General features: G+C 48.0%; 1 pseudogene; it reads right to left on the bottom strand.

Moving 5' to 3' along the window:
• Positions 1-32,275: 32,275 nt before the first annotated feature.
• Positions 32,276-32,396, bottom strand: LOC136646550 (5S ribosomal RNA; annotated as a pseudogene).
• Between the last annotated feature and the right edge of the window lie 39,693 nt (positions 32,397-72,089).

Here is a 72,089-nt window from a genome sequence, read left to right as displayed (position 1 = left end):
TTGGCAAAACAAACCCAGTTTCTTCAGTGGCCCCCCCTCCTGTGTCTTGTTTGCTGTCGAAACCTGTTATTATCTCGAATACTTTTCTCTGGCAATATCTTCCCATCTTGTTCGTTGGGAGTTCTCAAACTTTTGCATTGCAAAAATCCCAAAGTGAAAACTACTGGCTCGCTTTTGTGATAATTCTTGCCAAATGGGCCCATTTCTGAGTTTCTTTATTTTTATTGCCAGTGGTGTGACAGCCCACCAGATGTTTGGGCTGGGGGTTTTGGGTTCTCACTAGCTCAAACTCTACCCCAGAGTTAAGAACTTGTGAGATATTGCCATATAATGTCCAATGTTCCTAGTAGTGTGACTTGTTCCTTTTGTTCAGTTGTTATAAAATCATATAGTTTGGAAGGGAAACCACAAAGTCATCTGGTCCAACTCCTTGCCTGTAGCACAAAATCCTCCTAGAACTTTTCCAGCAGGTGACTTTTGAGACTGCTTGAAGATCTCCAGTGAGGAAGAATCCACCACCAGTTTTAGCAATCTTCAAGAATTTCTTCCTGGTCAAGGTGGGATCTCCTCTCTTGCAGTTTGAACCCATTGGATCTAATTGTTTTGGCAGCTGCCTCCAGACATTCTGCAATGATGTCATCGCATCATCACAGAACTTCCAATTTGCAGAGCTCCATGCTCCTTGTAGCCACATACCTCAACTGGTATACAAGCCAGCAGGCAGAAGGAGACAAAAGTCCAGGAATGAAAAAGTCCATAGAACCATGATTCCTGAATTCTGATTGCTGTTGAAAATTATCTTCCTTGATCCATACCATGAGACGTAACACCAAAATGTTTGATATGTGCCTTATTGCCTCTGGAGGTTCACTTGTGCATACAATTCTCATAATTGTATGTGCTTCCTCCAGCATGGCTGTGTGACATTGTGAATGCTCCATGCATGTCGGATGTCACATGCTATAGGAGCAAGGACTGTAACTGCCCACGACATAGTTCTCCCAGACAGGAATGACGGTTGCTAGTTTTGTTAACCTCAGCAGGGCTTCCAGACTGTTAACTATATATGGTGTAAGGTAAATGTTCCTCCTGGCGTTAAGCCTGGTTGCGTCCAACTCTAGGGGCAGTGTTCATCTCTGTTTCTAAGCAGAAGAGCCGGTGTTTGTCCATAGACAATTTCTGTGGTTTTGTGGCTGGCATGACTAGATGCCCAAGCACACGGAATGCTGTTACTTTCCCACAGAAATGATACCTATTTATCTACTCACATTTTTACATGCTTTCAAACTGCTAGGTTGGCAGGAGCTGGGACAAGCAATGGCAGCTCACCCAGTCACACAGATTCAAACTGCCAACCCTGTGGTCAACAGGCTCGTCAGCTCAGTGGTTTAACCCACCACGCCACCACATCATCCTATATGGTGTAACGCAAGGTAAACCTTCTGGTTTTATCTGTGAACCCCCCTGACCCCCCCCCCCAGTTCAGCTTTCTGTGTCCTAGAGAGGCTCTGCTCTGGCCCCACGTACCATTAATAGCCTGGACATCATATGAAAGGGAAACCAGCCTTATCAGCAACAAGCTTCTTTGCATAGTGCCCCTAGGGCTTACAAAAATGGCACCAGAGCAACTACAGGCAGGGACGAACCTCTAAATCAGGGTGCCCAAACCCCGGCCCTGGGGCCACTTGCAGCCCTCGAGGCCTCTCAATGCAGCCCTCAGGGAGCCCCCAGTCTCCAATGAGTCTCTGGCCCTCCAGAGATTTGTTGGAGCCCGCACTGGCCCGATGCAACTGCTCTTAGCATGAGGGGGACTGCTTGACCTCTAGTGTGAGCTGTGGGATGAGGGCTCCCTCCACTGCTTGCTGTTTCCACATCTGTGATGCAGTAGCGTCAGCAAAGGAAAGGCCGGCCTTGCTTTGTGCAAGGCCTTTTATAGGCCTTGAGCTATTGCAAGACCTTCATTCATTCATATAAGTTCATCTTTAATATATTCATTTATGTAAACGTGTGTAAATTTATTCAAATTTTAAATGTAAATTAATTCTTTCCCCCCCCCCCCGGCCCCCAACATAATGCCAGAGAGCTGATGTGGCCCTCCTGCCAAAAAACTTTGGACACCCCTGCTCTAAATTGACGCTTCTCCTTTAGCTGGTTTCAGGAGGTGTCATGTTGGACATTTTTCAGGGCCTCAAGACCTACAAAAGAATCATCATCCTGACACTAATATTTTGCTCACTTCATACAAAATGTCCAAGAAATTCTGACAGCACGAGTGCAGTCTTAGCACATCCAGAGGTTCAGGGCATCCTCTGAGGGTGCCTTGCTCAGACTCCCCCTCCACCAGCAATCCTAGACCAGAGGTGTCAATCGTAAAGCCCCCAGGATCTTCCAGCACCACTATCAGCTGTTCTCAGCCTGCGCTGTGCTGAGGTGTCTGCTGAAAGAGCAGCCCATGTGATAATTGGGTTCTCCCATATCTTGAAAATATGATCAAGACTTGTGTATTTTCTCTTCCGTAATTTGCAGCTAATGAGTTCCTAAGTGAGAAACAAGTGCTTATTTCTGGTCCTGACCTGCCTGATGACATCACCTCCTGCTTTATGATATCACTTCCAGACCACAAAAGGTATCATGAATGCTATTCAGTTCTTGATACCCCTGTCCTAGATCTTCCACTCATCTACCTAATTCCCTAGTAGGATTAGTGCCCTGTGTTCCTCTGTGAAGCTGCTAGCTGATACCCTTTGCTTGTGGCTAAGCAGATAGTACTTGAACTTTATCCCAAGTTTGGAAATGTCAGCAAGAGCAGGGAATCTGCCTGGGTTCCCTTGCCTAACTGATGGAAGCAGAAGATGAGTCCTGCAGGATCCAATCAAAGGCTTCTAGTTCACTCTTTCCACAGTGGCAAAATGGATGTCTCTAGAAAGCGCACTAGCCAGACATGGGCAATACCCCTCTCTTGCTGCTGGCTCCCCTGCATACGACCTCTGAATGCAGGAGACTTTGTGACACCTAGTCCTGGACAGAACAGTCCTACATGAACGTGGCCCTACTTCAGATAGATGGTGCCCATCACTGCATCTTGTGGTAGACCATTCCATAAGCTAATTACGTACTGTGTGCAGAAATACCTCCTGTTGCCAGTCCTGAATCCCTACCACTCCATTTCAGTGGATGACTTCCTGCTTCTGGTGTTGTGGGAGCGGCAAAAACCCTCTCTCTCGTTTCTCCAAACAAACCACACAGTAATTTTAAAAGCTTCTGTTGTACTGCCCCTCAGCTTACTTTTTTCTTGACTGAAAAGCCCCAAGCATTGCAGCCTTCCCTGGTGGAGAAGGTGCTTCACCCTGGGTCATTTTAGTTGCCCTCATTGATGAGAAAAGCAAGCCACAGAGGAAGGGTTTTGAAATGCGATCTTTGGTCCAAGGAAAGGGATGCTCAAGAGAGAAAACATACAGGATCTGGAGCAAAGCAACAACCCAAGTGACTGATCTGTATTTCTGGTCTCAAGCCTGCAGCCCTCCCTCAGTGTGAAAAAGATTTCCAGGCACCCCAAAGCCCTTCCTGGTCCACCCAGATTCTTTCCAGATCTGCAGTGAAATTCTTGCATCTTCTCCTCCCTGGCCTGGGTTGCTTGGTGCACAGCCCTCCTGCTTCTCTCTAAACTCCTAACAGATTTCCCTCCAGCCCTTCAAAGGGAACGGTTGAATGGGCCCAGCTCTCGGCTGAGCGTTTGCAAAGAGGCTGCACAACCTCAGCTCGGGGGCACTGCCCTCCAGCAGGGATTGGAGGCCAGGTCGAGGGACTCCAACCATTGCCACAGGCATTGGCTCTGCGTGTGCCATTGAAGGAAGGTGTTAGCAAACAACAGAGGGAGCAGGCTTCAATTAGGCTCTTGGCAGGGAATCAGAAAGCCACGTTCTGTTATGCTGCCAGGTCATCAATGGAGCCATCAAGCCATGCCTGCGAGGCGCCAAATCTATCAGCTTCACCATATGGTTGCCATCTACGGAGAGCCATTTCCTGCCTAAGTAGAGCAGCTCCGTTCCCCCCCTCTCTGGCACAACTCTACAGAACGTTCTGTAACTCTGGACACCGTTTTTTCTTAGATTAGTTGGCAACCTTCAGTCTCGAAAGACTATGGTATCGCGCTCTGAAAGGTGGTTCTGGAACACGTCTAGTGTGGCTGAAAAGGCCGATTCGGGAGTGACAATCCCTTCCACACTGGGAGCAAGTGCAGTCTGTCCCTGGCCTGTCTCCCTGGCTATGGGCCTTCCTTCTTTGCCTCTTAGCCTCAGACTGTTGGCCAAGTGTCTCTTCAAACTGGGAAAGGCCATGTTGCACAGCCTGCCTCCAAGCGGGCTGCTCAGAGGCCAGGGTTTCCCACTTGTTGAGGTCCACTCCTAAGGCCTTCAGATCCCTCTTGCAGATGTCCTTCTTAATGTCAAGTAAACGGCACAGAACAAATGCCTCCTGCTTTCCCAACAGCTGGGTGGTGGTGATGGATGGAGATGATCAATGAGGCTTCCCCCCACCCCAGATCTCTAGAATGCCATGAGTTCTACCAGTCGTGAGAACATGTCCTGGATCAGACCAAAGTCCGTCTCATCCATCATCCTCTCCAGCAGGACACAGCCAGTAGCAAATGCACTATCAAAGTATGACAGCCCTCCCCTGTTGGTTGTTCCTTAGCATCTGATCTTCAGAGGTACTATATACTGCCTGTGCCCAAGTCAACTGCTCCTGCCTCCTCCAGCCTGCCACCAGTGCAAGCCTCAGTGATCTGCTTTCTGCTCTCTTGAGTGAGAAGCAGACAATTCCCATCCTCACCACACTCCTTGCGCACTGCCATGTTCCCCAGAAATGCAGGACTGCCACTTTCAGAGAGCGCTGATGCCAGGTTGCAAGGGACTTGGGGCAAAGCCTTGTTCCAGCCCCCTGAGGCCCTCCTCACCTATCCCTGACAGCACATCAGGTGCAATCACTGGCACTGAGGTTCCTGGGTCAGCCCAGTTATAAATGCCTTTGGATGGGCTGGGCCCTCAACCAGCACTTGAGCTAGCCAACTCCTGACATCATCCCTGGGCAGAGTGGCTTCATTTAGCCGTGGGGGCTAAGAGGCACTAATAAACCTGTTCTTCCTGAATGTGTCTCATTGCCTTTTAAAGCCTTGCAATCTCTTGGCACTCTCAGGTCACGGGAACCTCAGTTTTTGCATCCTGAAATAATTTCGGCAAGAGGAATGCCTTCATCCCCCAAACTAAACTTTGACATTCACATCCTCCATCATCCCAGTTTTGAAAGCTCCCAGAACTCCCGGGGTTTAATGGAGTCCCCCGTATTTGGTCACTTAAATGGCTCTTTGTGCCTGTTCAGACTTGGAAAAATGTTGACCCTGACTGTATTTGCATTGGCTCAACCTATAAAGGTGTCATGCCAGCAAGCGAATGGAACTGACTTTCAGAATGTTAATGGTTGTGAAAATAATTTTGCCTGCAGGACTGACTAAAGAAGTCCTTTCCCTACCCAATCTAGGGGGGAAGAGAAACACTAGGGCCTCATCCAAAGCCTATATGCATATGAACATATAAAGTTTCCTTTTTCTGAGCCAGACATTGATCCATCTAGACCAGCCAGATGTCTATTTGGTCTGGCAGCAGCTCTTGGAGGCCTCAGACAGGTCATTCTAGCCCTGTGACCTGAAATCTGTTTAATGGAGGATGCTGATAGACAGTCCCATGACTCGCTCCCAATTTAAGTCCCATCAATCACTGACTTGGACTCGAATTGGGACTCAAAGCCATTTTTGTGTTCAGATTGCTCTCTCTGTGTGTGCTTGCTTACTTTTTTCTGCCTGGGTTCTGCATCGTGTCTCAAGACCTCCTGGGCAATTGGAAGCGAGCAAGATCATCCAGGTAAGGCAGGAAGTGCCTGCCCATCTTGCCCAGTGGCTCCAGGCTGCCTGTGGTGCTTTGATCACAGCCCATCAGCTGGGCAGTGGGGAGCAGGCATCTGTAAGTGCCATCAGGAGGGTGGTTCCAACTCCCCACACACGCTACCACCACCTCCCTTTTTTCTTTAAATTTGGCTCAGAGACTTGAGAGACTCAGACCCGAGACTTGACTTGAGAATTTGGGCAAGGACTTGAGGCTGGTAGGTCAAGACTTGAGACGACTTGAGACTTGAGTTTAGGGACTGGAATTCATCACTGCTGGTAGGGATCGAATGTGGAACCTTATGCATGTAAACCATTTGCTGCACCCCAGTGCTCTGAGCTCCCCACCTGTTGGCAGGTGGAAGGACAACCTGATGTAAGACTTCCTTGAGGCATAACACCTCCCTTGCATCTTGGGCAAATCCAGCAAGTCAGCAGGATTCCTCTCAGGTCTGAGAAATTTTACTGACCCCCCTAAAGAGCAGCTGACAGACACAAAATATCCATTGCAGATGAACCTCATCCAAGAGGAAAATATCTTCATATAAAAGAACTGGCTCAAAGAAGGAACCGTCTCCTGAAGCCTTTTTTGCTAGTGACTTGGGGTGTTTGCTGCTTTCCCAGGGAGCATACGTGGAAGCTTCACTCATTCTTTGAACTGCAGGAGTAGGCTTGGCTGGAAAACATTGGGAAGCAAGCTTGGGTTGCATACCTGTTAGAGTAAGATGGGGGCAGGGAAGACTGCTCTGGATTCTCCTCTCTAGGCAGGACCAAGCCATGGCTCAGTGCTAGAATAACCCCTTTGCTAGAAGAAACTGTTGTGTTCAGGGCCTGGGTATATGGAAGTAGGGCTGGGAAAGAGCCCTCTCCAAAAACACTCCTGAGCTTCTTCTGCCAGTCAGTGCATACAACAGGGAGCCTCCCAGCAGTTGTGTTGGTATGGGGGTGGCAGGGTAAGTATTGCGGGAACTACAACCTACTGTGTAAGTGGCCCCTCCCACTTGCCATCGGAGACATTTTGGGCAGCGGCGGCAGCTGCAGTGTGCTTACACGGTGTGTTGTGGTGCTCACAATATTTAGTGTGCCACTCCCCTGTAGCTACGCTACTTCTGAACAGACCGCTGGTTGACTCCGCAGAAGACCGCTCCATTCTGTCAGTGTAGAGAGCAAACTTTCCTCCATAGCAGTGCTACATCTTCGGAATAGTCTCCCGAGGGAGGCTGACCAGGTGACCTCATGTCAAACATTTCAGAGGCAGGCAAAAACGAGATGTCACCTTCTGCCTGGTTTTTAAAAACTGATAATTTGCTGGAGTTTGTCAAGGTAGTTTTCTTAACTCTCTTGCAGGAGTTGCGGCTTTCAGGTTGCTGACTTTTACAGTGATCTAAAGTTGGCTTTATTTATGATTTTTTTCATTGCAATGTATGTCCCACACACTTGGCTTGGAAAAGCAGGTCCCGTTTTTTAAACAACTTGCTTCGGGACTTTAGAGCTAAACCAGGAGCACTGCAGGGAGGGGAGTGCCTTGAAGCTACAAGGATGTTTTTAACATGTGGAGCTACGCCATGCTGACATTTCAAACTTCTTAATCCTTAGGAGCCATATTCATTTCTTAAGTACCTGGTTACTCAGGAGGCAGTTTACAATATGTGACAATAAGGGCATTGTGTATTAACAAAACATGTCACCAATGTTTATTACCATTAATATCACACCCCAGGAAAATATGCACCCCATACTCTGGGGGATAGCTCCTGTGTAAACGCCATTGATTTTGTGTTGCTTGATGCACTTGAGTGGGTCAAGCAGAGGAGAAGCACATTTTGCAATTAAAGTCTAACCCTGCAGTGACATGTGTGGAATGTTTCCCACTGATGGCAAACAGTCCCAAATTGTGAATCAGTCCATGTCTTGAGTTTTGAAACAGCTCTTTTTTCTTTCTTGAACAAGCAACTAAATGCACACATATGAGTCTGCCCTTTTCATCAGCGGATTTTGGTTCTGTGGATTTGACCCAATGTAGATGACCACGGCCAACCATGTTGAGTCACTAAAAAAAAAGCAGTCCGTCTAACAATGTTCAAACAAGTTTTTAAAAAGTGAAACACTTCCCCTTACCTTAGCATGCCAAGGTGGAGGGAGGGCTGCTGGGCAGTCTGGAAGCCATTTCCGGGTTGCATTGAGACCCCCTCCCTCCATTGGCCCTACCTCACCACAGAATGCATTGCAGAAGTGTTTCCCAAACACGGTTTAATAAACCAGTATCTGTGGTTTGATATTTAACGCAAAGTTATTTCCGTTTTTCCAGTTGTTCTGACAGTGCTCACTGAGAAGAGTGGGATCGTTACTATTACAACTACTACTAGTTGTAGTACTAGTACTGTGTACTAGTAGTAGTAGTCCCTGCTTGCAGTAGAGCCTTCTCCCGTTGACTTCAGTACACAGAGGCAATCACACACAAAGGGATTCCCAGTGAAGGGAAAGGGGAAACGCTCTGGGCTGAGGTTCAATTTTATTCCTTTGGAAGAGGGCCAACTCCTCAACCTGGACCGACTCTCTGTTCCCTTGCCCCATCAAAAGTTTTCCTGACAGCCCCACTCTGTGCTGACAGACACCGATACAATTCCCGATGATGGACATGCAATTTGGGAGAGAGAAGCTGGCCCTGTGATGTCGAAGTCAAAATTTTCTGGCCTGTCAAAGAAATAATAAACAAGTCTCCCCCTCTCCCAGGATGCCTGGGCAGGGAATGTGTTCCTCTGGCTTCCTGATGCCGGCTGTGCGCCTTGAGAACTGCGCACAGGATGCCTCGCCTTGTTCTCATTAACTGCTCCATATTGTTCCGCTTGGCCCTATCCCCACAAGGGACTCTTCTGGAAGATTCACCCCGGGAGAGGCAAAGTCTTCCCTTTTCTGGGCAATTTAGCATTCTCTCCATCTTCAGGGGAGGAAGAAAAAAAACACAACACATTTCATCTTTTCATTTCACGAGCTGTCACAAGTTCTTAAAGTTAAATGTCTTCACAAGCACCCTCTATTCTGTGAAATTATTCTTCCTGTTTAAAGATTCATTGATACTGGAGTAGAGGGGAGTGGAGCAGGCTGGGGGTGGGTGGGGAGGACGAGACCTTTTCCCTACCTCCTCCTTTCTCTTCATTGGTCAGAAATCACCATGGGGAGGGGGGTGCAGATCATGTCTGATAACAATAAACTCTTACTCTGGTCCTCGGATCATTTCATCAGAGGCATGCTGGGCATAAATCCTAGAGAACTGAATAAGGAGTGCAAATGTTTTAATGCAGAGTGGTGGGTATAAATTCTGCAGGACTCTACAAAAGGAGCAGAAATACAGCCCAGCTTTTCAGAGGGGTGTAAAATGTACACAACACTGAAATTGATTCATGGCACTGCCATGGTGCTAAATCATACGGAATGGAATAAAAGGCACCAAGCAGTTTGGCTTAAGGATTCTGGGTTTGGTGTCTCTTTGGGGGAGGTGAGCCCCCAAGCCATACCTTGAGAACATTCCAAACAAGATCCTTTTTACTTCCGATCTCGTAGAATACAGTATTTAGCACTGCATAGTGCCTTGGTTGCCTACGAAGGGCCCAATCCTATCCAACTTTCCAGCGATCTTTCCCAAGATCTCTGTGGGGAAATGGGCAGCAAAATGGCAGATCGGCTTCATTGTAAGCAAGGGTAAAGTGCTGTATATTGGGGCAAAAAACCTAAACTTTACATATAGGCTAATGCGCTGAGTTGTCTATGATAGATCAGGAGGGAGACCTTCGGGTGCTGGTGGACAGTTCTATGAAAGGGTTGACCCAATGTACGGTGGCAGTCAAGAAGGTCAATCCTATGCTCAAGATATTTAAGAAGGCATTGTGAATAAAATGGCCACTATTATTATGCTATTGTACAAATTAATGGAAGGGCCCCATCTGGAGCATTACATCCAGTTCTGGTTTTCAGAAAGGACATATTGGAACTAGAAAAGGTGCAGAAGAGAGCGACCAAAATGATTGCTGACTTGGGGCACCTCCCTTATGAGGAAAGGCTTCAGCATTTTGGGCTCTTCAGTTTAATGCGTGAGATGAATAGAGTGGATAGAGGGATATTCTTTTCTCTCCAGCACAACACCAAAACTAAGTGATACTTACTAAAATTAAGTGGCGTGAGCATTAGCACAGAGAAAAGAAAATATTTCTTGATCCAGTGTGTAATCAATCTGTGGAACTCCCTGCCATAGGATGTGGTGATGGCGTCGGGCTTGGATGCCTTTAAAAAGGGATTAGACATATTTCTGGAGGAAAAGTCCATCACAGGTTATAAGCCATGATGCTTATGTGCAACCTCCTGAGTGTAGAAGTAGGCTACCTCAGAATGCCAGACGCCAGGGAGTGGCAACAGGATGCAGGCATCTTGTTGTCTTGTGTGCTTCCTGTGGCATCTGGTGGGCCACTGCGAGATACAGGAACCTGGACTAGATGGGCTCCAGCAGGGCTTATGTTCTTCTGAACGCTTTCCACATGCGCTGCCTCCGACGCATCCTCGGCATCACCTGGCAGGACAAAGTTCCAAACAACACAGTCCTGGAATGTGCTGGAATTCCTAGCATGTATGCACTGCTGAAACAGAGACGCCTGCGTTGGCTCGGTCATGTCGTGAGAATGGATGATGGCCGGATCCCAAAGGATCTCCTCTATGGAGAACTCGTGCAAGGAAAGCACCCTACAGGTAGACCACAGCTGCGATACAAGGACATCTGCAAGAGGGATCTGAAGGCCTTAGGAGTGGACCTCAACAAGTGGGAAACCCTGGCCTCTGTGCGGCCCGCTTGGAGGCAGGCTGTGCAACATGGCCTTTCCCAGTTTGAAGAGACACTTGGCCAACAGTCTGAGGCTAAGAGGCAAAGAAGGAAGGCCCCTAGCCAGGGAGACAGACCAGGGTCAGACTGCACTTGCTCCCGGTGTGGAAGGGATTGTCACTCCCGAATTGGCCTTTTCAGCCACACTAGACGCTGTTCCAGAACCACCTTTCAGAGCACGATACCATAGTCTTTCGAGACTGAAGGTTGCCAACAGTGTGTGAGTGCTGTTCCCCCAGTGATTCATCCCCCTCCCTAACTCAGTTCCTCCTGCCCATTAGGTGGGCAGAGAAACAAGTGAGTGGGTGCAGTGATAGTGGTGACAGGCAGGCTGGAAGGCAACAATGCATGGGTGGTCTCTCCCACCCGCCCTGCCCTGGCTTGCTTTGTTCAGTGGCAGAGGATCCACTGTCACCAGTCACATAGGAATGGGGGAAGGAAAGAGGAAATGCCCAGCAAGTTGCATTTGGAGTTATGAAAATCAGATGTTTGCACAATTCCGGATTTTCTTAACTGAACATTGAGGCTGCTGTGACTCTTACAATAGCCAATTTGGGGATGGGGCAGGGGGCAGGCAGGATCCCAATGGAAGTCATGGAGTCTCTGGCACATGCCCTGATAGGACCACCTTCTGGAGCTGCCCGGGTGTGCACACAATACTATGAAACAGATCCAAGTCAGGAAACTTGCTTGTTTTCCTTTTTTTTCCACTCACAAGAAGATGGAGCTTGAGTCTGAAGGTGAATTTGCCAAGCTGCCTGAAAAAAAACTTGCAATCTGTTGTGTCTTGCCTGAGATGCAAATTTACCCAATTAATTCTTTATTCTTCAGCTTTTTTCAGCTGCCTCCTCCCCAGGATAATTTTTTTCCCTAGGGGAAAAAAAACAGAATCAGTGGCATAGCTAGAGGGGGTGCAAAGCATTAAGTTCTGCAAGGAGTCTCACCGCAGGATGCAAGAGGCCCCTTCCCATCCCTCCATTTTGCTTGCCTCCATTTTGCTCCCCCTGCCTGGAATGGCTCCGAAGGGGAGAGGGAGTGGCCACTTGCACACTGCGGTGAGGCTCCCTACAGAACTGAGAGCTTTGCACCCCCTCTAGCTATGCCACTGACCACAGTCATTAAAGAGGGAAATTTTCTTCCTTGTTCTTTCTTTTGTGTCTTGCCCCATGCTGTTGGATAGGATCGGGGCCAATTTCTACATCTAGCCAAAGATAATACTGTACTCTTTCCGATTGTAATGTCAGGTTGCAGGGGGTGTGAGCGAATACTTCCACCTATATGTTAAAAAAGAACTCCCTACCCACAGATAAGTGCTATGTAAAGGATTGGGATGGGAAGGTTCAACCTTGCCTTCCCTCTGTTCCATGTGACTTGAGTTTTTTTTTTTTGAGCTGTAATCTAGAGAAAACTTTTAACACTTGATTCTACCCAGTGTAGGAATGGGCAGAAATAAACCTAGGAGAAAGAACTGAAAAGTGATTCTCTGACTTCTTCGGTGCCTGGAACTTGCTCTTTCTGCTCCACCTGATAATTCAACAGGATGGAACTCTTCTTGTCCAAATTTTGCAAAAAGGAAACCAAAATATCCATTCATAGAAGACCAGAGAAAGCCCCTCCGCATGTCTTAAGTCTGAGTGCTGAATGTGGGAAGGGCATGTTTTCATCTGGTAAGATTTCCAGCTAAGGAAAGAATTCCCCATTAATGTTGAGGCTTCAGAGAGGCAAGGGAGTAGCAGGGTGTTTTAGGCAAAAGAGCAAGGTCAGTTCAACCTCCTTTTAGGTTGCCAGTGCTCAGATTTCTGCCAATGACTCCCTCAATGAGACCTTGTCTTACTAAAAGTCCAGCAAAACTGCCTTATGTCAATTTAACAGCTGCTTGCATACCTTTTTTCCATGAGCTAGTGATGTCTTTAGATTCTAGAGCTCCTTTGGCAGCGCTGCACCACAGGAAGAAACCAAGGGGCATTTATTCCAACTGAACTAACAGGCTTATATAACATAAGAAGAGCCCCACTGGATCAGGCCAGAGGCCCATCTAGTCCAGCTTCCTGTACCTCACAGCGGCCCACCAAATACTTCGAAGAGCACACAAGACAACAAGCCACAACCTGCATCCTGGTGCCCTCCCCTGCAACTGGCACTCTCTAAGTGGGATTTATACCCTGCAGACAAAGTGGTCATTTCCCAGTGATACCACCACACAGGCATAGGACTCCAATACACATTTGAAGGGAGAATGCAAAGCGTGATATATGAACCAGCACTCTGAATGGAGGCCAAGTCTTGGGTCACTTCAATATAAACAGACTGATGACATTTATGGAAAAAGGGGTGGGGTCTTTAGGAGAGGGGTGCTTGCTCGTGACAGAAGATAATCAGATTGACTAGCTATATATTGTCAGTAAGAAGTATATTTAGAGGAAAAGCAATGTTTCCTGCCCTCACTCTGATTTGGCTTAGTGATATCATAATGTAAGCAAAATCTGATTGGCTTTGTGACAACATGATGCCATCTTGAGCTCTAAGTTATCTCTAGAACATAAGAAAATAAGAAAAACCCGGCTGAGTCAGACTATAGGCCCATCTGGTCCAGCTTCCTGTATCTTACAGTGGCCCACCAAATGACGCATGGCACACACAAGACAACAAGACACCTGCATCCTGGCGCCCTCTCTTGTATCTGGCATTCTGAAGTAGCCTGCTTCTAAAATCAGGAGGTTACATATAACCATCATGGCTTATCACCCGTGACGGACTTTTCCTCCAGAAATGTGTCCAAACCCCTTTCAAAGGCATCTAGTCCAGATGCCCTCAACACATCCTGTGTCAAGGAGTTCCACAGACTAATTACAAGCTGGGGAAAGAAATATTTTCCTTTGTCTGTCCTAACTCTCCCAACACTCAATTTTAATGGATGTTCCCTGGTTCTGGTGTTGTGTGAGAGGGAAAAGAACATCTCCCTATCCACTCTAACCACCCCCTGTATAATTTTGTATGTTTCAATCATGCCCCCCCCCAGTCCCCCTCAATCTCTGATAGGCTGGGATTGACTCAGGAAGACGTTCCTGCTCTGCTTTTGTTTTAAATGGCACTGATGCTGCAAATCAGAGAAAAGACAGCTATGAACAGATGGCAAAGTATGCACAAAAGAGGATGGCATATAAAACTTTACACTTATTATTATTATTATTATTATTATTATTATTATTATTATTATTATTATACCACTTTTCAACTAAAAGTTCACAAAGCGGTTTACATGAGAAAATCACATATTCCACTAAGGGCCCACTTTCCAGTACTGATGCAGTCACAGTGCAGTAAGGCAGGAGTTCCCAAACGCTCTGGGAGTTCTGGACCAGCTGAAAGTCTTTGGTGGTGGGGGGGGGGAGCCCAACGGACATCTCCGCAGTGCTCCCCAAACATTGTAAAATCTAAACCAGAAGTGGGTCGCAATTTTTATTTTTAGATTTTATGAGACTTGGGGAGCCCTGCAGAGGCGTCCATGGGTCCCCTGCACCCCCCCGACACCATCATGAGCTCAAGTAAAAATGCTCTGGTAGCTGCATGATCATCCCAATTGTGTTGGTGCAGTCCCCCCTCCCCGCTCCATAAAGGGATATAGACAGATTGTGATGCCCCAGTTTGAGCACCTCTGCAGTAAAGGAACAAACATTCCCCTGTGACTGCCCCCACCCCACATGCTCTGTTGGCAAGGCAGCATCAGTGCTGGAAAGTTGGATAGGTTTGGGTCCTTTAAGTCTCCCTTAAGTCTCCTTCATTCTCCAAATTTTGTTATACAAAAATTGAGCATAATCTTCTATTTTGTTTTTTAATTGCTATTATGACAGCTACAGCTGCAGCTTCAAGCACTACAATTACAATAAAAACCCATCATTTCTCACTCATCTGTTTTGAGTAGGGTAGCCTTATGCCCAGAATATCAAGATAATTTTAAGGAGTTGGACTTTGGACCCAGTTTTCTTTGGGTCCAATTTTTTGGTTTATCAAAAACAAAAACAAAAGAAACAGGCTGGTTGTCTTTGGCAGGTGCAGAAAGGAAGGTGATGGCTGTGTGCCTCACTGAGCCTGCTAGAGAGCTCTAATATCTACCACTCCTCTGGTCTTCACTTCACTTCACCCAGCTCCTCCTCCCCATCTTTTAGCCACCACTACCCCAACTCTCTGAGAGATGGACGTGAGTTTTTGCCTTTAAGAAACTGGCAAGGATGTGATACTCTGTGGAGTGACTATAGAAGATAAGGGCTCCTCACTCACAGCAGCAGTTGCAAACCAGAAGAGATTTAAGGGCCAATCATCTCAAATAGAGAAACCAGGCAACCACTGACACACTGGATGTCCTTGAAGAATTCCTGATGCTCAGGTGCTAGAATACTGGTTCCACCCCTACCTGCTAGAATTGTGTGACTGTTCTGTCCAGTTGCCCAAAGTGCTATCAGTTTTTCCTACATTAGATGTTCCTGAATTTAAAAAACAGATTTGTTGGACCCAGTTCCCAACTACAGGTTGGTGTGGTGTGAATCCACCCTATCTCTCAAGTACACATTTGTAAAAAAACACACACTCATGAATGCTAAGACAAACCACAGGAGCTCAGCTCTTTGCAGGGAAGTCAGCAGCTATCTGCTTTTTGAAAAGCCTCAGGGCTTGAGGCAATCAGGGCCCAATCCTAAACTGTCCCAGCATAGTTGCTGAGACCTAGCACATTTACAGCACCCAATAAATAGGGAGCACTGGCGCTGAGCCCGCCCAGTGCTGGCAAGAGGACGACACACTAACGCCAGGGGTAAGTGCAACTGCGGGTGATGGTGTGGCCTCTGGGGGACGAGGGCAGAAGTGGGGCAGGACGGTGGGTGGAACGAACGGAGACTGACACAAATCTGAACTGGCAAAATAGCAGACATAGACTTGAGAAGGCCCATTGCGGGACTTGGGGCTTTCCCCGGAGGAAGGGGATGAAAGTTTCCTTCCCCCGAAGAGGTTCCCGGCAGCTTCCCAGCTACAATGGTAGCTGCTTTGGCGCCACTGCTCCAGCGGACAAGCTCAGGATTGGGCTGCCCATTATGTGATCTTTCCATCACCCGTATTTTCATTAGAGGCTCTGCAGGACCCATCAGGAATCGAGTCCTGACTCACACCTGCACTAGTGTATTTCCTTTCTGCAAAGCAGCATTAAGAGGAGACAATCTAGAGTCCAAAAGCAGTGTTGGAGGGGGGGTCTTAACCTTTTTAACTGATCACTTTCCCCCTCCACTCTTCTCAATTGTCCATTCCCCCCCCCCCACACACACACTGAATTGCAGACATGTTTTTGCAATGAAATACTGTTCTGGAACCCCCGAGCAGCTGCAAGAGGTGGAAGCAGAAGGGGGAATCCTTGGGCCAAGAAGGTGGTCAAAACTGCTTCCACTCTTCTCCTTTGTTTCAAATTGCTTCCTTCCATTGCTGCTTGGCAGCAAGGAAACAGCTCTCGGGTATTTCCACTCTACATTTGCAACTAATGTGGAACTGAACTGCATGTCACTTAAATGCTATTATACAATTAGCCTGTCAAATAACCCTTTTGAAAGCATTCACATGTTATCTCCATTAGCTTTACAACAACCTTGTAAGCAAAGTCAGTATTAGTCTCATGTGGGCAATGGCTGAGGTTAGTAGTTTGCCAGACTAACCGAGATGGACTAGTGCAGGACTGGCCAAACTGCTGTTTAGGATCCCACATGTGGCTCTTTGGCATGCAATGCGCAGGTCTCAGAAATATGTTGGCTGAGCTCCTTTTTGCATCGCAATGACTAGGAAAGGTAAATAAATTTTCAAACTTTATCATTGTTTACCAGGTGAAGACTCAAGAGTCTGCTTGATTAAAACATAAGTTCAATGTTCATAGTGAGTAAATATATTTACGAATTTTAATGCTTCTTAAATATTGACGCTTGCAAACATCTGAAGTTTTTGTAGTGGCTCTTGCTTTAAGCACGTTTGGCCGCCACTGACTCAAGGTTTCTTGGACCATACAAGAAAAAGAACGCCTCCTTCTACTGAGTTGGATCACAGTCAGTTTCACCTGTACTGACTGGTAGCAGCAGTGGCATAGCTAGAAGGGGTGCAAAGCACTAAGTTTTGCAGGAAGCCTCACCAGAGCACGCTGGGGCCCCTCCCCTTCAGAGCCATTCCAGGCAGTGGGAGTAAAATGGAGGAGTAAGTCTGGCTCTGAAGGGGAGGGACCACTTGCACAATGTGGTGAGACTTCCTGCAAAACTTAGTGCTTTGCACCCCCCTCTAGCTATGCCACTAACTACAGTCACACCAAAATTTCATCTAAAGCAAAATTTGAAATTAATTGGGGGGGGGATTCTTTTTCAGGAAATAAAAATTTTGCTCCCATTTTGCTCACCCCACCTGGAATGGCTCTGAAGGGGAGGGGCCGCTTTCACATTGTGGTGAGGCTCCCTGCAAAACAGTGCTTTGGCCCCCTTCTAGCTATGCCACTGAGGAGCAGCTCTCCAGGGTTTCAGACAAGGCTGGCTCTCCCAGCTCTGTCTGTAGGTGCCAGGGCTGACCCGAGGACCTGCTGCTGAGGCACAGCTCTGAGTTCGTCCATTCCCCCAACAATAAAATTTATTTATTTATTAGATTTGTATTCGGCCTTTCTCCCCGAAGGGCACCCAAGGCGGCTGCAGTATCAAGCACATGCAGAGTTGGGTTGCTGGAATATGGCAACCCAAAATCTGGGGCAATTTATGTCATAATAATAATAATAAGTGTCACTACCCACTCTGCCAAAGATCTCCAGCAGCTCATGGATCGTTTTAGCAAGGCCTGCCAAGATTTTGGACTGACAATCAGCCTGAAGAAAACACAGGTCATGGTTCAGGATGTGGACTCACCTCCCTGCATTACAATCTCTGAGCATGAACTGGAGGTTGTCCATGACTTTGTGTACCTTGGCTCAACGATCTCCGACACTCATTCTCTCGATACCGAGCTAAACAAGCGCATCGGTAAAGCAGCTACCACGTTTTCCAGACTCACAAAGAGAGTCTGGTCCAACAAGAAGCTGACGGAACATACCAAGATCCAGGTCTACAGAGCTTGCGTCCTGAGTACACTTCTGTACTGCAGCGAGTCATGGACTCTTCGCTCACAACAGGAGAGGAAACTGAGCGCTTTCCACATGCGCTGCCTCCGACGCATCCTCGGCATCACCTGGCAGGACAAAGTTCCAAACAACACAGTCCTGGAACGTGCTGGAATCCCTAGCATGTATTCACTGCTGAAACAGAGACGCCTGCGTTGGCTTGGTCATGTCGTGAGAATGGATGATGGCCGGATCCCAAAGGATCTCCTCTATGGAGAACTCGTGCAAGGAAAGCGCCCTACAGGTAGACCACAGCTGCGATACAAGGACATCTGCAAGAGGGATCTGAAGGCCTTAGGGATGGACCTCAACAAGTGGGAAACCCTGGCCTCTGAGCGGCCCGCTTGGAGGCAGGCTGTGCAGCATGGCCTTTCCCAGTTTGAAGAGACACTTTGCCAACAGTCTGAGGCTAAGAGGCAAAGAAGGAAGGCCCATAGCCAGGGAGACAGACCAGGGACAGACTGCACTTGCTCCCGGTGTGGAAGGGATTGTCACTCCCGGATTGGCCTTTTCAGCCACACTAGACGCTGTGCCAGAACCACCTTTCAGAGCGCGATACCATAGTCTTTCGAGACTGAAGGTTGCCAATACAGAATAATAATAATAATAATAATAAACTTTATTTGTATCCCGCCCTTCTCCCTGAAAGGGACCCAGGGCGGCTAACAACATGTAAAAAACAGGTTTAAAAACATAAATTAGCACAATAGCAGATAAAAACATATGTCATCATCCCAGTAAAGAATGACCAGGAAGAAAATACATCCATCCAAAAGAAGTTTTATAGTAGGACAACAGTAACCTTTCTATGGGACTCCTCCAGCATTTTAAGCTGCTATTTACTACAGTCAATACCCCTGGGGGCTGGGGATAAGAATAGGCCCTCAGTTTGGCTGTACTTGTCGTAAGAGGCGACTGAACAGCCACCGGGTAGATGGGACTTGTCAGCCTGGGAAGGCAGCTCATCTGAGAGAAGGAAAACTCTGATCCCAAACCTCCACTGCCTTGTGGCTACATCCAGTTATGGAAAAGGCTTCAGGAGTCAACCTCGAGGCAAAATCCGGAGCCGGAGTCCCTGAGGCAGTTCATGGCTGAACACAGTCACGTTCTGGCAACTCCTGCAACGCCGCTGGAACCAACCGTATTGGCTTCTGCCTTTCCATTGGACCATTTCAGCGACGTGGAGAGGGGGGATTTGCTGCATGGGTAACAGCCTATCCTCCATACCTACTTTACCCAGGCTTCGCGCACTGGAGAGGACACTCTGTTCCAGAACCACCATTCAGAGCGTGACACCATAGTCTTCCGAGACTGAAGGATGCCAACAACAACTACAGTCAGTGGTGTAGCTAGAGGGGGTGCAAAGCATTAAGTTGTGCAGGGAGACTCACTGCAGCAAGCAAAGGGCCCCTCCCCTTCAGGGCCACTCCAGGCAAGGGGAGCCAATCCAGGCAGGGGGAGCAACATATGCCTCCGTTTTGCTCCCCCTGTCTGGAATGGCTCCAAAGGGGAGGGGCCCCTTGCACGCTGCAGTGAGGCTCCCTGCACAACTTAGTGCTTTGCACCCCTTCTAGCTACACCACTAGCTACGGCTAAACCAAAATTTCACTGAAAACAAAATTTGAAATGAATTGGGGGGGGGGGTCCTTCAGGAAAAAGAAACCTGAAGACTTTTCAGGCACTGTTCTGCCTTCTCGCTGTGGAGCGCAGGGAAGTCCAGTTGTAAAAATTAGCCGAGGAAACATTAGCGACTTGTCACCTCGCAGCATGGCATGCTGGGAAGCGGGGTTGACTTGGCAACGGCGTTATTTAAGCAAACTTGACTTGTGAAAGATACCAGGCCCGGGCCTTGAAATCCGGACCAAACAGCCCTTGGAGATGACTATGGGGAATTCTCCCTTACAACCTGGGGAGGGGAATGACTGTAAAGCCAAACGAAATACCACAAGCCAATCCAGGGTAAACACTCAGGCCTTTCAGAGCCACTCACAAAGAGCAGATCAGGAGGGGGGAGAGAAGGGGGAATTCCGTGGAGAGGAGACTGGGGAGGAAAAATATGTAAACAGGGCGAGCGACACAACATGGGAGAGGGGCATGGCTTCAACCCCTGCCTTGTCTCACAAAGGAGCCGGCACTCTCTCTCTCGCTCGCTCTCATCCAAACGTACGCAAAGAGCGGCACAAGCCTTTGCGGCAGCCCCGTATTTGCAGCCACTGGCTGGCTTGGTTTCCGCAGTGCTGTTGCCTTTAGCCTGGAGAACTTGGCGCAAAGGCACAGTCAAGAGAGGCAAAGTGTCTTGTTTCCAAAGTTGGCAAAGGCTGCCCGAACGCGGGGCTACCTCTGAAGACAATCCGGAAACTGCAACTAGTTTGGACTGTAGCGGACCGTGTGGTTGCTGGGGCTCGTCGGTTCAACTCAGTTGGGCCGCTGCTTCGGCGGCTGCCGGTTCGTTTCCAGGCTGAATTCAGAGTGTCCGTTTTGACTTTTAAAGCCCTATTCAGCTCGGGACCAGGGTATTTGAGAGATCACCTCCTTCCATACAATCCAACCCGTCCTCTCAGGTCATCCGAGGAGGCCTTTCTTACTGTGCCACCACTAGCAGAGGTGAGGGGGATGGTGGAAAGAAACAGGGCCTTCTCTGTGGTGGCTCCCCATCTGTGGAACTCCTTCCCCCTGGAATTGAGAACAGCTTCCTCTTTAGAGTCCTTTTGGTGGGGGCTTAAGACGTTTTTATTCAGGGAGGCCTTTAATTTAGGATCCAGGTTTTATTGTTTTTTAAATGTGTATATATATATATATATATATATATATATATATATATATATATATATAAACAATGTCTCTCTCTCTCTCTATATATATATAAACAATCTCTCTCTCTCTCTCTCTCTCTCTCTCTCTCTCTCTCTCTCTATATATATATATATATATATATATATATATATATATATATATATCACCCCCTTGATGGAAGTCCTTCTGTACCAGACCATACGGAATAAATTACAATATAATATGCACAGCCTAAATGCAGTGGTGTCACTAAGGATGCTGTCACCCCCATTAATTTTGCACTGGCATGAGTAAATATGCAGTGGCCTTTCCAGGCTGGTGCGAAGGTCTGGGGGGGATGGGGAGGGTGGGAGGGAGGCATTACAGGGGAGGGGTAGAGCAGGCAGGACCTTGGGCAGGCGGCAGGGAAGCAAGTGGTGGGAATGGGACCTGGCAGTTATGCTGGATTCTGACCCCATTCCCAGGCAACCAGGGCCAGCCTGGGTTGGCTCCATCCAGCTCTGGGTTGCTCGGACCTGTACCAGCACATGAGGTGGCGCAGATCCAAGTAGACCCACTGGGGCTGCAGCGGTTTTCCCTGTGGTAAGGGGAAGCGATTCCCCTTGCCCTGGGCCGAGCCGCTTGCAGCCCGAAACTTCCGTTGGGTACGGGGCAGGCATTCCGGACTCCCCGTTCGAACGCAAGTTAGGCTTGCGCTGTAAGAGTTCTAGTATCTGGTAATGAGAGCTGACTCATACAAGCACCTTATTGGTTCCCTGCTGTGTCATAATAACACCTCATTTGTTCTCAGAATAATTAGTCTCATTGATCAGTTTTGAGTTAAGGGAATCCACTTTTTGTCACATGAGGCAGTAGTATTTTCTTTTGCTGGTTAATTGGCCATAACATTTGATAGAATACAGATAATTCAGCACTTTATATTTCTTTCCATTCTGCATGAAATTACCTTTCCAATAACATGATGGTATTATTTATAAATACAAATTTTCCAAAAGGTTTCTAAAATTTTGGCCACTTAGTGGTGTCATCCCCCCCAGGTGTCACCAGGTACAATCTGCACCCCCCCCCCCAAACACACACACATACAAAGGGATGCCACAGATTGGTTGGACTGACAAGAGTTTCTGATACCACTTGGAAAGTCAAATCAGCTTCCAGGATCAGAGAGCACTTGTCAACCTCTAGCCCTTAACAGTGACCTTTTTTTTTAAGTGAACAAGGGCTGATGAGCTGGCGGCACTGGTTGGTTTACCCCACAACACAAAGGGCTCCTTCATTTATTTCCCTTCCCACCATGAGGAGCCACAGAAACTATGGCAAAGCTCATGCACCTCACTCCTATTTGCCTGTGTTGTTTTTCATGCACAGGACATCAAGGTGGGCTGCCCACCAAAGTCTCTGCTGCTGTTCACAATGGGGCAGAGGGGTGAAAAGCATTCTTTGTGTTTGTTTGCTTAAGAGAAATTGGCTGATGTGCTTAACTGAGTGCATGTATGTCCTTAAAAATCCTGGGATCAAGGGCTATAATTCCAGACCGGAAGTCCCCAAAGACTAGATTGCAGCCTGGGGCCACAATTTAATTCCAGCTATGGATCCAAACCAGAGTTCCCTAGGCAGAGAATACACAAAAAGACAGCATCAGAACCAGGCAGGGCAGGGGGAGCAAACTGCACCCTGTAGAAGCTACCACTGCTCCAGAGCCCTCTTTGGGAGTCATTAGTCAGATAGCTCAGGAAGCAGGCTGAAGTCTCTGATTAATCTACTGATTAGTAACATCCGTAGCCTATTTCCGGGGCATGCCGGGACTGGACAAAGCAGAAATTCTGTTTATGCTGAGCAAGAGACCACTCCGTGGCATATCTACAGTGAAAGATGGGGTAGGCTGGACTTCACCATAGCTGTAAAAAGAGAGAAAGACACTGCTTGTGCAGGAGTTCCAAAATGCTGCTTGTTTTTTTGAGAATGGTCCTTTTGTGTATTTATTTTTCACATTTCTATATTGCCCTTCCTCCAAAGAGCTCAGGGTTGTGTACACAGCTGCTCCCCTCCTTTTGTCCTCACAACAACCCTGTGAGGTAGGTGAGGCTGAGAGAAAGTGACTGGCCCAAGGTCACCCAGGAAGTTTCATGGCTGAGGGGGGATTCGAACCTGGATCTTCCAGGTTTAAGTTCACCTCCCTAACCACTACACCACCCTGGTTCTTTTGTTCAGGACATGCCAGTAGCAAACACATATTAAAAATGAAAGAAAGTCTGTAGAAAGCGCTGTGTATTTAAATCACTTGATCCACATATGAAGGATGTATCTGGAGAGCTCTGTGATAGCAGCATGGAAGAGAATACATAAAACCAAGACAAGTTCAGCAGCCGAGCTATACGTTCATATTGCAAGTGATTTCAAGAGGAAACTGGTCCCTTCCCCCATGGCATATAGAAATCACATTGAAGACATCCACTGAGTGTGATCTGTTCATGTTCCCTAGTTTTTAAATTAAACTGCAGAAAATTTAAAAATTAGTTTTTAAATTAAAACGGCAAAAATAAGCATGGGTTAATTAGATTCTCCCAGTGAAGTCAATGGGATCTGCAGTACTTGGAAATAAGTTCCTTTCAGGGCCAAACCAAATATGGCATGAGAGTCTTGTGGTTGGAACCCCCAACAGCCTTTTCTTTGCAAAAAGCAGCTGGGGGAAGCCTGATTTGGAATGCAGCTGCAACATGGGTTCCAACCCCTCCCCCCCCAATGCCACAGCCCCAATTCACTCAAAGCTGCTATTAGTACAGAGCGGAGCATTTATAGACACAAAGATTCTCTCTTTGTGGCTTAAACAGTATCGGTTTGGGGGTGCAGAAGGGTTCAACCCCCTTCTCCCACACGATGGCTCCAATTCAAAGGTTGCTTTGTGAACAAGAAAAAAGTGTTAGGCTTTTCAATCACATTTTTAACCCTCTGTTTCCCCATTGGCCTGGGCTGATCTGATCCTATCCCACATGGCTGCTCAATATTTATTTTTTTATTTTTTTAAGAATAGGCCTGATCATAGGATTTTTTGCATCGTGTTTAATTGCAGCTGGAGTTGATCGAGACTTATTCCCAAGAAAAGATCAAATTGGACACTGCTTTAAGCACTCACAATTAAGACATGCTTGTACGTATTATAATCAGTGAATAACAGTTCCCATGGATTAGCACCAGGGTGTGAGGGAAGATGGGGTGAACTCTCCCTGATCCTGATATCCTGATAGCCTACACACACACACACACACACACACACACACACACACACACACACTGTGGATGCCATTTGTCCTGGGGGAAGAAGAGCTCTTATCAGGACCAGTGGAGGGGGGACTGATGAACAATTAAGCCTGCAATTTCCAATATTACACTGACCTTTATGGTCTTCTTCTGGGCTCTTTGGTTGTGTTTCTAGGGCAGCTATTTAAATCAACAAATTGTCTATCCCTCTTCCTGTGCTGGCTCTGTAGTAACAATACAGAGCAATGATTTTCGACCTTTTTCATCTCACTGCACACTGGCAAGGTACTAAAATGGTCAAGGCACACCATCTGTTTTTTGACCATTAACAAAGTACACTGTGCTGTCACATCCCCCAATGGCCCTACTAATAAATGACCCTCTTCCAAATTCCTGCAGCACACCTGGGGACCATATGTAGCACACCAATGTGCTATGGCACAGTGGTTGAAAATGGCTGCTATAGAGAGTTGCTCTCGAAACACAGCCACTGAACATGGAAGAATTATCCAGCAATTTTCAACCGCTGTGCTCCAAACTCCCTCAGCACACCTGCAGACCTTTTGCAGCACATCAGTGTGCCGCGGTACACTGGTTGAAACTTGTTGATTCAACCCATTTCTGCCCAGCCCACAGGTGTACACATTTGATCCCTGTTGTGTGTATGTAACATTGGGCAGAAATGGCTTAAGTTGACCTTTTACAATTGGATCCTTACTGGGCATCCCCAGATCCTGAGTCCCTATGCTGTGATTCGCAGGAGGTGGTAACAAGACAAAGCACCTTGTTTCTAAAGAGGGAATAGTTTGCAGCCTCAGGTACGTATTGGAGAGAGAATGTGTGTGTAAAGAGTCTAGAAGGGTCTGCTTTAGAACTTATATTGGACATCTGATTATTCCAATAGCTGGTTTTTCTACAACTAAATTCAATGTTTATTTCCAACAAGTGGCTAAAGGTGGGTGGGGGGGGGAGGGAGACAGGGAAAGGAAGGACACTTATTGAATAATTGTGCAACCTTTAAGAAAAGCCATAAATTACCCAGCTCTATCTGTCACTATAATTTCCAGGCAAAGTTCTAATGAATCTTTCGAAACAATAGTGTAAGGACAGGTTGGAAAATTTATTGGACCTTACAAGCACTTGGGTAAGCAAAGCAGAAGCATTAATAATAACTGAGAGTCATCCAGAACCCAAACTGTGCCAACCAAGGGGACTGAACTGCCTAACATGGTTAAAAAGCAAAGACCTAGTTTTCATTTAGTAACTGCTGCCCAAATTCTCCTTGGGAATGCGGGGAAATTAAAGGTAAAATGGATATATGGAAGTCAACTCTAGAGTCAGCTGCGCAAACAGGAAGAGCTTTCAGAAGGATGCCCGAACAAAACAGGAGGCCCGCTTATACAAAACATTTTTCCCTTGGCTAAAATGGGAATCAGATTTAGCAGCTGGGACTGGTGGGGAAGCAGTAGTGCAACTACAGGGGGTGGCGTGGTAAGTATTGCAGGTGCTGAAACGCACAGTTTTAAGTGCCCTTCCCACTAGCTGTTGGAGCCATTCTGGGCAGCCATGGCTACTGTGTTGCCGTGAATAATAATAATAATAAAACTTTATTTTTATCCCGCCCTTCTCCCAAAAAGGGACCCAGCCTCCATGGCTGCTTCCTCTGTGAGGCTTGTGTCGGCCCAGCTGGGCCAATGCAAGGCTCTGGGATGGGCAAGAGGGAGGCGTTCCTGGATGGGGGGGGGAGGCGTGTGGTAGCTGGCCCTGGGGGCAGGCAGGGAACAGGAGGTGGAGCTGGGATCTGACAGTTATGCCAGATCTCAACACCTGATCCCAGGGAGATCGGAGCAGCTCGAAGCCGCTCCACTCTCCTCCTCCGAGGAGAACCATAGGGGCAAGGGCGCCTTATCCAGAGGTAAGGGGAAAAGTCACCTTGGGCCCCTATACTGCCCTGGATACAGCGCAAGCCCTTGGCTTGCCTGTTCCAGCGCAGGGTAGAATTGCGCCCTTAGACTAGTTAGAAAAAAAGTAAGCAGAACATATGGATGGACTGCCTCTCAGTGGGGGGTTTTTGTTGTTAAATCACTGACTGGTTTCTGTATGTGTGTGAACCGTTTCGTGTGCGCATGAGCAGAAACACTCATTTCGAATGAATGAATGAATGAATGAATGAATGAGAACATAAGGACAGCCCCACTGGATCAGGCCATGGGCCCATCTAGTCCAGCTTCCTGTATCTCACAGTGGCCCACCAAATGCCCCAGGGAGCACACCTGATAACAAGAGACCTGCATCCTCGTGCCGTCCCTTGCATCTGGCATTCTGACATAGCCCATTTCTAAAATCAGGAGGTTACACATACACATCATGGCTTGTAACCCGTAATGGATTTTTCCTCCAGAAACTTGTCCAATCCCCTTTTGAAGGCATTCAGGCCAGATGCCATCACCACATCCATCCTGTGGCAATGAGTTCCACAGACCAACCACATGCTGAGTAAAGAAATATTTTCTTTTGTCTGTCCTAACCCTCCCAACATTCAATTTTAGTGGATGTCCCCTGGTTCTGGTGTTATGTGAGAGTGTATCTCTCTATCCACTTTATCCTTCCCATGCATAATTTTGTATGTCTCAATCATGTCCCCCCTCAGGCATCTCTTTTCTAGGCTGCAGAGGCCCAAACGCCGTAGCCTTTCCTCATAAGGAAGGTGCCCCAGTCCAGTTCAATCATCTTTGAATGAACAAATGAACACTGCCTAGACCTATAAGAACATAAGAACATAAGAACAGCCCCACTGGATCAGGCCATAGGCCCATCTAGTCCAGCTTCCTGTATCTCACAGCGGCCCACCAAATGCCCCAGGGAGCACACCAGATAACAAGAGACCTCGTCCTGGTGCTCTCCCCTACATCTGGCATTCTGACTTAACCCATTTCTAAAATCAGGAGGTTGCGCATACACATCATGGCTTGTACCCCATAATGGATTTTTCCTCCAGAAACTCGTCCAATCCCCTTTTAAAGGCGTCTAGGCTAGACGACAGCACCACATCCTGTGGCAAGGAGTTCCACAGACCGACCACGCGCTGAGTAAAGAAATATTTTCTTTTGTCTGTCCTAACCCGCCCAACACTCAATTTTAGTGGATGTCCCCTGGTTCTGGTATTATGTGAGAGTGTAAAGAGCATCTCCCTATCTACTCTGTCCATCCCCTGCATAATTTTGTATGTCTCAATCATGTCCCCCCTCAAGCGTCTCTTTTCTAGGCTGAAGAGGCCCAAACGCCGTAGCCTTTCCTCATAAGGAAGGTGCCCCAGCCCCGTAATCAGCTTAGTCGCTCTCTTTTGCACCTTTTCCATTTCCACTATGTCTTTTTTGAGATGCGGCGACCAGAACTGGACACAATACTCCAGGTGTGGCCTTACCATCGATTTGTACAACGGCATTATAATATTAGCCGTTTTGTTCTCAATACCCTTCCTAATGATCCCAAGCATAGAATTGGCCTTCTTCACTGCCGCCGCACATTGGGTCGACACTTTCATCGACCTGTCCACCACCACCCCAAGATCTCTCTCCTGATCTGTCACAGACAGCTCAGAACCCATCAGCCTATATCTAAAGTTTTGATTTTTTTGCCCCAATGTGCATGACTTTACACTTACTGACATTGAAGCGCATCTGCCATTTTGCTGCCCATTCTGCCAGTCTGGAGAGATCCTTCTGGAGCTCCTCACAATCACTTCTGGTCTTTACCACTCGGAAAAGTTTGGTGTCGTCTGCAAACTTAGCCACTTCACTGCTCAACCCTGTCTCCAGGTCATTTATGAAGAGGTTGAAAAGCACCGGTCCCAGGACAGATCCTTGGGGCACACCGCTTTTCACCTCTCTCCATTGTGAAAATTGCCCATTGACACCCACTCTCTGCTTCCTGGCCTCCAACCAGTTCTCAATCCACGAGAGGACCTGTCCTCTAATTCCCTGACTGTGGAGTTTTTTCAGTAGCCTTTGGTGAGGGACCGTGTCAAATGCCTTCTGAAAGTCCAGATATATAATGTCCACGGGTTCTCCCGCATCCACATGCCTGTTGACCTTTTCAAAGAATTCTATAAGGTTTGTGAGGCAAGACTTACCCTTACAGAAGCCATGCTGACTCTCCCTCAGCAAGGCCTGTTCGTCTATGTGTTTTGAGATCCTATCTTTGATGATGCATTCCACCATCTTACCCGGTATGGATGTTAGGCTGACCGGCCTATAGTTTCCCGGGTCCCCCCTCTTTCCCTTTTTAAAAATAGGCGTGACATTTGCTATCCTCCAATCTTCTGGTACCGTGGCTGTTTTGAGGGACAAGTTGCATACCTTAGTCAAGAGATCTGCAACTTCATTCTTCAATTCCTTAATAACTCTTGGGTGTATGCCATCAGGGCCCGGTGACTTATTGATCTTTAATTTATCAATGAGGTCTGAAACATCTTCTCTTTTAACCTCTATCTGACTTAACTCCTCGGTTAGGAGGGGCCGTTCGGGCAGCGGTATCTGCCCGAGGTCTTCTGCCGTGAAGACAGATGCAAAGAACTCATTTAATTTCTCTGCCATCTCTAAGTCTCCTTTTATCTCCCCTTTCCCTCCCTCACCATCCAGAGGGCCAACCGCTTCTCTGGCGGGTTTCCTGCTTCTAACATATTTGAAGAAGCTTTTATTATTCCCCTTAATGTTGCTAGCCATGCGTTCCTCATAGTCTCGCTTGGCCTCCCCTATCACCTTCTTACATTTCTTTTGCCACAGTTTATGTTCCTTTTTATTCTCTTCATTAGGGCAAGACTTCCATTTACGGAAGGAAGCTTCCTTGCCCTTCACAGCCTCTCTAACTTGGCTGGTTAGCCATGCGGGCACCCTCCTGGATTTAGTGGAACCCTTCTTTCTTTGCGGTATACACCTCTGCTGGGCCTCTATTACTGTTGTTTTAAGCAGCCTCCATGCACTCTGGAGAGACTGGACTCTTTTTACCCTCCCTTTCAACCTCCTTCTAACCAGCCTTCTCATTTGAGGGAAGTCCGCCCGTCGGAAGTCAAGGGTTTTTGTTAGAGATTTGCCTGGTATTCTTCCCCCAACGTGCACGTCAAAACGGATCGCAGCATGATCACTGTTCCCCAATGGCTCAGTAACGTTTACATCTCTAACCAGGTCCTGCGTACCGCACAAAATTAAATCCAGAGTCACCTGTCCTCTGGTGGGCTCCTTGACTAGCTGATCTAAGCCACAGTCATTTAGCACGTCAAGAAATCCGGTTTCCTTATCGTGACCAGAACACAAATTGACCCAGTCAATATGAGGATAATTGAAGTCCCCCATGATTACAACCCTGTCCTTCCTTGTCACCTCCCTGATCTGTTTCCTCATTTCAAGGTCCCCATCAGATTTCTGGTCTGGAGGACGATAGCACGCCCCCAGTATTACATCGCTGCACAAGCCTGGTAATTTAACCCACAGAGATTCTACGGTGGAGTCGGACCCACCTTCAATCTCTACTTTGCTGGATTCTATCCCTTCCTTAACATAAAGGGCCACCCCACCTCCAACACGCCCCTGCCTGTCCCTCCTGTAGAGTTTATAGCCCGGGATTGCGGTATCCCACTGATTCTCCGCATTCCACCAGGTTTCCGTTATGCCCACTATGTCAATATTTTCCCTTGTCACCAGACATTCCAGTTCTCCCACCTTTGCTCGTAGACTTCGGGCATTCGCATAAAAGCATTTATACACGGAATGCCCCAGGATGGGCTGCTTATTTGCTCCTTTGTCCCCGCATCCTCTCATTGTGCCAAACCGTCTATCACATCCCATCACCCTACCTTTCCCAATTTCTTCTCCTACCCTGCCTTTGTCTTGTTGTTCTCTAACCTCCCCATCCTCATCCCATAGGGATGAGGAGTCCCGAACCGGATGCCCCTCGGCTCCTGTCGGCCTTCCCCCAGGGATCAGTTTAAAAGCTGCTCTGCCACCTTTTTAATGTTATGCGCCAGCAGTCTGGTTCCATTCTGGTTCAAATGGAGCCCGTCCCTCTTGTACAGGCCCCGCTTGTCCCAAAACGTTCCCCAGTGCCTAATGAATCTAAACCCCTCCTCCCTACACCACCGTCTCATCCACGCATTGAGACCCCTGATCTCCGCCTGCCTAGCTGGCCCTGCGCGTGGAACAGGTAGCACTTCAGAGAACGCTACCTTTGAGGTCCTGGCTTTCAGCTTCCTGCCTAAAAGCCTAAATTTGGCCTCCAGGACCTCCCAGCTACACTTGCCCACGTCGTTGGTGCCGACATGCACCACAGCCGCTACCTCTCCCCCAGCACTGTCTACTAGCCTATGTCTGATCAGGCCCCCAAGAAGATTGTACATGCCCAACTAACACTGGCCTCTACTGCAAAACTGAAGCAGTTCCCCCTCCTCACATGGCCTTCTCATCCTGAGGCCTTCTTGGGTTGCCTCTTAAGGAAGCAGTACAAAACGTTCACCTCCTCCAACGGCCACTTTAAAGGAGACAATTGTAAGAAACATTCCTTTTTCCTTACAAGCCCTTTGCCAAAAGAGAGGGAGGTTTGCAGATTGTCTAAGCATCACCTTCTTTTAAAGTGACAGTTGATCAACATAATGTGATCAATCTCCCCTCTGGTGGCAAGCACTTTGCCAAGATAGGGTTCAAAAGAATTGAGCTGTGCATTGCTAAGTGGGAAAACCATTTTTTTCTTTCTTTCTGAAAGAATGGCTTGAAATTTGATGGGACATCACCTCCTGTTGGCAACTTTTACACTGAAAACCAAACATCATAATACTTGGTTAATGGTGATAATACTCTCAAAATCCCCCAAAGAAAGTTGATTGGAAATAGGTTCTGGACATCTAAAAGAAAATGCATCTTCTTAACCCATGTGTGACTCATCTCTAGAATGCAAAACTCCAAAATGCAGTGGAGCCTCAAGCGTAGGGTCAATTTATACACTCGGCAGAATGATGCTGAAAAGTAAGTGGCCGTATTACACATTAGAGGCATAAAAGGAGGCTTAGCTGTGGAGAGCTAGTGCAACATAGTAGTTAGACTGTTGGACTAGAAACTGGGAGAGCCAGGTTCAAATTCCTGCTCAGCCATGAAGCTTACTGGATCATATTGTCCGCTTAACCTACTTTACAGGATTGTTGTAAGGGTAAGGGGGGGCAGATGGATGAAGAATAAAGTTTGCCACACAGATGGATATAAATGAGTAAAAATCAATGAGGGAGATGTAGAGGATCTTCACAGAGAGCCTAGCAATGACAGATTTGCCTGGTTTGGATAATCCCTTCCCAAGTCAGACCCACACAGTACAGATGTGGCTGCATCTGAGGCGCATGGTTTCTGACCCCTCCCTTTACCTTCCATAATTTTCTGTAATGAAGGAGTGCAGTTCATCTGAAAAGCCACTCATGCTGCTAAAGCTAATTCTAAAGAACAAAGGAAGTTCAGAGTGTAGATGAACCCCAACTCAATGCATTTCAAGAAAATGCCCCAAACTCCACCAGCAAGGAAGGAGGGACTGGGACACATGCACATCTTGAGTACATCCTTTATCACGAGGGGCCAGCAGGTGACAAGAGTATCATCCATAATGTGCTAGAGGCAGGACTGGGGCTAGACCTACTGATAGTTGGGGCAAGACAACCTGCTTTGGACAGCTGGTTTTGCAGTATCTTGAAAGGACACCGCTTTGCCTGTTCTTTAGCCTGGAGCCATCTGCCTCTGGCTTAAGGGTGTGGAGGGGCAGAGAGAACTACATTGCACATATTGGTTGAACAACAATCACTTAGTTCTTTGACTCCAGGACTTTGGTGATTGTCAGGGCCAACCTTAGGAACTGCCAGGCCCAACGCAAAACATTTGGGGGGGACCTACCCCTGTAGCCCCCCCCCCCAGTCACGAGGATGAGTGTCGGTGGTGAAGCACTTTGCAGTGGTATCATCTCCAACTTCTTCCAGGATTTCAAGCCAATTGAGCCCAGGTTTGAGCAGCAGGGAGGGCCATTCAGCAGCAGTGATGCGCTCTCCTTGTGACACCTTGGCATTGAAGATTCCATGCTGAGCATCAGCTACAGAGCAAGATGCTGGCTGGAATGTGGGCATGCCACTCAACACTGCAGAGGGGCACCTCCAGGCATAGGGCCCAATTTGGCCAAATTGTCCAATGCTGGTCCTGGGTATTGTGGTTGGCAACCTTCAGTCTCGAAAGACTATGGTATAAGCCTACAACACCCAGTATTCCCAAGCGGTCTCCCATCCAAGTACTAACCAGGCCTGACCCTGCTTAGCTTCTGAGATCAGACAAGATCAGGCATGTGCAGGGTAACAGTTGGGCATTGTATCACTGCTGAATGAGGAAAGTGCCTTGTATGGCTTTAAAAAAGGAGAAATAATTGTTGGAAATTGGGAAGAGAGGCCTGCAGAGCTCCAGGCTGTTGGAAGACCCCAAATCTTGTCTGAAGGGTAAAAAGGAGAGAAGTTCTAGTGAAGAGTTAAACTGTACACCCAACTAACCACCTATTTTGTAGGTGTGGGTGTTGGTGACCAGTAGTGCATGATCACGTGAAGGTGATATATGTCAGAAACATTTACAAATCCTGAAAGTCAGACTTAACGCCAGCAAGATAAAGGATTTATTTGAAAAATTCATACATCATTCATTGCTCTGTTTTAAATAAAACTGCTCAGGCATCCAACCAGAGGGCAGGGAAAAAAGCCATGTGACGTCTGTAACGAATCGCAAACTGTGACTATAATGAATAGATTAGCGAACCTTTTGAATAAGCCATTGGATGGAATTAGTTTGCATAAGACTGCCAGAGAATAAATACATATTTTTATTAGCATTAGCATGAGTATCGTTTCTGGTAAACCAGCACCCTCAGGGCCTGGCTACGGTAGAAGCAGAGTGGCTTTTGATGGAATTGTTTCAGAGAGCCCTGATCTAAGGGTGAAAAGCGTTTATCCTGGGATAGAAAAGAGGGGGGAAGAAACCGATCTGCTGTACACCTAGTTTCAGAGGAAAGATAAGGCAGCTGCAGAAGAGGTGGTGTGAATCAAAAGGTGATAGGAAATACGAGGGCCTTTAATGGGTATCAAGGGGGAGAGAAAGGCTACAGAGACGGCAGGAATGAGCTGCGGCAGAGAGTGGATGAATAGCTCTAAAATGGCTGTTACCAAATTGGATTTTGGGGGGAAATTGCTCTTTAGGAAGATAACTAAAGAGAAGAGGCAGCGGCCAATTAGGAAGTAATGAAGACCTTGTAAATACACTTACTGATAAAAAGCACGTAAGGGAATGCTTGACAAAGCAAACATATACAAACCAGCCTCAGCACAATGTGGCCGGAATTATAAACGGGATCTGCTTGGGGGACCAGGGCTATTGCTTCCCGCAAGCTTTTTCCATTTAGCTATCCATGCTGCTGAGGAGTGGGAAGGATAACTCTATGGGTGGCAGTGGGCCAAAGTAAGGCTGTATCCCACGGAGCTGTATGCATGGCATCGTCTTGTGAGGTACCACGCAGTACCCCCTCCTTACTAACCTGGCTTCTAGGAGCAGCACCACCACCAAAGTCTCAACCCTGGCCATGCACACTCCCAACTACCCAGAGCCCAGACACTCACACAGAGAAGCCTCCACAGTATCATAAAGTTCCCAGGACTGTGACATTGGACACCATTGACAGAAACAGGTGAACAGAACAGGTGAGACTCTACGGGGCCAGCAGGCCACTGAATGGGCCCTTTCCGAAATCCTCCATCCTTGAACAAACTTCAGTGGTTCAGGAACAGATAAGAAGCCCTCCCTGACCATTCAGGCTTCAGCAGATGGAATTCTCATGGGCATTTAATTAAGAAAGTGACCAGGACCAAAGATCAGGGCTGTGGAGCAGCCAGTGTGACCTATTGAAATGAGAGCTAATCTGAAATTTCAATGACTTGTAATTTAGAAGTATGAAACTCTGGTTTTTAAAAAAAAAATTTGCAAGCTCGACAAGTGAAATCCTCATGGGCATTTAATTAAGCAAAATGGCCAGAGAAAACAACGGAGTGGCCGAAGCAGATGACTGAACAGAACATGCTTTGAAATCCAAATTCGGCTCAGTTTTATATGATCATATCACATGATGTCATACCCTAATTTGTGAGGAAACAAATCAAGGCAAGAAAGACAAAACAAAAGCAATGAGAATTTCCCTGAGGAAGGGTGTGGGAGACGTGAACCCCCAAATTGTCAAAGCATTCCAAAAAGAAATGTGATCCTTTCACTCTGTTTCACCTCCACCAGGACCTAAACAGCTCAAAGTTCAAAGGTTGTGCTGGTGATGCATTTTTTGCTCACTGGTTGACCATCCTTTGCCTCAGAGAACGGGGAGGAATGATCACAAAGGAGGAGCAATTTTGAAAATTAATAGCCTGTAAATTAGATTCAGACTGGGGGGAAAAAAAAACAGGCAGGCATACACAATGACCCGCAATGGTGAAAAGGAAATCTCGCAGCATCAGGGGCCTCTACAGACTGTGGAATTGTAAGCCAAAAAAAAGATATGTTCAGAGGAACCTACACAAATCCAGTGTAATTGCTGTTTTGTGTAGTATGTATCACACTCTCTCCGGAGGAAGGAAATGGGCAGATTAAAGATTGCTTGATTTCAGAAAAAAAGAATTTATATCGGCATCTTTCAAAGCCTTACTTTGGAAAGTTAATTGGCTTGGCTGTGACACAGTCGCCCCAGCTGAATTGAGGATAGAGGGGAAATGACAAAATATTCATAATGAGATAGGGGAGCGGGGGAGGTGATGCCCCTGGTGACTTATTTGGAGACTGCTATCAGGTCCAATTCTATGCAACAGGCGTGCAGACTATTAAAGAAGGGGATAAGTGGTGCCCCAGCTTCATTTGCGGCAGAAGCTCAGCTGGGACCACGTCACCAATGCGACAGAGAACTGTGAAAATTGCCCCAAGAAGGTTCCAAACTCCAAGCCATTTTGAAATGTAAGTACTGAACAGAAGAAGGATTGCAGGAGACGCCTTTCCATGGTTACCTGATGTTCAGACTGCAACCTGCATTCTCTCCAGCCTTTTGACTAGTTCACATGTTGAAGGGGCAAATCACTGAGCCGTTCTGGGTGATACCTGGTATTGGGAAGGGAAGCACATTTACGACTTCTTAAAGAAGGCGCAGAGCACACATCACACATCTTCCTCGAAATTCATAAGCTGAACCTGGAACATTCCACTTCTCTCATGTCTGTCAAACTACCGTATTTTTCGCTCCATAAGACGCACTTTTTCCCCCCCAAAAAAGTGAGGGGAAAAGTGTGTGCGTCTTATGGAGCGAATACTGCAAAAAAACAAAAAAAAACAAAAAAAACACTCAGCCCCCCCCCCCCGGCCCTGGCCCCGCCCCCTCGCTCTGCTCGGCTTCCCCGGGCAGTCAGAGGCAGAGCTGGCCAGGGGGCTCCTGCCTTCCCTCAGCACCCCTGCGGACTGTGGCAGCACCGGATGGAGCCCAAGCCCGCATGTCTACTCAGAAGTAAGTCTCAGAGTCACTGGGGCTCACTCCCAGGAAAGCGTGGGTGGGGTGGCAGTCTCGCTGCCCAATCCTGTGCATGCCTACTCTGAAGTAAGTCCCATTAGAGTCAGGGGGTCTTACTCTCAGGAAAGCCTCTCTTTCTCCCCCCCAAAGCCTAGAGCATCACAGACTCTTGCTCTCCCCCCCAAAGCCTAGAGCATCACAGACTCTTCCCCCCCCAAGCCTGGACCATCACAGCTTTTCTCTTCCCCCCCCCCAAGCCTGGAGCATCACAGACTCTTGCTTCCCCCCCCCAAGCCTAGAGCATCACAGACTCTTCCCGCCCCCAAAGCCTGTAGCATCACAGCTTCTCTTTCCCCCCACCCCAAGCCTGGAGCATCACAACTTCTCTGCAACACAAACACTTTCCCCCCTCTCTTACACACACAGATGCTCTGCCCCCCCACTCACACAGCAGGGGAGGGGCGCTTTCACTCACCTCATCCAGCATCTGAATGTAAGCCCCCCCCATCACAAAGAAAAAACTGTCTCCTTGGTCAGAATGCCAGTGTTTGCTTATTGCACAAGCCCCAGGTAAGGCTCGGTTCTCACCATAAATCCAGAGGTTTGTTGTGTCTTGAGAATTCAAGTTGTGGTTGTACTTTCCACTTGTTCATTTGTATTGGAATCACGGAAGAACTGGTGAGGAGGTAGATGTGGTGTCAGCAGTGGCCCCTTTAAGGGTAAGGCCTGGGCATCCAGCAGAGTGTGCTGCACAGCTGCAGCCACTGGAAGGCAATAGGGCCCTCAGGGATATAAGGAGTACCTGAGGCAGAAAGGGTTTGTGGGTTTTGAAGGAGTGCAGGTTGGAGGAGACGAGACGAGACTGACTGACTGGGTTTACTGAATTTGGAATCTGACTGTGGATTGTGACTGTACTTGGATACCCTGACGGATTTGACTGACCTACCTGGAACCTGACCTTGGACTGTAATTTGGCTTATTGGCTCTGGACTCTAATTTGGTAACTCTGATTGATGGGACTGATTTACTTGGCATCTGTGGACTGGAACTGGACTCACTTTTGCTTGCTGCACTGGTGAGTTGCACAAGGGGGACTGATCAGCCTTAAGCAGGCACGAGGCCCAGTGGATTGGAATTTGGCAGAACATCATTGTAGCAGAAAGATAATGTGATCCCCTATTTGTGTGCACCTGCTTTTGTGAGCTTCATAAATTCTGACTCTAGTGATGATGAGTTCTTGGGGTTTCTAGAAAACTAGAGTATTCAAACCTTTAAGTCTCTCCATTTGGTAATGACAGTGATAATGGTTCTTAATGCCACTGTTGACTGCTGTTCACTTTACATGGTTCAAATGTTATTCTGTTATAGTTTATTAAATATTTTATTACACTATTTGGTTCAGAATATTTTTTTTCCTGTTTTCCTCCTCTAAAAACTAGGTGCGTCTTATGGTCAGGTGCATCTTATGGAGCGAAAAATACGGTAGGATCTGCTCCAGGTGGTTGTATATACAGGGCCTCTCCAGTGCAAGGGAACCACCTTCCACTCCCAGTGAGCACTTTATTAACTCTCCTCACAAGTGTTCCCGGTAAGGCGCACAGCTGTTTAATGCAGAACTCGGCGACCTAGAAGTTCGGCGATGAAATAATGTCATTGCTGAGCATCCAGAGACAGTGTTATGACCCAATGAAGAAGGGATCCACACATCAGTATGTAGCTCCTCACTGTTCTTCCGATAGACTTCTTACAATATACTTCCACCTGGACAGGTGCAGTTTGTTTTAAGGAACATGCTGGATCCAAAGTCTGGAGGGCCCTTCAAACAAATGCCAGGATCCTTCAGACTTTAACACAGGCCTCAGATGAGGGTTTCAATTCCAGTGCAGGCAGATGCAGATCAAAAGGAACAGAGGCAACAAATATGGGTAAGGGCAGATTGGATGTCAGAAACCCAGTGGGGTGGGCTGAAGGCAGTCTGTGTTGCTGAAACAGGAGCAACTGTTTGATAGAACCAGTCAGGCCCTTGCTGGTTCCATAGGTGACAAGGGATGAAGGATCGTGATAATGGCTCCAGCTGTTGTAAGAGGGGCACTGGCATAGCTCAGGTTCATAATTCCATCAGCCTTGGGAGTTGCCCTGGTGGTGCATGAAGTAAGATGCCTGAATTCTGCTGCTAGTGTTCCCTGTCTGGTGCCTTACAGCCAGTGGCATAGCGACAAGAGGGCGTGGCAGTAAGTATTGCAGGCGCTGCAATGCCCATGTAAGCTGCCCCTCCCACTCACCACCTGAGCCATTCAGGGCAGTATTGCCATCACTGCCTGGAATGGCTCCAATGGTGAGAGGGAGGGGCTGCTTACATGGCACACTGGGGCACCTGCAGTACTTACTGTGCTGCCACCCCCATAGAAACACTGCTTACATGAGATGAGTACTGGTGCCAGTCTCATATATAATATATCAAGTCTAAATGGAAGATGCTATGATTCTTCTACCTTGGACAGCAGGCCCCAGATTTCTACCCTCACCCTGCCAAAGCCACTTTCTCTGACCCATTGCTGATACTTTAGTTCCCTGGCTCTTGAGCACTTGGAGGCCTACCCAGCAGATGCAGGAGGCCGGGGCACTCCCAGGCACCAACAGTGTGCTACCTCTGGCTACAAAACACCCTGATTTCTTCAGCTTGAACACACTGTGGTGAAGAGTTGGCCAGAAGTCTGTCGTAAGCATTGGCTGCATCCCTTCAGTGGCATAATATGTTTAGATTAAAAGTGGTGCTTGGTGGCCAGGGAGAGGGAGGGCAAGAACAGAATAATTGATGTAACTGACCCACCCTGAGCCCTTAGAGATTGGATGGGCTATAATAAAATAAAGTTAATAATGACATACACTATGAAAGAGGAAAAAAATACATTTTTAGAAGTGAGAATAGATGTTATCCTGCCCAGTTGGCTAAGATGCTTTCATCTACTTTTGAGTTAAGTCTCCTCTTGCATGTCCTTATCTCTCTGTCTAGCTTAATGTCTGATAAGCGAGTGCCTTAAAATTCATAGTATTTTCACAGTTTGGGGGCCTCTTTAATCCCCTTGTGACACCCTTCTAGCTTCTAAACACTTGATACTGCTGAGGTTGCCAACCTCTCAGGACAGAAAAAGAACCTGCCATTTGGTTGGTTGGCAACCTTCAGTCTCGAAAGACTATGGTAGAAGCCTACAGCACCCATTATTCCCAGGTGGTCTCCCATCCAAGTACTAACCAGGCCTGACCCTGCTTAGCTTCCGAGATCAGACAAGGTCAGGCATGTGCAGGGTACTTTATCCCATTCGGGGTGATGTTTTAATGCTCAGCTCTGACTCCAGCCCTGGCACACAAAAAAAGACTCTCTAAAAATGCTGAACTATACCCATTGGCTGAATTCATCACAGGCCTTTCTCTCGGCTCTACCCAAAGCTCTGTCTATATACCAGAACTGAGAACCCTAAACAGTGCAAACTGCACCAACTCACCAACATCACCATGGGTGATGGAGGGGGATAGGATTGGGCCCTTAGTTTAGCAAATCTCAGGACTGAACAGTTGAAAGTGGGCACAAACCTGAAAATAGCTAAACATGCCAGGCTGTGTACTAAAAATAAATCCAAATTCTGCACATATCCTTTGACAATATATATTGAAACCTGTATAAATTATGTAAATTAGGAAAAAATATCTTATTTTGCATATGGGGAAGGGCAGGGAGCTAAATAGGTCTCACCTTCTGCTCATAAGAAGTCTTGCCTTCTGCTCACAGGAGATCTTATGTAGCTACTCCGTGGGTGCCTGAGATTTCAGCAGGTGCTCCCAGACATTTTCAAGCATGCCTCCAGAATCATCAGAATCAATGCCAACATTTTTACCAGCACCTGCTCCACTACTTTTATCAGCACTTGATCTGTACACAAAGCATCATCAGACATATTTGTTCTTCTTGGTTAGTTGGCAACCCCATAAGGATTGGAAACTTTCTTTAAAAAATGGAGCAAAAATTTTGTGATCAGTATCACATTCTGCAGCTTCTCTGCTCCTGTGGAATCACACACAGTGCCAATGTGCCCCAGCCCAGGACTGACTGGTGCTCCAATGCTGCCCAAAGAGGCCAAACTAAAAGCCATGGGTACATGTGCTTCATGCTCCCCCATGTGAGCCCACCTCCACTACAACCCCCCATCTATCCCAAAATAAAATAAAAAATCTTGCACGTGCATTAGGGTATGGGTGGATAGAGCTATAGCTTTAGCTGTCCTGAACACAGCTTCCTTGCACTGACCTTGTAGCTGGCAACCTTCAGCCTCGAAAGACTATGGTATCGCGCTCTGAATGGCGGTTCTGGAACAGCGTCTAGTGTGGCTGAAAAGGCTGATTCGGGAGTGACAATCCCTTCCACACTGGGAGCAAGTGCAGTCTGTCCCTGGTCTGTCTCCCTGGCTAGGGGCCTTCCTTCTTTGCCTCTTAGCCTCAGACTGTTGGCAAGTATCTCTTCAAACTGGGAAAGGCCATGCTGCACAGCCTGCCTCCAAGCGGGCCGCTCAGAGGCCAGGGTTCCCCACCTGTTGAGGTCCACTCCTAAGGCCTTCAGATCCCTCTTGCAGATGTCCTTGTATCGCAGCTGTGGTCTACCTGTAGGGCGCTTTCCTTGCACGAGTTCTCCATAGAGGAGATCCTTCAGGATCCAGCCATCGCCCATTCTCACGACATGACCGAGCCAATGCAGGCGTCTCTGTTTCAGCAGACTGACTGGGTTGCACTGACCGGGTTCTATTTAAAATGATCTGGAAGAGCAAGACATACTGAGTCATTGTAAAGAAGACCTGGGCAGAGAGAGGAGAGAAAGAGGGGGAGACTTTCTCAAGCAGCAGGGAGCAGGAGATGAAGAGGTGGCCGTAGTCAGTTTTCCATCCTCCACCTGCTCCTGGAGGAAGGAAGGGGCTGTTGCTGCCTGGATCCTCTTCCCACTCATTTTGAAGAAGCAGGACAAGGATCAGAGAGCAAACTGGAGAGTTTCCATTGGTGGAGCCCTGCTAATTGGGTAAGAGGCACTTTTTCAAGTGGGTGCTCCTTTTTTTAGCAGGGGGAGAGTAACTGGCCCACCTCACCCCAGCACTGTCTGTTCTAGTGGCTGTCTGCTGGTATTCCTTGGCATCTTTTTAGATTGTGAGCCCTTGTGGGACAGGGAGCCATTTAGTTATTTGATTTTTCTCTGTAAACCGCTTTGTGAACGTTCAGTTGAAAAGCGGTATATAAATACTGTTAATTAAAAAGGTGGAGGGATGGAGTGGGTGGCCAGAAGATGCACGGTGTGGGACCCCTCTTCTGTCCTCATTTTGCTGCCCCCTCGAACTTGCTACTGAGTTTTAGGTTGCATCATCCATGGGCTAGCCATGCCCATGCCTGCTTTCTGAGTCATGTCACCATAATGGCAATGACTACTGTCCCATTTAACCAGTGGGCAGCTCAGTTCTGGCGGCACTGGGCGTTTCCAGTTTGCAAGGCTTTGCTTCCCAGTTTGCTCTGGAAAGTGGGGTGGGCAGCAGGCCTTTTTTTGTTCAGGACCCTCCACCACCTCTGGGGAAAGTGCAAACAGATTTGTTTAGCGCAAGAGGAAACGACACCAGATTAAACAATAAACAGGGAAGAGAAAACCGAAAATAAAGCAGCCTGCCCTGGCGGAGAGGGTGTTATTTGGGAGAGCTGTCAAAGCTCGCACTCCCAAGACGCCTCTGTTTCTCGTCGACCTGATGGAAGCTGACGTTGTGTGAACCTTGCCTAGCAAACCCAAATTATTTTAATTTTAAAATCCAAACAGTCCCAATTATATCATTTCCCTTGTGTGGAGTGGAAGGAGCCAGGTAATCCTCTCCCTTTCTTTTCTTTTCTATCGGGATCAACATCTCTGAAAGTTGCACACACAAAAAGGGGGGTCGTAACACTGGCAAGTCCAGGAAACCCATCTAGGATTAACTCACCAAGTGCTGCGGGATTAGAACCTGACCAAATACTTGAGGGCACATCAGATTTGGAGCACATTCACTCATTCTTATGGAGCAAATCCGAAATGCTTTTTTTCCCAATTGGCAAACCAGCCATTCAGGATTTGCAGAGGTGTTATTTCACTTTACGCACCTTGACAGTTTGTTGGAGTCCAGCTTGCTGTTTGCGAAACCGGTACAGCTGTGGTTCCCAAACAGGAAGGCCAGTCTCCTCCAGGAGCTATGCAGTTTCTGGAACGCAAATACTTACATAGAGATTTTGTACATTCGTACATATCAAGGAAAGCCACATAATTTGCATGGATTTGCAGAACTTTTTTCCCGAGTGTGGAACGTGAGACTAATTGGCATGAAGGCTGGCTCAGAACTTAGTAACATTTCATCCCTTCTTTCATTTTTGTAACTTTAAAAAGTCTGCACAGATCTTTTGACCCTTTTCCGCTTCCCAAGGCATTGCAGTGTTCTGAAAGCAATGATCTTTAAATTTTCAGACCCAGGATGCACCTATAACCCCAAACCTACAACAAGGGACCAGTTCCTAATTTATGCATTTAACCTCATCTGTTTCTTTACAAGGGCAGACCCCAAATGACTTGCTTTGCCTTGTGTTGGGTTCATGAGTATTGAAAAGAGCGCCTCCCATTTGGGGCAGTTTGGTTTCTCTGCTGTTCCTCTTGGAATGCAGCCCTCACTAGCCTGGGCTGCATTCAACCTTGAGGCCTTTCCATCAGATTTGCTGGAGCAGCACGTATGGTGTAATCAATGACGCCACAGTACTTCATCTGCTATAATGACATCACAAATAACCATAAACAAAACAAATAATATAGGATCTGTAGCCATTGAGCAATGTGGGGTAAATACTAAGGTGAGTGAGGCCAAAGATGGAAGGCTCCAAGAAGCAGCATCAGGCGAAGGAACAAATGGGCTCTGGATCAGTGGCATAGCTATTGGGGGTGCAAAGCACTAAGTTTTGCAGGACATGCAAACAGCCCCTCCTCTTTACAGCCATTCTGGGCTGTGGGAGCAAATCAGAGGCATTTGCCTCCTTTTGTTCCCACCACCTGGAATGACTCCAAAGGGGAGGGGAAGGGGCCGTTTGCATGCTATGGTGAGGCTTCCTGCAAAACTTAGTGCTTTGCTCCCTCTAGCTACACCACTGCCCTGGACAGCATCGATACAAACAGCCTTCTGGGTAATTTGCTCAGCTATTTCACATATGCTAGTTTCAAAGGGGCTATCAACCTTGGAGAAGATTTGTTGCAGTCCTTGCTAGCCATTCCCACAATTTCTCTGTCTGGTTTCCTCTTTCCCCTTCCTTCCTCCTTCCAGTCTCTCCCCAAGAATCTTCTGAGTGGGTTTGGCCCACCCACCTCACGTCAGGTTGTGACGCAGTTCTGGGTCACAACCCACCAGCTGAAGGCATGTTTTCAAGGCACGCTATGCAGCAATTATGTGTGATGATGTAACCACATGGCGCTGCGTGTTATTGGCTAATGGTTTCCAGCGCTCTCTTCTCCAAAGGACACCAGCCCTTCAAAGCTTTCCTGTTTTCCTGATTCCACCCAGACAGAAAATGATTGGAGGCAGCAATTAGGAAGAATGTGCAAGACAAAATGGAATCAGCACTGCTAGCCTAGTTCTTGCACAGCCCCCCCCCCCAGCTTGGCCCCCTCCTTTCCTAAGGGTCTCACAGTCACAGCCAGCCTGTCCACTTTCCGGATCTAGTTTCTTCTGGTGTCGGGATTTCTTTGGTTCTGTTTCACTTCACGTTGTCTGGCCTTTGGCTTTTGGTTTGCTTTCCTTCCTTCTGCCAAAGCCTCTCTCTGTTGCTCCACCTCAGGTGCAAACTTTGTCCCTCTGCTGGCTCTCATTTCATCCTTGCCCCAGCTTCCTTCCACCAATCAAAGGTCTTTGTTTCAAGTCTGACTTTTAACTCTATGGCTTCCTTCCTAGGACAAGGTTTATTCTCTTCACACATCACTGTACGCTTCAGCTATGGGGGAGACCTCAGAGAGGCAAGCTTCCCCTGGTTCTATCACACTTGGGCTTCTCCACGTCACAACACGGCCTCTGTTCTTGTTCACGGACTCGGTTTTCTTCCTGGGCACCAAATTGCTTATCCTTTCAAACTGTAACCGCTTGCAGAGAATGTGCTCCTTGCTCCTGGAACCAGCTTCAAATAATCAGGGTGTCTAGGAGTACATGCAATCGTTTGATATGACCCGTATGGCTGACTGGGAGCCTTACAAGTGATTTTTACACCATAAGAACATAAGAACAGCCCCACTGGATCAGGCCATAGGCCCATCTAGTCCAGCTTCCTGTATCTCACAGCGGCCCACCAAATGCCCCAGGGAGCACACCAGATAACAAGAGACCTGCAAGGCCTCCTGGGAATTGTAGTTTAAGAACATAAGAACAGCCCCACTGGATCAGGCCATAGGCCCATCTAGTCCAGCTTCCTGTATCTCACAGCGGCCCACCAAATGCCCCAGGGAGCACACCAGATAACAAGAGACCTGCATCCTGGTGCCCTCCCTTGCACTGGCATTCTGAGATAGCCCATTTCTAAAATCAGGAGGTTGCACATACACATCATGGCTTGTAACCCATAAATGATTTTTCCTCCAGAAACATGTCCAATTCCCTTTTAAAGGCGTCCAGGCCAGACACCATCACCACATCCTGTGGCAAGGAGTTCCACAGACCAACCACAGGAGGAAAGTTGTGTCTGAGGCACCCCCTCCCCAAACCTGGTGCCCATGCTCAACTCAGCAAAGAGGTAAGTCACATAGAGCCGTAAGTAGGGTGGAGCCTAAGAGGCACCTGCCCCGGGCACTATGCCAAAGGGGTGCATGACTGACCATCAGGTTCCACTCTAGTTATGGAGGAGTCTCTAGTGGCTACTGGTCCAGGCCAGTCGCCATCACCACATCCTGTGGCAAAGAGTTCCACAGACCAACCACATGCTGAGTAAAGAAATATTTTCTTTTGTCTGTTCTAACTCTCCCAACGCTCAATTTTCGTGGATGTCCCCTGTTTCTGGTGTTATGTGAGAGTGTAAAGAGCATCTCCCTATCCACTCTGTCCATCCCCTGCATAATTTTGTATGTCTCAATCATGTCCCCCCTCAGGCACCTCTTTTCTAGGCTGAAGAGGCCCAAACGCCGTAGCCTTTCCTCATAAGGAAGGTGCCCCAGCCCAGTAATCATCTTAGTCGCTCTTTTCTGCACCTTTTCCATTTCCACTATGTCTTTTTTGAGATGCGGCGACCAGAACTGGACACAATACTCCAGGTGTGGCCTTACCATCGATTTGTATAACTGCATTATAATATTAGCCGTTTTGTTCTCAATACCTTTCCTAATGATCCCAAGCATAGAACCAGTATCCTTATGACAATCGGTCCCTTTCTGAGATCTCAGAACACCGCCAAACACGCATATATTTATTTTCACTTGAAAATGCTTCCGCACTTTCACCCTCGTATATAGGACTGTTTCCTTTCGTTTGTCCTAATTCTGCCAACTGGGGCTGGGCGCTCTGAACAGGTACAGATGTACTTTCTGTCAAGGGAAAAGAAATTTTTCCCCGAAGGACTTAAAGGAAAATGCTCTTAAGTACATGCAGAGTGGTTTTCCTTTGTAAGAGCTGCTTCCTAACAGCCCAAGTCTATGCATGTCTACTCAGAAGTAAGACAAGGTATGGCAGAGCCATGTACAGCAGCAGAAAGACTCCCCGAGCACAGGCAGGAGGCACTACCACGCCCTGCCAGCATGTGGCAGATCAAGCAGGAGTCCGTGCCTCCCAAGCTGAACTCCACATGGGCTGGATGACTTTGGGTTATGGGCCGGATTTGGCTCAAAGGCTGTAGGATGCAGACCCCCCCCCCCCCGCTATAAGTGGAAGCGTCTTGTCTGTCTCTGTGGCACTTAGTTCCAGCATAGCCTGTGCTGTGTTACCAAAAGGGAACATGCTCTGAAGCACAGTCAAGATGCCTCTCTTTTGTAAACAGCACTTTCTTGCTGACTGGGCACACATGCGGCAGAAATGGAGTGTTTTGTGTTGAAACACAAACTGTCTGTGCTTCCGTGTAGATGTCGGCCCCTTTATAAAAGGCCTGTGGGGGGGGGGAGAGGCTGCCACCATTCAGAGGATGCATTTTGTGAGGCTCGATGCAAATGTGTTGGTCTCCCTGCCATTAATCAAGCCATCCAGTCATCCCAAAGTTCTGCTTAAAATTCTTTTCTCTTTATCAAGTTACAGGCAACAAAGTGGGTGTCAAGAGGGATTCTTGTGTTTCTTTCAGTTAAAAAAAAAAAAGAGGAACGATTTTTTCTCATTAATGAAATAGGTTGGGGGCATCTTCCTCTAAAGTTAACAAATTGGCTTTTTTATTTTTTCCTTTTGCAGCTGCTCTGGCTTTGAAACAGGCAGAGAATCCTGTGACTTGCAAATGCAAGTTCTCTTTCCAGCGCTGGGCCAATGAAACAGCAAGGAATATGCTACATGTTTCCAGAGGGGGGGGGGATTCTGAGACCCCCTTCCCAGCATTCCTGCTCTAGAAATGGAGGCGAAAGTGTCTGTGAGAAAAGAATCTGGTTGTTTTTCTTGGAATGGAGTGGAAACCCTCGGATAGGGGTAAAATCCTGATTCCACCAGAAAATGAAGTGGTGTAGATTTCATTCAGGTCTGGCGGATGGTTTATTTCCCTCAAACGAGAGACCTCACATAAATCACTAGACTCTCCAAGGACTTTTCAAACTCCTGATGCAAAACAGAACCTCCAGTGTCCAAGGCAAAGTCATTGTCTGCGCAGAGCAGGGCAGGAGTCCTCCTCAGCTATGCAGCCTGAACTCTGAATCCCCTCCTGTTCACTCTTTTTATTTTCTTTTTGCAAGGCTTCATCTCAGTTTAGCTGCAGCGCCAATCAGTGGCATAGCTAGAGGGGGTGCAAAGCACTACGTTTGCAGGTGCCTGAATGTGCTGTGCAAGCGGCCCCTCCCCTTTGGAGCCATTCCGGGCAGTAGGAGCATTCACCTCTGTTTTGCTCCCACTGCCTGGAATGACTCCAAAGAGGAGGGGGAGAGGCTACTTGCAAGTCACGTTCAGATGCCTGCAAAACTTAGTGCTTTGCACCCCCCTCTAGCTACACCACCGGAGCCAACAAACAGTCACACTCCTCAAGACTTCTGGCTGAAAGCTCCTACCTCCCACAGATGCCACCATGTTTTGTACAATTTCTCTGGCACAACTCTGACAAAGGGGAAAGTGGAGAAGGTGGAGAATGGGAAGCACTTAACTCTTCCTGGGCTGTAGCTGTCAGAGCAGAAAGGGAGGTACGTGCGCCACCCAAATTTTCCCAGCCATGCATTTTATTTGTCTGCATTCTGCTCTTTTGCCAAGGAATTCCACACGGTGTTTGAGCATGGCAACAGCCCCATCACACCTCTTAAGTTGAGAGATGTAGCAGGGCCATCTACCTCGGGAGCTTCCTAGTGTCAGGAATATAATCCTAGCACTACCTAGTAAGATCGTAGTGGCTTGAGCAGAATTTTGGCATCTGCAAAAACATCTGCAAAGTAACCCAATTTTTTCTACTGGGTCCATTCTTGCCGTTTATATGCAATCAAAGCTGTCATAACTTCTGCTTGAGCACTAAGGTGTTGCATGAGAGCAGCTGTGTCTTGGGCATTCAGATGCACCATTCACCAGATGGAGGCCCGCATGTCAGTAGAGAATTGTGGAGAGTTCAGTGGGCAAGTCTATGTTTTGGTCTCTGAGATGCCACCCAAGAGTAGAACCTGAGATCTTGCCTTTCAATGGAATGATCACCTGCCATCTTATCCAAGCCATCTCTCAGGAAGCCCAGTACCTGTGGGTTCCCTGCAGGACACCGGATTCCACAGAGCACCCTCATATTCCCAAGACATGAGAAGAAGCATCCTGTTTGACAAGGAAAGGCACTCTGCCCATGCTCAGGGACTCTCGGCAAAATAATTTAGGGGAGTTACATTCCCAGCTTTGTAGTGTGATGCTCCTGGGTAACAAGATCAAACCCTTGTGGACACACGAGTGTGGTGTCGCTGCCTCCAACTCGGATCTTTCTTCTCCCGGGTCCTAACCTGTCTGACCCAGCCTGCAGTTCCATTCCCCTTCGTATTCTTGCTTCATAGCACAGACTGCTGTTCTGTATAATTGACCCAGCTCAGCATGCTTGACCCTTGCCACTGAAAACTGGTATTGGAACAATCAACATATTTCTTATTCACCCCATATTTCAGGGGGAGGGTTCAAAAAGATTGAGAAGTGAAGGGGGGGGGCACAATCCTAACCAGGTCTACTCAGAAGTAAGTCCCATTTTGTTCAATGGGGCTTACACTCAGGAAAGTGTGGTTAGGAAAGGATTACAGGAAAGGATCTCAGGAAAGGATTGCAGCCAGAGAGAGATCAAATAGCAGACAAATATACTTTAAGGGCAGTTGTTACAGTTCCTTTTTAATACTTCATAATTTATTTTATTAATTTACTTTAGAAATGTGTATCCTGCCTTTCCTCTAGCAATAAGAGATTCCAGGGGGACAACAGTACCAGCACTATCTAGCTGATTTTGGCAAAGAGATCACTGATGTGTTTTTAATATTTACTTTATGTACAAATATACAAGCTGAGCAAAATCAGCTTACATATCTTTCCAGGGAGTTCCCCTGGAACACAAGGTACCCCTGCTCTGACTTGGGCTAGCTGCTTCCATTTGCACCCCAGACACCACCAGCTCTTTCTTTGTTCTCTTTGCTGCCCACCCAAAATCAGGGGGAAAGGTAATCTTTCATGCTTAGCCTTAAGCTCTCCTTGCAGGACTTGGGGCTATATCGAGCTTTGCCTTGGAGGTCTTCATGCAGGAACATCTCTTAGACCAGGGTGGTGAACCTATGGCGTACATGGTGGCATGTAGTATGACTTGCTGCTCCCTAAATGCAAGCAGGAATTGGATCATCCCCTTCCCTCCCTGTGCTCCATTTGTGCACTGAGTTTAAAGTTTAAATGGATGCATTTCCTTTAAACTTTAAATCCCATGTGAGAAGGGGGCATAGTGAGAAGGTATGGAGTTTTTTTCTCCTTTTCTTCTTCGAGTGCTGCAAGAAGAAGGGGGAGGAAAGACTGCTGCACTCCAGATCACCTCGCCCAGCCAACAGGTAGGCAGGGTCTGGTGATCTGGAGCCAGCAACAGAACTAGTGCTGGGCAAACGGGACAAATTCCCCAGGCGCAGAGTCCGCACATTGCTAGGACTGAGTTGGAAGCCTCTCTGAGGCTCCTGGCGTGGTCAGAAGGTGCACTTCTGGTTTTCTGGAAGTGCAGTTTAAGACCGCGGGAAGGCTTCAGAGCACTTTGGTCTGATAGTCACCTGAGGGTCCATTATGCTTTGGAGGTGGGAGGCGACTTTGTGCATGGAGGGACAGCATCTCACAGGGAGGGTGGCATCCCAGACCTTTGCCCCAGGAGTGGAGCAGGGTAAGTCTGCTGCTGTTTGGAGCCCAAACTGCTCCACTTCCCTTTCACACCGAAGCAGCAGAGACCATAAGGGTTGCAGGTGGCACTTCTGCTAAGTAAAAGGATGCGGGGGTGGGTCTACTCAGATTTGGGCTAGCTAAATAGCTGGCTCAGGTCCATCCTGCCAACTCCCGCACCTGATCTATCCGACCCTTCCAGCCCCATTTTGCCACCTCCTACACCCCATTCCACCATCCCTCACACCTTCCTGCCTCTCCCACTGACACACCTGTTCCAACGAGCGCAAGGAGAAATGATGGAGCAGGCAGGAAGGCTTTACGGTGGAGTGCCACTGTCGGTGAACATGTGCCATCAGAAGGTAGGTATTAAGACTGGGCCCTAACTCACAATTACCCCAGAAAAGCGAATCAATGAAGGAATTAACAGAGATGAAAAATGAACTAAATTCATTGCACTGAGTTCATGCAAGTCATTTCCCCTTTACCAAGACACAAATTCCTTACACGACTCAGGCACAAGTTTGTCTCCTCCTTTCTTCCAGTTTCTCTTCAGAGCATCAAAACTTCAGAACAGAAAAAAAGACAAGCTGTAGATAAGTATGACCCTTGAAAACAAACAATTGTGTTTGGTCTTGAGATCAGTTCAGAGATCTAGTCTTTGGGGTGGTTTCCTTTTTCAATGGGGCCTCTCAGTGGTGTAGCTACAGAGGGTGCAAAGCTACAGAGGGTGCTACGTTCTGCAGGGAGCCTCACCCTGGCGTGCAAGTGCTTCCCCCTCCCTCCCCCTCCCCTCACCTCTCCCTCCCCTTTGGATCCATTCCAGGCAGGGGGACATAAGAACAGCCCCACTGGATCAGGCCACAGGCCCATCTAGTCCAGCTTCCTGTATCCCACAGCGGCCCCACCAAATGCCGCAGAGAGCACACCTGATAACAAGAGACCTGCATCCTGGTGCCCTCCCTTGCATCTGACATAGCCCATTTCTAAAATCAGGCGGTTGCACATACACATCATGGCATGGAACCCGTAATGGATTTTTCCTCCAAAAACTGGTCCAATCCCCTTTTAAAGGCATCCAGGCCAGATGCTATCACCACATCCTGTGGCAAGGAGTTCCACAGACCAACCACACGCTGAGTAAAGAAGTTTTGCTCTCCCCACCTGGAATGACTCCAAAGGGGAGGGGCAGGGCCGCTTGCATGCCACAGTGAGGCTCCCTGCAGAACTTAGTGCTTTGCCCCCCTTCAGTTACGCCACTGCTATCTCCTCTCAGACCGCTGAGAAAGTACCTCCTCAGTCCGTCCAGGTTCATCGTCCTCAGCGTCAGTGCTGTTGCTGAATCCTCTGGCTTGGGCACAAGAAATGCTTTGTTAACAAGCTTTCTGCCTCGGGCATCTTAACTTCTTGCCTGCTTGCTGCTCACACAGATAAAAATGAGAATTTCCTCTTTGACGTCAGAGCTACAGCATCGAAAGGACAATTTCCCCTTGTCATCTGCTTCCTCCAATACTATTAGCAATCAAAGAGTTTTCCTTGTCATCCGTACTACAAACAAGTCTTTATAGCTACAATTCCCTTTACAAATCATATTTTTTTTCAGTGTTTCCAAATCCTTGTGCTCACCTAATAGACACTTTGCGATCTCTGCAATCAGTAAACAAAGTTGAAGGCATTGCTAATCACCCCAAAGCAGGCATTTTTTCCCCACTGGCTTTGTGTTCCTATGTTCCTCCATGCACCCCCATGGAGACCAGGTGAAAAGCACCGTCATATTGTCTTTCATTGGCAAATGGTGAAACTCCTGCTGTTGGTTCCTGGGCCACTTCATCTGGTGCCTTGGGCCACTCCAAAGATTGGAGGGCCACCACAAGTCTTAGACAAGGACATCCTATGCAAAGTTGCCAACTCTGATTGATGCTATTGTTGGATACCAGTGTTGTTGTTGGATTACCAGCGTGTAATTAGTCTGTGGAACTCCTTACCACAGGAAGTAGAGATGGCATCTTGCCTAGATGCCTTTAAGAGGGGATTGGACAAATTTCTGGAGGAAAAGTCCACCAGAGTTTACAAGCCATGGTAGGTATGTGCAAGCTCCTGGTTATGGAGGTAGGCAACCTCAGAGTGCCAGATGAAAGGGAAGGCACCAGAACACAAGTTGTGTCTTGTTGTTGTGTGCGCTCCCTGAAACATTAGGTGGGCCACTGTGAGATACAGGAAGCTGGACTAGATGGGCCTTTGGCCTGATCCAGCTGGGTTGTTTTTATGGTACACTTTATTTCAACATGATGTGATGTTATTAAACCAAGGAGGCCCTGTTGCAATCTCCAGGATTGCTTTTAGGAGTTACTTGGGAATGGATGCTGAGTCCTGGAGACCCCAAGGAGGGTTGGCCCCTCTGTGAGACTGATGGAGGTGGTGGCCTCAGGAAGTAGATTGGGAAGGGCCACCCGCCTCCATCCACTGGTGAGTTGTTGTTGCTCCTTGGACTGGAAAAGGAAGAGGGGAATGGAGTGGAAGAGGAAGAGTGGAGGGACTGTTGCCGTCACTGCCCTGAATGGCTCTGATGGTGAATGGGAGGGGCCACTTACATGGCATGTTGCAGCGCTTGCAATACTTTGCATGCTCCCCCCTCAACACAACTATTCTATTGCCCAAAGCATTGACACAGAGCATGATCTCAAACCGAGGCATATAGACTCCCATCCCAGACTCTCTCCAGCCACCAGAACTCATCGGCCTCTGACTTACTCCCACCCCTGGATCTTATCTCTGCAGTGCCCCCATTCAAGGGATCTGCTCACCAGGCCTTCACTGGAGATGCGTGGGACCAGAGATGCTTCCTCACCTTTGCCTCCAAGCATTGGCTGATCTCTCTCTGACCTGCACACAGCCAGCTCTTCCTCCTGCATTTTCTCTTTTGCAGACATATATGGAGTGGAGAAGTCTGTGAAGGGGACGGCTGGGCGTTCAGGCTGCAGCTTGTCTGTCTCTGTGGCACTCAGGCGCTTCCTGTGCAGCCTGGGCTTCTCCATCTCCAACCCCTGTGCATTCTTTTCCCAACCTCAGAGCTGCTCTTCCAGCTTTGCACTCTCACCTCTGCTGGCAGCCTCCTGGACAGATGGAGGCCTCCTGGTTCTCAGTCACTGATGGCAACACGCCCAAACTTTCAGTGGCTCGTCCACCACATGGATCTCTTCAGTTGCTTCGGAGGGATTGAGCAGCATTCCCACCTCCTCTGCACTGGCTTTAAGTTGCCAGTTTATGTTGCTCTTCTGAGCTGCTCCTGCTGACTTTGAGGTCTTCCTCTTCTGCTGCAACTAATGTCATAGCTAGAGGGGGTGCAAAGCACTAAGTTTTGCAGGGAGCCTCACCTTGGATTCATGCAAGAGGCCCCTCCCCATTCCCTTTGGAGCCATTCTGGGCCGCAAGTGCAAAATGGAGGCATTGAATTCGTTTTGCTCTTGCGGCCCAGAATGGCTCTGAGGGGGGAGGGGTTGCTTGCACACAGCAGTGAGGCTCCTTGCAAAACTTAGTGCTTTGCACCCCCTCTAGCTACCTGACCTCCATGTTTGCGGCAAGACTGCCTTGAAGCTCCTCTTTTCAGATTGCGTGTGCTGGCTTTGGGGTCTTCACTTTGCTGCTGATTTTGCCAGGCAGCATTAGCCTGAAGTGCTCCAGAAGGGTGGCTGCTCCTTCCACAGCCCTGGATCAGCCTTAGCAGCTTGCAGTTCTCTCCAGGGAAGGACTACCCCGCTTTCCAGGCAGAGACATGCTTGGACTCCACTTCCCAGAGCAAGGAGAAGTGCATCCAATGTCAGTTTTGCAACTGTACTGTCGTGATCTGGTCCGTGAAACATTGGACAAGCATCTTCCTTGTGAAGATGGTAGCCGGGCTCATCTGACTGTCATTCCACTTGCCCAGAGCTGTAACACATTGCCCCAGTGTCCGGGGCAGTGACCTCACAAAATCACTTCTGGGTTATCCCTGGTGGAGGAAGCACTTGCTGCGGTGGCTTCACACCCCTGTTCCTTCTCCCCAAGGGGAGCCTCCACAGGAGAAGGAACAGGGGGTGCAAAGCCACTAGAGACTCCTCCATAACTAGAGTGGAACCTGATGGTCAGTCATGCACCCCTTTGGCATAGTGCCCGGGGCAGGTGCCTCTTAGTCTCCACCCTACTTACGCCTCTATGTGACTTACCTCTTTGCTGAGTTGAGCATGGGCACCAGGTTTGGGGAGGGGGTGCCTCAGACACAACTTTCCTCCTGTGGTTGGTCTGTGGAACTCCTTGCCACAGGATGTGGTGATGGTGTCTGGCCTGGACGCCTTTAAAAGGGAATTGGACATGTTTCTGGAGGAAAAATCATTTATGGGTTACAAGCCATGATGTGTATGTGCAACCTCCTGATTTTAGAAATGGGCTATGTCAGAATGCCAGTGCAAGGGAGGGCACCAGGATGCAGGTCTCTTGTTATCTGGTGTGCTCCCTGGGGCATTTGGTGGGCCGCTGTGAGATACAGGAAGCTGGACTAGATGGGCCTATGGCCTGATCCAGTGGGGCTGTTCTTATGTTCTTATGAAGCAATTTGCTCTTTTTTCAGCATTGCCAGGTGTTGCTGAGAGAGCAGTACCCTAACTCACCTCTTTTTACCTTCTACCTTCCTTTTCACTTCTCCCAGGGAAATAAAAAGGGGGTGGTTTGGAATTTTCCTTGGTCAGCACTCTGGCAGAGGTGAGAAAGGCACTACACAAATTGCCTCCTGTTTACCCTTCCGTGCAAAAGGGGGGGGCAGTTCAACCCTGTTGGCGTTGAAAAAGGAGTAGCTAAAAAGCCCTCTCTTTTACCTTCTCGAATGGCTTGGGCAAAGAGTGGTCATGCTGCGCACCCTTTCTTCAGCACTCTGCAGGAGGAGCATCCGGGGCAGTAATCACTATCCAACCTCTGCAAATGGGCTTCTTCCAAGGCTGCTGCATCTTTGCAGATGGGGAGAGTGAGAGAAAGCCCTGACAGCACAACTGAGTGTCTCAGTGGCATAGCTAAGGAGGTGAAGGGGATAGCAATGGCACCGGGCAACAAGCTTGGGGGGGGCAACAAACTGAGCTTGACGCTAGTGGCCAAAACTGTGAAAACCTTGGTATGTAGCATCATGGAAAGGTATATATCTTTGGAAAGGTAATTTAATGCTGAATGCAATGAAACAAACCACTCTGGAATATCTGTTTCCTGCTAAAAGTTATGGCTAATTTAACTGGAAAATGTTTTATTTATTTACTTAAATTAAATTGGATTTTGTCATGGAGGGGGGTGCTACAAAATCTATTATGACCCTGGGTAGCAGGTACCTTAGCTATGCCACTGACCCATTTTTAAAAGTCTGGGTGTGACGTCACTTCCACGGCATCAATGTGCACTTGGCAGCGGTCTACACTTTCATTAACTACACCACTGGAGTGTCTTATGTTACTGCAACACATCAGCTGTTGAAGGCTTCAGAGGTTGGCACAGTGGGCCTTAGCCAGTGTCCAGCTGACCAGCACCTGACCATAGTTTACATGAATAGAACATGACACCGGCTTGGTCACCAGATTTCCCTCCTTCAAAGAGAGTTTGCAGCTGTGATGTACTATAGTTTCCCAGTTATGCTTTGTGCAGTGAAAAATCTCCATAATGAGAACATACCAAAGACATGATGAAATGTCTCTAAACTAAAGGATATGGGGAAACATTTGACTTTTACTTAAAAAGAAATAACCCTGTAAACCTTAGATCTAATGAATTTTAAGGTAATCATGTTAATTATCAGCTTATGGAATTCAATACTTTTAATCTACTTCTTTTCCCCCTTGAACTGCATACACCCACACAAAAGCATCATTCATGTTTTGATCACATGAAGCCTCTTCAGAAGAAGGCCCAGACCAAATGTGCAGAAACCCACATGGAACGGAGCATTTCCCACAGAATAACTGCACATTTGGATGCAAAATCCACATGGTTTTCCTATCCGTGAATGTTTTCCCACAGAACAAGCCAAGTGCCTTTTTCACCTTGTATCCTGTGAATAGCAAACCTTACATGTAGGTTTTGAGTGCATGGTTTGCAAACATCACATCGTTGTCAACATTCGTGAGTTCTAAATCCTTGGTGAGGTGAGACACCACCCTAGACTGGCTCCTGGCATGGCTCCAGAGAGGAGGGAGAGGCGCTCCTTGCATGCTACAGTGATGCTCCCGGCAAAACCTAGTACTTTGCACCCCCTTGAGCTACAGCACTGCTTCTAGCTACACTGCTGCTTCTCCTGTTTTTAGCTTTAAAGTGCAGCTGTCTCAGCAGAAATCTTGCAAATCCAGCTGAGCAGCCCACTGTCAGTCCATTAGTTGGGCCAGCAAGTGTGCCATGCTCAAAAGAGCAATCTGTCATGCAGACTGCTGTGACACCCTCAATATGCAAACTGAAAGTGCTGGGGGGAGGGCACTGAGACCCCTATTTCCCAAACAAGAAAAATCCATGGAAAATGAAAACATATAGAATCTGCTGTTTTCAATCCACGTTCCTTCCTTTGCCTGTGGTCCCCATCCTCATTCTTGTAGGGGTCCCCAAAACTGGAGGCATGATGAGGGAAGCAGTTGTGTATTGATTTGGCCTCCATTCAGCTCCTGCTGGGTTTTTGGCTATAACTTTTGATAGAATATAGATGTTTCAATGCAGTTTGTTTCATTGCATTCTGCATGAAATTATGTGTCAATTGATATATAACATGATGGTATTATTCAAAAATACAAAGATTTTAAAAATTTTATCAGCCCCCCCCCATGCGCATCACCCAGTATGGCCCGCACTCCACCCCCTAGCAACACCACTGTACACAATGGATCCCTTCCCCTGTCTGAACCGGGAAAGTTGCCCTGGGTGACCACCTAATCCATTAACCCACAAAGTCTGGGGAATCTTCCTGCTCAGAATCAAGGAGGGGAGTTCAAGGAGGAACCCTGCTTTCTTGGTTAATGAACAAAACTGAACAATGAAAGAAAATAACTGCCCAGGCACAATCCCTTCCAGGCATGGGTGGGAGAAGCATCGAGGGGGTTGCATCACTGAGAGCCCAGGCAACACCCCCTTCTCTGAACCTATTTGCCAGCACTTGCTTTGGATGCATTTGTAAATAGCTGCTGTTGCCTTTGTCAGCTGTTCCAAAGGACCGCGGCGCTTGCTCCATGTGCATTTCTGAATGCACTGAAACATGGCAAGCACATTGTTTAAGATTCATTTCGGAATGTTTGCTAACAGGAAACATGGCAGTTTACAGTTTTAGCCTTGCTTGTTCAAAACGAACTTATCTCTCTCTTTCAGCGACTGGTTAATTCAGCCCCTTACTGCTGAGGTAGCTGCAGAGGATGTTTTTGATTTGGGGGGGGGGGCAGTATTGGCATGAATCCAACTGCACTGCCCATTCTGCCTGTCAACTTACTGGCTCCTTTTGCTGGTTCCAGCCAGGGCAGGTCATCCTGGGCGACTCACAATCAGTTGGCTTTGAGAGTATGTCACCTTCTGGGTTGAAGAACAGAATGTGGGGAAAAGCTCCCCGATAAAGCCATTTCTACCCAACGTTGCATATATGCAACATATATGCAACAGGGACCAAATGTTTACTCCTATGGGCTGGGCAGAAATGGGTTAAATGTGACTGGGCCAGTTGTGTAATATGCCTGTGACTGGCATGTCTGTTGTTAGATGGATTTGCAAGGACATCTGCAAGAGGGATCTGAAGGCCTCAGGAGTGGACCTCAACAAGTGGGAAACCCTGGCCTCTGAGCGGCCCACTTGGAGGCAGGCTGTGCAGCATGGCCTTTCCCAGTTTGAAGAGACACTTGGCCAACAGACTGAGGCAAAGAGGCAAAGAAGGAAGGCCCACAGCCAGGGAGACAGACCAGGGACAGACTGCACTTGCTCCCAGTGTGGAAGGGATTGTCACTCCCGAATCAGCCTTTTCAGCCACACTAGATGCTGTGCCAGAACCACCATCCAGAGCGCGATACCAGAGTCTTTCGAGACTGAAGGTTGCCAACATGAACAAGCTGAAGCTACGGAATAGTCCTGACACAGCAGTTAGGTGGGGAGCACTTTACTCTTTAACATCCAGGTATTAATTCTTCACTCAGTGAAATATTTTCAGAGTCCAGTCCTATCCCCCACCACACTACAGCATGCAGCCGCATCAAAAAGCTATGCACTGCATGCTATGGTGGGGTGGGTGACCTGAAGGCAAAGCAGCGGTAAGTAAAAAACTCTTTTTACTTATGTCCACATAAGCCTACAGGCCACCCATGGGTCTCCTCAGACATTTGCCAGCCGTTTTGGTGACATATGTCCAAAGAGAAAAGTGGGGAGATTTTGAAAAGAGGGGATAAGATATGGCATGCAACTGCTGCCGAATTCAAGCCGTCGCTTCCCCGACATGCCCCTGGTTCTGCCCACAGAACACCTCTCCCCCCCACATCAGTTTACCTCCTCTGGTGCAGACTGGTGGCTGAGACCACAGACCTCTGAGACTGCCACTGCTTTATGGTGGCAGTTTGGAACGGCCTCTGGCTGTGCACTCCACCTTGTTGACAGCCAATTTTTGGCAGCGGGATAGAACCCCACTGCTATAAATCAGATGATAGGCAGTTAATCATTTTATCCATGTAACTGGACTAGGCCAATGTTTCTCAAACTGTGGGTTGGGACCCACTAGATGAGTCGCAAGCCATTTTCAAGTGGGTCCGCACTCATTTCAATATTTTATTTTTAATATGTTAGACTTGATGCTTCCCCTGGGGGCTGGGGATAAGAATAGGCCCTCAGTTTGGCTGTACTTGTCGTAAGAGGCGACTAAACAGCCACCGGGTAGATGGGACTCGTTAGCCTGGGAAGGCAGCTCATCTGAGAGAAGGAAAACTCTGATCCCAAACCTCCACTGCCTTGTGGCTACATCCAGTTGTGGAAAAGGCTTCAGGAGTCAACCTCGAGGCAAAATCCGGAGCCGGAGTCCCTGAGGCAGTTCATGGCTGAACACAGTCACGTTCTGGCAACTTCTGCGACGCCGCTGGAACCAACCGTATTGGCCTCTGCCTTTCCATTGGACCATTTCAGTGACGTGGAGAGGGGGGATTTGCTGCATGGGAAACAGTCTATCCTCCATATCTACTTTACCCAGGCTTTGCACACTGGAGAGGACACTCTGTTCCAGAACCACCATTCAGTGCGCGATACCATAGTCTTCCGAGACTGAAGGATGCCAACAAGTATGTGACTGCATTTGAGGAAATGTGATAGATCTGTACTTTTAACAGGCTACTATGTATATGCTTTTAACAATTATAATAAATGCGGCTTACTCTTGAGTGTGCGAGTAGGATTGCAACCTAGGCTTGTTAAAAATGTTCCTGCTTGATGGTGTCACTTCTGGTCATGACATCACTTCCAGTGGGTTCTGACAGATTCACATTCTAAAAAAGTGGGTCCCACTGCTAAAAGTTTGAGAACCACTGGACTAGGCCATCTTGGGGTGTAGCTCTTCCATCAAAGCACTTATTTTTTTAAATCTAAAGCATGTGAAATGTGCAGTTTTTTCAAGAGATGGGAGCACAGAGAAGTGGTAAGTGGAAAATGTAAGTGGAAAGGATGGGTGGCGAGTGTCGTCATTTTCCAGAGAGGGGAAGAATCCCTGATGGCCAAGCGTCTAATAACCATTCATGTCCTTAGGTGAGAACAGACGCCTGCTAATATCAAGGGAGACCTCGAGCTAATGAAAGGCAGCCCCGTTAAGCAGCCGTGATAATGCCAGTGTAAAGAAGAGGGGGCCACCAAACAGACACGAATGGAAACTCAAATCCCCAGAACGAAAGTGGCATGTCTGGAGTCCAAGCAGGGAGGGGATCAAGGCCTGTGTGTGGTCTTTCTGGATGGCGGTGGAGGGCTTTGGGCTTTGCCAGCTGCTGACTTCTCCAAAGTGTCCCTGCCCAGCGGGCAGAACCAAGAGGGCGACGGCCTCCACCAGGCTCTGAATGCAGACAGCAGATCCTAGAGCTGGGGGGTGGGAAGGGAAGGAAGCTTGCGAGCTGGGAGCGACAGCCTTGACCCCTTCTGCTTTACAAATGCTTTTCTTTCCAGAAGTGCTGACTGCGAGCCTCGGCTCCGTAATGAATTCAGCCACCGCTCCGCAATGGGCCCTCGCTGGCACTGACAGACCATTTCCCGTCAAGCAGTGGAGAGAAAATGGGATTTCAGCTTTTCCCTTTTTTCACAGGCTGGTGTGCTCACCTCTCGAGTTAATAGACGCTAAGCAAAGCAATGTGAGCCCCTTGTTAAGGAGACGGAGAAGAGTGCCATTTAAAGGCCACCCTGAAAAGCAGCGTGCTGTGCCGCCGGGACGAAGAGACCCTGGAGTGTCGCTTTGGCATTTAGCTGGGATCAGGTAGACGCGTGCAAGGAGGAGGCGGAAAAAACGGACCAGCTCTCTTTCCGTGTGGAAATAGTCTCAGAGAACAGCCAAATGAAACGAGAAAAGCTCTCTTTCTGCTACTCCCTGGAGAGAACCCGGATATGCTGCAACAAAATGAAATTTTTAACAAAGTAAAATGTGACACTTCCCAAGACACACTCGCTGGATGCTTTCCCTCTACAGGCAGAGGGAGCTCTGTCTTTCCAGGCACTCCCTCCCTCCCTCCCACCTTCTTCCACGTACCCCCGCTTAAAAAACATGCACCACCTAACGTACTTTAACTCCAGCAATTTTTTCACGGAAAGATAAATTAATGTGAGGGGGGGGGGAAACGTGTTCTTCCAGGCCTCAAATCTTTGCCCTTGTTGGCTTCAAGGAACAAGCATCCCCGGATGGGTGACTTTCCAGGGGCCGTGTGGCCTCCCAGGGTCCTTGCCTCCTCCTTGACCAATGGCCTGGTTTATTCTCCAGCAGGAAAATGTTTTCAGGCTAGTGTGTGCCTGCTCTGCTGTTTCCTGGTGTATCTCTGTCCACTATAGAAAAAATGCTTCCTTTCCAGAAAAGAGAGTTGAGGAGCAGTGGCATAGCTACAAGGGGTGGTAAGTATAGGAGGATCCACAATGCACCATTTCAAGTCGTCCCTCCCACTCGCCATCAGAGCCATTCCAGGCAGTGACGGCAATGCGCTGGAGTGGCTCTGATGGTAAGCAGGATGGTAAACAGCGTGTCACTTATTGCGCCCCTCATAGCTACTCCACTGCCACATCGCTTATCGCAAAATGTTTTGTCTTGTGAGAGAAAGAATTTGAAAGATTTCGCCTGAACCTAAAGCATATGCGCCTGGTTTAGAACTGAAACATATTTCTGTATAATCCCTACAAAAACACCTAAAGCTGTTTGTTTTGCTCACATAAACTCAGAGGCTCGAGCTCCTAAACCAGGTGTTCCCCAACACGACGCTTGCAAAGCTAAACAAACAGCTGATTTTGTCAGAAAACAATTCCTGGCTGGTGCCACTTAGACAGCAGGTGGGAGATTTCACAGCTGAATGTGCCCCTCTGTGCATATTGTTCTAAACTTAGGGCAGGATTAGATTATGGAGTGGCTGGCGCAAAGAGAAGAGTGAGCACTGCTCCTCCCGGCACCTGGGGTGTTCTGCCCTTGGCCATCCTGGCATGTAGATATGGTCAGCGGTGTAGCTAGATGGGGTGTCAAGTACTAGGTTTTGCAGGGCGCCTCACCCTGGTGTGCAAGCGGACCCTCCCCTTCAGAGCCATTCCAGGCAGTGGGAGCAAAACAGAGGCATCTCCTCCACTTTGCTCTAGCTGCCTGGAATGGCTCCAAAGAAGAGGGGCTGCTAACACACCAGGGTGAGGCGCCATGCAAATCTTAGCGCATTGCACCCCCTCTTGCTACTCTACAGATCCACACCCACCCACCCCGCATCAATTTACCAGCACCAGGGGAGCCAGACAAGCCACTGCTGCGTGGCTGGTGCCACTCTCTGTTTGCAGCAGTGATCCACAAATGCACAACAGTGCATCATATTTTGTGACATCGCAAACCACACTGTACTGCCAGAATGGGGGTTTTGGCGGCACGGATGGGAGATAGGATTGGGCAGGGAGAGATGCAGCTGCGCATGGTTGCTTAGGCAGGGAGTCGTGAAACAATAAGGGCGCACTCCTAACTTGCATAGGTGGCCCTGTAGGGTCACAAACATGCTGTATACCACATTTGCACCTCCATGAGCGGGAACCGTGTTGGCTCATTCAGATGCGCCGACGTGCGGAGGGAGGCAGAAGCCTCCACCGCGGCTCCTGTGCCGCTGCTTGTGTCAGTGCGAGCGTGTGACATAAGCGGCAAAGGTAGGCATGGGGGGCGTGGGGAGGAGGCAGGAGGGGGCGTTACTGGGCGGGGGAGGGCGGGCCGGGGGCGGGGCTGGGGCCCGGCGGTTATGCCGGATCCCAACTCTCGTCCCCGGGGTGAATGAAGCAGCTTCAAGCCACTCCGTTCTCCTTGGACTTGCATCACCTCCAGAGGTGGCGCAGGTCCAAGGAGACCCATAGGGGCGCGCAGCCCTTACCCAGGGGTAAGGGGAAGAGCTTCCCCTTGCCCCTGGCTGAGCCACTGTTCGCTGCAAATGCACGTTGGATGCAGCGTAAGCCTCCTGGCTTGCCTGCTCCAGCGCAGGTTTGGATTGCACCCTAAGACAGAAAAAGAAGCTAATGGTCAGCCTAGTCAGAGCAGGAGAGAGCAACGACAGGCCTTTCAGCTAGGAACGGAATAGATAGCAGCTTCCCCTACTGGTGGGAATGGACACACACATTTATTATTATTATTATTATTATTATTATTATTATTATTATTATTATTATTATTATTATTATTATTATTATTCCCACTGTCATTGTGCAGATCTAACTTGCCTGCTCTGTCACTCTCCCAACCCACTTTCAATGGCCAAGCCAGCAAGGAGGCTGAGGAGGGCGCAATGAGGACTGCAGGCTGATGAAGGGAACACACAAGAAAAAGGGAGGTTGGGAAACTTGAGCCACAACTTCAAACTGGGCTGGGTCAGCATCTGATCATGTGGTTGATTTACTGCTTTAGTAAATCACTTAAATTTACTCTAGTATTTAGTAACTCAATCATATAATTAGGTAGCATTTGAACATTCTGACCACACATGTGCATGAAGACTAAGCCAAGGGCAGGGCGTGGGAGGGGAGGGCCTGTATGTACTTGCTGCTGTCCACAAGTTGTGGCAGTATTTGACTCTGAACCAAGAGTATATCCAGTGTTGGGGGGGGGGGTTAGCACTACCTTAGCTCCAGAGCCCAGATCAACCAGGTAGGTTGACCTGGGCTTTCGGCTGAACTTCTGGCCTCTATGACCGAGGTTTGCTGGACAAGTAGACTGGGCTCTCACCTAGATTTGGAGCCCAGATCTACCTGCTGGATAAACTTGGACCTCCAGCTGAACCTGTGGCCTCTTTGTCCAAGGTTTGCTGGATGGGTAGACCTGGGCTTCCATTCCTACTCAACTCCTTTGGTTGAGTGTGATCTCACTACCAATGCCCCACCCAATGGGCGTTCCCCTAGTGCCCGACTTTGCTCCCCATCCTGGCAAGCACACTTACTTGCTGGCATGACAGTTTGGGGGGGGGTACACACCCATGGGCCCCCTTGGATCTGCCCCTGCTGTGAGCATAGAAGACTAGAAAGTCAAGGTCAAGGCTGGGCTAGAACCCTTGTCCTTGGTGTCTAGTTTTCAACAAGTAAGAAGTTTCCTTGAACAGAGGTTAATTTAGTCATGCAGTACTCCATTTCCTCCACCAGGAAAAGTTTCATCACAAGATTGTCTAGGGAGCTGCTCAGCAAGTAGCGCATCCAGACAGCGGCAGCGCAATAAGTGCAGCATGCGCCACAACATGCAGTGTAAGCAGCCCCTCTCACTCACAGTTGGAAGGCTGCCTTCACTGCCCCAAACAGCTCCAATGGCAAGTGAGTGTGGCCTCTTCCATGGCACACTGCAGAGCCTGCTGTACTTACCTACCCCCCCCTCTGGCTATGCTACTGTGCTCGGGTATCCTTGCATCTGCTGTTTCCATCTTTTGGCAGCAAGCAGGCCAGCAGTGGCCTTGTGAGTTATAAATTGTGTCTCACTGGAAAGAGAAAAGTAACAGGACCAAACTCATTGTGGCATCATCCATCTTCCTCAGCGGCCTGTGAAATGCCAGAGGACGGGCCCCAGACCAAACAAAGAGAACTCGGGCAGAGAAGGCCTTTCCGCGCAAAATGCTTATTAATTATCCATTTAAAGATCTGTCTTTTAAAACAGACTTCTGCGTTGACTATCCCCTTGAGTGTTGGAAAACTGGCTACTTTAAATCTTGGGGGTGATTCCCCCCTCCCAATTTAAGCAGCTTACTTTGAATGTTCGTCTACGATTCCTCAAAAAGGAATTAGCGGTCACTTCTACTCTTCGTAAACGTTTCTCAAACCAGAAAGTGTGACTGTTTTCTGGGAAATGCTCAGGACTGCTACAATGTTAAAATGAAAAATGGAAACATTTTTTTAGGAAGCGTATGCTCTATTACTGAGCTATAGCCCCTTCCCTTCCTACTGATTCCCATTCTTTACATAACATATGAACATAAGAACAGCCCCACTGGATCAGGCCATAGGCCCATCTAGTCCAGCTTCCTGTATCTCACAGCGGCCCACCAAATGCCCCAGGGAGCACACCAGATAACAAGAAGACCTGCAAGGCTTCCTGGGAATTGTAGTTAAGAACATAAGAACAGCCCCACTGGATCAGGCCATAGGCCCATCTAGTCCAGCTTCCTGCATCTCACAGCTGCCCCACCAAATGCAGCTTGGAGCGGGGCCAGTGTCAGGGGTCAGCCAGATCATTTGCTGGCCAAGGGGATGGCAGGGACACAACCAGCTGATCCCTTAAACTCCATTCAATGGAATGACTTACACCAGAATTATATTCTTCTGCTGCCCTTCCCATCCACAACTGGGCTTCCTCAGTGGCTTTCATGATGACATAGGGGCTTCTGAGATACCCCACATCTAGAGGGCAGAAGGAGAGGCTACTGGACACTCCACCTCGAATGCCACCAATGTTGAGTGATCTGCTTCTGATCCATCCAAAGGAGGGAAGAGTGATCTCTGAACATACCTCTTTCAGCATGCACTGAGAAAACAGCAGTGGCATAGCTAAGGGAACTGGGGGCACAAAACTTTTTAACACTCCCGGGGAGGGCAGATGCCCAGAACACTCTCTGAGGGCATCTGGAGGCGGGGGAGGTTTGAGGTGCAGAGAAGCCAGGTGTGGACTCTGCATGCCTCAGAAGGCCTGCTAGAGGCCTTAGAAAAGCACTTCTGGTTTTCACTAGCAAGGTTTGCTGGGAACCTGGTGCCAGCACTGACCTGGGGACTCCCTTTGTGTTCTATGCTTCTACCATGGTTGCTGGGGCCCATTGCCTTGCGTGCCTATCATCATCCAATATTGATTTAAAATCGGCAATCATTTCATTGAGCTAATGAAAGCAGCAGAGGGGGGGCATTTGCCTCCGTTTTGCTCCGACCACCTAGAAGGGGAGGGGGAGGGTCGCCTCGCACACTGCGGTGAGGCTCCTTGCAAAACTTTGTGCTTTGCGCCCCCTCTACCACACACACACATGTGTGTGCTCCCAACTGATCCAAGCAATGGAAGGTATTAAAGAAGACTGATGCATACATTAATGATGAATGTTTTCTGTGCATAGACAGATAAACGTTGGTCTGTTCGTGCATGCAAATGCCTCAGGAGGCTTCGCCTAATTTAGCTGAGTAATTAACTGTCTCATCCCCTGCACTGCATCTAAGGAGGTTTCTGAACCTGAATGCGTTGCATAGGTAAATTAGCTTTGTAATTAACAGCCTCATCATCAGAACAGTACCTAAGAAGACACCAGGCTCCTTGCTTGGGAAGGGAGTGCACAAAGCTGGAGTGCAATGAAGCCGAGATGGTGCTTCAGGGAAGGCAAGAGCAATTATTAAATAAGGTACAGAAAGAAACTGGCAGGGAGACAGTAGTGGCGTCACTAGGGTTTGTGGCGCCTGGTGCGTGAGGACAGCACATCTTCCCCATGATGGACCACCTCCCATGCAGTGGGTGGGGCAACACCCTAGGAGGTGGAGGTGATGATGTGCCATTCCCCTGCCCCCACTGGTTTTATGGCTATAACTTTTGATAGCATAGAGATGTTTCAATGTGGTTTGTTTCATTGCATTCTGCACGAAATTACGCATCGATTGATATATAACATGAAGGTATTATTCAAAAATACCAAGATTTTAAACCTTTTGGTGAGTAGTGGTGTCACCCCACTGTGCGTGTCACCCAGTGCAGCCCATACCCCCCCCCACCCCATAGCGGTGCCACTGCAAGACAGCCATGCAACTGGCAGCTGCAAGGGTGGCTGCTTTTGCATTGCTTCCCTCAAGTCAATCAAAGAAAAAAATGGGGTTACAGCAGCCAGGCTTATTTCCTTGTAGTGAGCCAGCCAGATCCATGGTCTACCATTCCTTCAATTGGGGTCTAGAAGGATGACTGTCTTCCTTGGCTTCCCCTTTCCCAGTTTGAAGAGACACTTGGCCAACAGTCTGAGGCAAAGAGGCAAAGAAGGGAGGCCCGTAGCCAGGGAGACAGACCAGGGACAGACTGCACTTGTTCCCAGTGTGGAAGGGATTGTCACTCCCGAATCGGCCTTTTCAGCCACACTAGATGCTGTGCCAGAACCACCATCCAGAGCGCGATACCAGAGTCTTTCGAGACTGAAGGTTGCCAACACCCTCTCATCTCCAGGCCCTCCCCATGGGGCCAACCTCAGAGCTCCATCTTCCTTTGCCTCTCAGACCTTTGCAATGCCACCTGCCCCCCCATTCCTGCTGCCCTGTTCTTCTTCTTCCTCTCCATACCTCTCTCCTCTTTTGCCATCCCAACGTGTCTTCCTTACCACCTCCCTGCTCCCCACCTCCAACCCCTTGTATCTGGCCAGTCCCTTCCATTACACCTCCCCTGTCCCTCTCTCTTCCACAGGTTATGGCTCTGCTTCCAGCTTCCCATTGTCTGGGGTCCCTGGCAGTGACAGGTCACCAAGTGCAGCTTGATGAATCCATAGCCCTGGCCAGTCCTCCAAGGCAGCAGACGGGTACCACGGGTACAAGGCTGGTGTTATATGAATGGTACATTGTTACTAGTATTCCCTGATTCTGTGAAAAGCACAAACAGCACAGAACCACTTGGATTGTGGTGAGGTTTGAACATCCTGAGCATGTGGGCATTTTTGAAAAAGAGGACAGAGCTGCACGTTTTAATAAACATGGGACTTGCTGCCAAAGGTAGCAGCCCATGTCCAGCCCTTCTGTTGCCTCTCATAATTTGCAGTAAAACATGCACATGCAGGACATTATCGTCACCAGGGGTTACAGGAAGGCCACTGCTGTGTGGCTGGCACAGTTTGTCTTTTTTGGCAGTGGTTCTGTAGCACACTATAGACAGAGTGTCTTGTTTTGATCTTTAGCTAGCCCAAGTCTGTGGGGACAAAGGGGGTATATTGGGCTCACTTGGGGGGATAGTATCCAGCACAAGTTGACCACACTGGGTGCCACCCCCTCTTGCCTCCATCATGCCCCTAGGCCTCCTCCCATTCTGCCCTAGCCTGTCCACTCCGCCCCCTTTTGGTGGGGTATGTCCAAAAGGGGTGGGGAGATTTCAAAAATGCCCATCTGGGAGATGAAGCAGGATAGAGATTTGTAAATAAAATATTTCTTTACCCAGCATGTAATTAGTCTGTGGAACTCCTTGCCACATGAAGTAGTGACAGCATCTTGTCTAGATGCCTTTAAGAGGAGATTGGACAAATTTCTGGAGGAAAAGTTCATTATGGGTTACAGGTCATGTGCAAGCTCCTAGTTTTAGAGGTAGGCTGCCTCTGATGCCAGAAGCAGGGAAGGGCACCAGGATGCAGGTTGTGTCTGTTGTCTTGTGTGCTCCCTGAAGCTTTAGGTGGGCCACTGTGAGATACAGGAAGCTGGACGAGATAGGCCTTTGGTCTGATCTAGCAGGGCTCTTCTTATGTTCTTATATACTTAAATAAATATAATAAATAAAAAGAGAGGGTAAGATTTGGCTTGCATGATCCACCCCCTCCCTCCCCCTGACATACCCCCAGTTCCTCGCCTGAAATAAGAACACAAGAACATAAGAACAGCCCCACTGGATCAGGCCATAGACCCATCTAGTCCAGCTTCCTGTATCTCACAGCGGCCCACCAAATGCCCCAGGGAGCACAAAAGACAACAAGAGACCTCATCCTGGTGCCCTCCCTTGCATCTGGCATTCTGACATAGCCCATTTCTAAAATCAGGAGGTTGCACATACACATCATGGCTTGTAACCCGTAATGGATTTTTCCTCCAGAAACTAGTCCAATCCCCTTTTAAAGGTGTCCAGGCCAAATGCCATCACCACATCCTATGGCAAGGAGTTCCACAGACCAACCACACGCTAAGTAAAGAAATATTTTCTTTTGTTTGTCCTAACTCTCCCAACACTCAATTTTACTGGATTTCCCCTGGTTCTGGTGTTATGTGAGAGTGTAAAGAGCATCTCCCTATCCACTTTATCCTTCCCATGCATCATTTTGTATGTCTCAATCATGTCCCCCCTCAGGCGCCTCTTTTCTAGGTTGAAGAGGCCCAAACGCCATAAGAAAGGTGCCCCAGCCCAGTAATCATCTTAGTCACTCTCTTTTGCACCTTTTCCATTTCCACTATGTCCTTTTTGAGATGTGGCGACCAGAACTGGACATAATACTCCAGGTGTGGCCTTACCATCGATTTGTACAATGGCATTATAATATTAGCCATTTTGTTCTCAATACCTTTTCTAATGATCCCATTCGAAATGCCTTATTCCTTCCCCAAATGCCCCATTCCTCCCTCAAATATCCTGTTCTTCCCCCTCCCCACCCCATGGCCCACCCCATAAGTAAGTCTGCACTGCTGGAACTCATTCCAGAAGTGGAACCTGTTGATAGGATTTGGATGCAGGTCTTATTACACTATTAAGAAAACTTGTATTGTGCCTCTGTGGTCCAAAGCATCGACAGCTAAAGGCAGCAAACAACAGTCTTTCAACTATAGGAGAAGCACAACAGACAAGCAGTAGATAAACAAAGAACTGTTAAAAATATTGTGTTAACATGAAGAGGAGAGAGCCAAGAGAATCAGCCTTCCCCCAAGCTGAAGGCTGCCAAAACAAAACAAGCATTCATGTGACCGAGGAGAGGTCTAAACCATCACTCATTCAACCCTTTTAAAAAGCCTTCCTTACTATTTGCCTTATCAAAGCTTTTCTTTTTAAAATATTCATTGAAATGGTTAAACTATGCAGAACAGTAAACAACACCAAACACTGAAGGTTAACACCCCCCCCCCCATATTACAGCAAGTAAAAAAAAAGAATAGCAATAAGGCAGAACAAATACTGTGGCAAGAAGTTCCACAGGCCGGTGTATACATTGGCCTTTCCTTTTTTGTTTGTAAGCCCACTGCCTGTCAGTTTCTAGGACTAAATCCCAAGATCATATATGGTGAAGGAAGAGAGAATGCAGGGGCATCCAGCTGTCACACTTTTCAAGATGCCCCCTTTACAGCATTCAGAAGTCTACAGTGAGGAAGCATGATTTGACAGAAGTAGAGGGAAAACAGGGAATTGTGCTTGTGGATTTCAGCAGAGTGACACCCCCCCCCCCACGCACACACACACACACATCTTTAGTCCAAGCATTAAAGGAGAGGAAGATCTCTGAACTCTATGTGGATCTCGGTCTCTCCTCCTCTAGGTTGTCTTTGACAATGTCTAAAAAAACATTTTGCACAATATTCTCTGTGAATATGGGCATGAATGGAGTAAAGGGGGAAAAAAAAAGCGGCATTTCTCCATAGGGAAGATGAGCTAGTGCTATGCCAGTCATTTCATTTCCACAAGCGTCCCTCTCAGGTTCTCCCTGACTGCATTATGTCCTTTTCACAATGGGCCTGAGGTTGATATTTTCTCTCGACTCCAGTTCAGAACCCCTGCTTGGTCTCGGATTGTCTAGCTTGCTGAGTGTCTGTCTCCCTTACACTGCCCCACCCGGTTTCCTTCCCCCCCACCGAGTCATGTGTATGCATCTCTCAGGACTCTTTCATACCCATTCACAATTTACTACATTTTTAAGTAGTAAATTAAATCAGGCTCCAAGCACAGTGTCTCTGTTCAACATATCAAAGTGCCAGAAGGCTCCCCACATAACCTGGGCTGGCCTGCCCATGAGGCAGGGTGAGGCAGCTGTTTTTAAGTGGTAGGCTGGAGGAGACACACACACACACCTGCCAGACATATTGGCTCAGAGCAAGTGTGAGGAGGTCAGGGAAGCGACAAGCCACCTCTTCCTCAAGCAATCTGGATAAAAAAAAAATGGCAAGAGGCAATGATAGCCCTCTTTTGATCACCCACTCCACCTCCATTCACTTCTCCTTGGTCACCTGGTGCATCTTCAGACACCAGGCTGAGCATGTTTGGTCCAACTGGGCAGGCAAGAAGGATGCAACAATGGCAGGCCAATCACCCTTTTCCTTTCCCTTTATCTCTGCCACCTCCATGTCCTTGTCGCCTTACTTCCCCCATGTCCTTGTTGCCACATAGCCCCTGCTTCAAGCAAATAGGCTGGGTGGGATCAAGGCATTGGAGAAGGGAGGGAAAGGAGGGCAGGTTGTGACAGGTTCCCCTCCTTGCACACCCAGCAATTTTGTTACATTTCATGGGTCTAGGACCTTATTCGCAGGTCCAGGAGGAGGATGAAGAAGAGGAAGGGGCTCAGGTCACACGTCCAAACAACATGTTAAGGGGTGCGTGTGAAAAAGTAAAAAAGAAAGCCATTTCAAAACTAGAAAAGAACACAAATGGATTGGCTGCATTTAAAGGTTGCCGAATAAATATTTAAATGACTAAAATCTGCCGGGTACATGAGAAGGTATCCCAAAAGGCTGCCCACAGAGAAAAAGGGAGTGTGGGGAAAAATCTGTGCTTAATTCAGAGCAGAGATGAGTATTCCTTGAGGAATAAGTGGAGCAGGGGCTACAGTACCACACACACACCCCAAATTCAGAACCACTCCTGGAGGGAGCCATAACCTGCCTCAGAACTAACTCCACACAGTGGCATAGCTAGAGGGGGTACAAAGCACTAAGTTTTGCAGGCGCCTGAATGCATTGTGCAAATGACACCTTCCCCTCCTCTTCAGAGCCATTCCAGGTAGCGGGAGCAAAATCAAGGCCTCCATTTTGCTCCCTCCACCTGGAATAACTCCGAAAGGGAGGGGAAGGAGCCACTTCAAGGCTCATTCAGGTGCCTGCAAAACTTAGCTCTTTGCACCCCCTCTAGCTATGCCACTGACTCCACATATTATTATGGTTGCTTAGCATTACAATAACTTTGCAGCCACATTCAATATGTGCAGCACAGCGCATTTGATGATACAGTGTGTACCATGTTATGCAAATTGTTTTCTTTCTGAAAAATCAATTAAATGTTTTTCATTGCAGTAAACATACAGTTTTAAACAAACAAATTCAGGGGAAGAGACGGGGTGGACGTGGTCTCTATCTGATAAAGCAGCTTCTGGGAAATTCTCAGTTCTGTTGTTTAAAATTGTTTTATGCTTTTGTGGCTTTGTTGTTGGGTTTTTTTTTAAATGTTCTGATTCTAATTAAGTGTATTTTATGTGTAGGCAGCTTTGATTGTATTATAGAAAACTTGAGTGTGATGAATGCTTTGTTTCTTCCCTATTTCCCCTTATTTTTGGGACACAGTCCCCAGAAACTTCTGTGATAGTTAAGCAACCTGATCACGTTGGCAACGGTATGGTAGTACCCATAAACCCCTACTACCTACTACTACCAAGGTTCTAGATCTGAGGAGACCCATAGTAGCTACTACCACCTACTAGTAGTAGGCTTATGGAGAGGTAAGGGAAAAATGTTTGCAAACCTCCTGACCAGGCCTCCACCACCACCTCTTTGGAGCAGCTTCAGGCCACAGTGTGGTGGGGATAGGACTGGGCTGTAAGTCAGCAAGTAATTGCCTATATTTTATTCATTGGAAATTATTTACTTGGAATGTACTCTGTATTACTTCATTTATATGTGTGGCAAACTCTTAATTAAAGCTTTAAGCAGTTCCCCTTTGTATTACTCATTGAACAGTCTGCTGGCTTATAAGAACCGCAGTGAACCTTGAAAGAAGGTTGTAGTCTTAGCAATTGACAAATAAATAGACCAGCATCTGACATTTGCCTGACAATAGCAAGAATGGTAGATGTGTGTCCTTTTAACATGTACACACACACATCTGGGGGGGCCTGACTGTGGATCACATGCACCGTGATTGCCACATATTTATATGGCTGTCCTGGAGGACACACTAGTATCCCCTTTGTGTACCCATAGCAAGGATGACTGTGATGGCGTTAGCTCTGTTTTCAATTTATAAAACAGCAAAGCATCTCTACTTAACACTTTCCTAGTCCAGAACTGGAGTTTGCATACATCTGGGAAGAAGCCAGGCAAATACAGCAAATGTTAATGAGTTACATAAGGTAAAGAGAAAGGGGTGGCTTTAAAAAAAACATTGGTAGTACATACACATGTGCAGTAATGCACACTCGCTTCCAGTGGCATTTAGGGTTTGCATCATCCACAGTGGGAGGCCAGCGCATCACCCCCATGAAGGACCTCCTCCCATGCAGTGGGTGGGAACACCCCGGGCTGTGGGGGTGGCAAAGCATCATCGCCCATCTCTCACTGTTTTGGGGGCTATAACTTTTGACAGATATTTCAACGCTGTTTGTTTCGTTGCATTCTGCA

This window comes from Tiliqua scincoides, chromosome 3 (assembly GCF_035046505.1).
Source record: "Tiliqua scincoides isolate rTilSci1 chromosome 3, rTilSci1.hap2, whole genome shotgun sequence".
Lineage (NCBI taxonomy): Eukaryota > Metazoa > Chordata > Lepidosauria > Squamata > Scincidae > Tiliqua > Tiliqua scincoides.
The sequence above is the reverse complement of the archived record's forward strand: the minus strand, read 5'-3'. Positions and strand labels throughout refer to the sequence as shown.